We start from the raw sequence: 68,059 nt of genomic DNA on the forward strand, positions 1-68,059 counted from the left end.
CTGCAAGTCCAGGGAGAGAGGTGGACCCCTGGGTAGCTTGCTGGGGTCAGAGGCCCCTAGGTGGAGGACATGGATTCACACTGGGGCCTTTAATGCAAGTCCAGGGAGAGAGGTGGACCCCTGGGTAGCTTGCTTGTGTCAGAGGCCCCTAGGTGGAGGGCCATGGGGCACCCTGGGGCCTAAAGTGCAAGTCCAGGGAGAGAGGTGGACCCCTGGGTAGCTTGCTGGGGTCAGAGGCCCCTAGGTGGAGGGCCATGGGGCACCCTGGGGCCTAAAGTGCAAGTCTAGGGAGAGAGGTGGACCCCTGGGTAGCTTACTGGGGTCAGAGGCCACTAGATTGAGGGCCAGGGGGCACCCTGGGGAATATAGTGCAAGTCCAGGGAGAGAAGTGGACCCCTGGGTAGCTTGCTGGGGTCAGAGGCCCCTAGGTGGAGGGCAAGGGGGCACCCTGGGGCCTATACTGCAAGTCCAGGGAGAGAGGTGGACCTCTTTGTAGTTTGCTGGGGACAGAGACCCCTAGCTGGAAGAACAGAGGGCACTCTGGGGCCTATACTGCAAGTCCAGGGGGAGAGGTGGAACCCTGGGTAGCTTGCTAGTGTCAGAGGCCCCTAAGTGAAGGGACAGGGGGCACTCTGCGGCCTATACTGCAAGTCCAGGGAGAGAGGTGGACCCCTAGGTAGCTTGCTGGGGTCACAGGCCCCTAGGTGGAAAGCAAGGGGGCACCCTGGGGCCTATATTGCAAGTCCAGGTAGAGAGGTGGACCCCTAAGTAGCTGGCTGGGGTCAGAGATCCTAGGTGGAGGGCAAAGGGGCACCCTGGGGCCTATACTGCAAGTCAGGGGAGAGAGGTGGACCCCTGGGTAGCTTGCTGGGGACACAGGCCCCTAAGTGGAGGGTCAGGGGGCACCATGGGGCCTATACTGCAAGCCCTGATAGAAAGGCGGACCCCTGGGTAGCTTGCTGGGGTCAGAAGCCCCTAGGTGGAGGGCCAGGGGGGCACCCTGGGGCCTATACTGCAAGTCAGGGGAGAGAGGTGGACCCCTGGGTAGCTTGTTGGGGTCAGAGGCCCCTAGGTGGAGGGCATGGGGGCACCCTTGGGCCCATACTGCAAGTCCAGGGAGAGAGGTGGACCCCTGGGTTGCTTGCTGAGGTCCGAGGCCCCTAGGTGGAGGGCAAGGGGGCACCCTGGGGCTCATACAGCAAGTCTGGGGAGAGGGGTGGACCCCTGGGTGGCTTGCTGTGGTCAGAGGCCCCTAGGTGGAGAGCCAGGGGGCACCCTTGGGCCCATACTGTAAGTCCAGTGAGAGGGGTGGACCCCTGGGTTGCTTGTTGGGGTCCGAGGCCCCTAGGTGGAGGGCAAGGGGGCACCCTAGGGTCCATACTGCAAGTCCAGGGAGAGAGTTGGACCACTGGGTAGCTTGCTGGGGTCAGAGGCCCCTAGGTGGAGGGCAAGGGGGCACCCTGGGGCCTATACTGCAAGTCCAGGGAGAGAGGTGGACCTCTTTGTAGCTTGCTGGGGACAGAGACCCCTAGCTGGAAGAACAGAGGGCACTCTGGGGCCTATACTGCAAGTCCAGGGGGAGAGGTGGAACCCTGGGTAGCTTGCTAGTGTCAGAGGCCCCTAAGTGAAGGGACAGGGGGCACCCTGGGGCCTATACTGCAAGTCCAGGGAGAGAGGTGGACCCCTGGGTTGCTTGCTGGGGTCCGAGGCCCCTAGGTGGAGGGCAAGAGGGCACCCTGGGGCCTATACTGCAAGTCCAGGGAGAGAGGTGGACCCCTGGGTAGCTTGATTAGGTCAGAGACCCCTAGGTGGAGGGCCAGGGGTCACCCTGGGGCCTATACTGCAAGTCCACTGGGAGAGGTGGACCTGGGTAGCTTGCTGGGGTCAGAGGCCCCTAGGTGGAGAGTCAAGGGCCACCCTGGGGCCTATACTGCAAGTCCAAGTAGAGACATGGACCCCTGGGTAGCTTGCTAGGGTCAGAGGCCCCTAGGTGGAGGGGCCAGGGGGTACCCTGGGGCCCATACCGCAAGTCAGGGGAGAGAGGTGGACCCCTGGGTGGCTTGCTGAGGTCAGAGGCCCCTAAGTGGAGGGCCAGGGGGCACCCTAGGGCCTATACTGCAAATCCAGGGAGAGAGGTGGACCCCTGCGTTGCTTGCTGGGGTCAGAGGCCCCTAGGTGGAGGACAAGGGGGCACCCTGGGGCCCATACTAAAAGTCCACGGAGAGAGTTGGACCCCAGGGTGGCCTGCTTAGGTCAGAGGCCCCTAGGGGGAGGGCCAGGGGGCACCTTGTGGCCCATACTGCAAGTCTAGGGAGAGAGGTGGACCCCTGGGTAGCTTGCTGGGGTCAAACGCCCCTAAGTGGAGGGCATGGGAGCATCCTGGGGCCAATACTGAAAGTCCAGGGGAAGAGGAAGACCCCTGGGTAGCTTGCTGGGGTCAGAGGCCCCTAGGTGGAGGGCATGGGGGCATCCTGGGGCCTATACTGAAAGTCCAGGGGGAGAGGTGGACCCCTGGGTAGCTTGCTTGGGTCAGAGGCCCCTAGGTGGACTGCAAGGGGGCACCCTGGGGCCTATACTGCAAGTCCAGAGTGGGAGGTGGACCCCTGGGTAGCTTGCTGGGGTCAGAGGCCCATAGGTGGAGAGCCAAGGGCCACCCTGGGGCCTATACTGCATGTCCAGGTAGAGACATGGACCCCTGGTTAGCTAGCTAGGGTCAGAGGCCCTTAGGTGAAGGGGCCAGGGGGCACCCTGGGGCCCATAATGCAAGTCCAGGGAGAGAGGTGGACCCCTGGGTTGCTTGCTGGGGTCCGAGGCCCCTAGGTGGATAGCAAGGTGGCACCCTGGGGCTCATACTCCAAGTCCAGGGAGAGAGGTGGACCCCTGGGTAGCTTGCTGGGGTCAGAGGCCCCTAGGTGGATGGCAAGGGGGCACCCTGGAGCCTATAGTGCAAGTCCAGGGGGAGAGGTGGACCCCTGGGTAGCTTGCTGGGGTCAGAGACCCCAAGGTGGAGGGCCAGGGGGCACTCTGCGGCCTATACTGCAAGTCCAGGGAGAGAGGTGGACCCCTAGGTAGCTTGCTGGGGTCACAGGCCCCTAGGTGGAAAGCAAGGGGGCACCCTGGGGCCTATATTGCAAGTCCACAGAGAGAGGTGGACCCCTAGGTAGCTGGCTGGGGTCAGAGATCCTAGGTGGAGGGCAAAGGGGCACCCTGGGGCATATACTGCAAGTCCAGGGGGAGAGGTGGACCCCTGGGTGGCTTGCTGGGGTCAGAGGCCCCTAAGTGGAGGGTCAGGGGGCACCCTGGGGCCTATACTGCAAGTCCAGGGAGAGAGGTGGACCCCAGGGTTGCTTGCTGGGTTCCGAGGCACCTAGGTGGAGGACAAGGGGGCACCCTGGGGCCCATACTGCAAGTCCAGGGAGAGAGGTGGACCCCTGGGTAGCTTGTTGGGGTCAGAGGCCTCTAGCTTGAGGTCCAGGGGGCACCCTGGGGCCTATAGTGCAAGTCCTGGGAGAGAGGTGGACTATGGGTAGCTTGCTGGGGTCACAGGCCCCTAAGTGGAGGGTCAGGGGGCACCCTGGGGCCTATACTGCAAGTCAGGGGAGAGAGGTGGACCCTTGGGTAGCTTGCTGGGGTCAGAGGCCCCTAGGTGGAGGGCATGGGGGAATCCTGGGGCCAATACTGAAAGTCCAGGGGAAGAGGTAGACCCCTGGGTAGCTTGCTTGGGTGGGAGGCCCCTAGGTGGACTGCAAGGGGGCACCCTGGAGCGTATACTTTAAGTCCAGAGTGGGAGGTGGACCCCTGGGTAGCTTGCTGGGGTCAGAGGATCCTAGGTGAACTGCAAGGGGGCACCCTGGGGCCCATACTGCAAGTCCAAGGAGAGAGGTGGACCCCTGGGTAGCTTGCTGGGGTAAGAGGCCCCTAGGTGGAGGGCCAGGGGCACCCTGGGGCCTATACTGCAAGTCCAGGGGGAGAGGTGGACCCCTGGGTGGCTTGCTGTGGTCAGAGGCCCCTAAGTGGAGGGCCAGGGGGCACCCTGGGGCCTATACTGCAAGTCCAGGGAGAGAGGTGGACCCCTGGGTTTCTTGCTGGGGCCCGAGGCCCCTAGGTGGAGGACAAGGGGCACCCTAGGGATTATACTGCAAGTCCAGGGAGAGAAGCAGACCCCTGGGTAGCTTGCTGAGGTCAGAGGCCCCTAGCTTGAGGGCCAGGGGGCACCCTGGGGCCTATAGTGTAAGTCCAGGGAGAGAGGTGGACCCCTGGGTATTTTGCTGGGGTCACAGGCCCCTAGGTGGAGGGCATGGGGGCATCCTGGGGACTATACTGAAAGTCCAGGGGGAAAGGTGGAGCCCTGGGTAGCTTGCTTGGGTCAGAGGCCCCTATGTGGACTGCAAGGGGGCACCCTGGGGCCTATAGTGCAAGTCCAGGGAGAAAGGGTGGACCCCTGGGTAGCTTGCTGGGGTCAGAAGCCTCTACGTGGAGGACCAGGGGGCACCCTGGGGCCTATACTGCAAGTCAGGGGAGAGGGGTGGACCTCTGGGTAGCTTGCTGGGGTCAGAAACCCCTAGGTGGAGGGCCAGGGGTCACCCTGGGGCCTATACTGCAAGTCAAGGGAGAGAGGTGGACCCCTGGGTAGCTTGCTGGGGTCACAAGAACCTAGGTGGATGGCAAGGGAGCACCCTAGGGCCCATACTGCAAGTCCAGGGAGAGAGGTGGACCCCTGGGTTGCTTGCTGGGGTCAGAGGCCCCTAGGTGGAGGGCAAGGGGGCACCCTAGAGCCCATACTGCAAGTCCAGGGAGAGAGGTGGACCCCTGGGTAGCTTGCTGGGGTCCGAGGCCCCTAGATGGAGGGCAAGGGGGCACCCTGGACCTATACTGCAAGTCCAGGGAGAGAGGTGGACCCCTGGGTAGCTTGCTGGGGTCAGAGACCCCTAGGTGGAGGGCCTGGGGGCACTCTGCGGCCTATACTGCAAGTTCAGGGGTAGAGGTGGACCCCTGGGTGGCTTGCTGTGGTCAGAGGCCCCTAAGTGGAGGGCCAGGGGGCACCCTGGTGCCTATACTGCAAGTCCAGGGAGAGAGGTGGTCCCCTGGGTTGCTTGCTGGGGTCCGAGGCCCCTAGGTGGAGGGCAAGGGGGCACCCTGGGGCCTATACTGCAAGTCCAGGGAGAGAGGTGGACCCCTGGGTAGCTTGCTGGGGTCAGAGGCTCCTAGGTTGAGGGCCAGGGGACACCCTGGGGCATATAGTGCAAGTCCAGGGAGAAAGGTGGATCCCTGGGTAGCTTGCTGGGGTCAAAGGCCCCTAAGTGGAGGGTCAGGGGCACCATTGGGCTTTTACTGCAAGTCCTGGGAGAGAGGTGGACCCCAGGGTAGCTTGCTGGGGTCAGAAGCCCCTAGGCTGTTGGCCAGGGGGGCACCCTGGGGCCTATAATGCAAGTCCAGAGTGGGAGGTGGACCCCTGAGTAGCTTGCTGGGGTCAGAGATCCTAGGTGGAGGGTAAAAGGGCACCCTGGGGCCTATACTGCAAGTCCAGGGGGAGAGGTGGACCCCTGAGTGGCTTGCTGGGGTCAGAGGCCCCTAAGTGGAGGGCCAGGGGGCACCCTGGGGCCTATACTGCAAGTCCAGGGAGAGAGGTGGACCCCTGGATAGCTTGCTGGGGTCAGAGACCCCTAGGTTGAGGGCCAGGGGGCACCCTGGGGCCTATAGTGCAAGTCCAGGGAGAGAAGTGGACCCCTGGGTTGCTTTCTGGGGTCAGAGGCCCCTAGGGGGAGGGCAAGGCGGCACCCTAGGGCCCATACTGCAAGTCCAGGGAGAGAAGTGGACCCCTGGGTAGCTTGCTGAGGTCCGAGGCCCGTAGCTGGAGGGCAAGGGGGCACCCTGGGGCCTATACTGCAAGTCCAGAGAGAGAGGTGGACCCCTGGGTAGCTTGCTGGGGTCAGAGACCCCATGGTGGAGGGCCAGGGGGCACTCTGCGGCCCATACTGCAAGTCCAGGGGAAGAGGTGGACCCCTGGGTAGCTTGCTGGGGTCAGAGGCCCCTAAGTGGAGGGCCAGGGGGAACCTTGGGGCCTATACTGCAAGTCCAGGGAGAGAGGTGGATCCCTGGGTAGCTTGCTGGGGTCACAGGCCCCTAAGTGGAGGGTCAGGGGGCACCATGGGGCCTACACTGCAAGTCCTGGGAGAGAGGTGGACACCTGGGTAGCTTGCTGGGGTCAGAAGCCACTAAGTGGAGGGCCAGGGGGCACCCTAGGGCATATACTGCAAATCCAGAGAGAGAAGTGGACCCCTGGGTAGCTTGCTGAGGTCAGAGGCCCCTAGGTGGAGGGTCATGGGTCACCCTGGGGCCTATACTGCTAGTCCAGAGAGAGAGAGGTGGATCCCTGGGTAGCTTGCTGGGTTCAGAAGCCACTAAGTGGAGGGCCAGGGGGCACCCTAGGGCATATACTGCAATCCAGAGAGAGAAGCGGACCCCTGGGTAGCTTGCTGAGGTCAGAGGCCCCTAGGTGGAGGGCCATGGGTCACCCTGGTGCCTTTACTGCAAGTCCACAGTGGGAGGTGGACCCCTGGGTTGCTTGCTGGGGTCAGAGGCCCCTAGGTGGATGGCCAGGGGGGCACCCTGGGGCCTATACTGCAAGACAGGAAAGCGAAGTGGACCCTTGGGTAGCTTGCTGGGGTCAGAGGCCCCTAGTTGGAGGGCATGGGGGCATCCTGGGCCCTATACTGAAAGTCCAGGGGGAGAGGTAGACCCCTGGGTAGCTTGCTGGGGTCACAGGCCCCTAGGTGGAGAGCAAGGGGGCACCCTGGGGCATATATTGCAAGTACACAGAGAGAGATGGACCCCTGGGTAGCTTGCTGGGGTCAGAGATCCTAGGTGGAGGGTAAAGGGGCACCCTGGGGCCTATACTGAAAGTCCAGGGGGAGATGTGGACCCCTAGGTGGCTTGCTGGGGTCAGAGGCCCCTAAGTGGAGGGCCAGGGGGCACCCTGGGGCCTATACTGCAAGTCCAGGGAGAGAGGTGGACCCCTGGGTAGCTTGCTGGGGTCCGAGGCCCCTAGGTGGATAGCATGGGGGCACCCTGGGGCTCATACTGGAAGTCCAGGGAGAGAGGTGGACCCCTGGGTAACTTGCTGGGGTCAGAGGCCCCTAGGTGGATGGCAAAGGGGCACCCTGGAGCCTATAGTGCAAGTCCAGGGAGAGAGGTGGACCCCTGGGTAGCTTGCTGGGGTCAGAGGCCCCTAGGTAGAGGGCAAGGGGGCACCCTGGAGACTATAGTGCAAGTCCAGGGAGAGAGGTGGACCCCTGGGTAGCTTGCTGGGGTCAGAGGCCTTTAAGTGGAGGGCCAGGGGGCACCCTGGGGCCTATACTGCAAGTCAGGGGAGAGAGGTGGACCCCTGGGTAGCTTGCTGGGGTCAGAGGCCCCTAGGTTGAGGGCCAGGGGGCACCCTGGGGCCTATAGTGCAAGTCCTGGGAGAGAGGTGGACCCCTGGGTAGCTTGCTGGGGTTAGAGGCCCCTAGAAGGAGGGCATGGGAGCACCATGGGGCCTATACTGCAAGTCCAGAGTGGGAGGTGGACCCCTGGGTTGCTTGCTGGGGTCAGAGGCCCCTAGGTGGAGGGCAGGCCCCTAGGTGGAGGGCCAGGGGGCATCCTGGGGCCTATACCTCAAGTCCAGGGAGAGAAGTGGAACCCTGGCTAGCTTGCTGGGGTCAGAGGCCCCTAGGTGGAGGGCATGGGGGAATCCTGGGGCCTATACTGCAAGTCCAGAGTGGGAGGTGGACCCCTGGGTAGCTTGCTGGGGTCAGAGGCCCCTAGGTGGATGGCCAGGGGGCACCCTGGGGACAATAGTGCAAGTCCAGGGAGAGAGGTGGAACCCAGGGTAGCTTGCTGGGGTCAGGGGCCTCTAAGTAGAGGGCCAGGGGGCATCCTGGGGCCTATACTGAAAGTCCAGGGGGAGAGGTGGACCACTGGGTAGCTTGCTTGGGTCAGAGGCCCATAGGTGGACTGCAAGGGGGAAACCTGGGGCCTACACTGCAAGTCCAGAGTGGGAGGTGGACCCCTGGGTAGCTTGCTGGGGTCAGAGGCCCCTAGGTGGATGGCCGGGGGGGCACCCTGGGGCCTATACTGCAAGACAGGGGAGAGAGATGGACCCTTGGGTAGCTGGCTGGGGTCAGAGGCCCCTAGGTGGAGGGCATGGGGGCATCCTGGGGCCTATACTGAAAGTCCTGGGGGAGAGGTGGACCCCTGGGTTGCTTGCTGGGGTCAAAGGCCCCTAGGTGGAGGGCAAGGGGGCATCATGGGGCCTACACTGCAAGTCCAGTGAGAGAAGTGGACCCCTGGGTAGCTTGCTGGGGTCAGAGACCCCTAGGTGGAGGGCCAGGGGTCACCCTGGGGCCTATACTGCAAGTCCAGGGGGAGAGGTGGACCCCTGGGTAGCTTGCTGGTGTCAGAGGCCCCTAGGTGGAGGGCATGGGGGCACCCTTGGGCCCATACTGCAAGTCCAGGGAGAGAGGTGGACCCCTGGGTTGCTTGCTGAGGTCCGAGGCCCCTAGGTGGAGGGCAAGGGGGCACCCTGGGGCTCATACTGCAAGTCCAGGGAGAGAGGTGGACCCCTGGGTTGCTTGCTGAGGTCTGAGGCCCCTAGATGGAGGGCAAGGGGGCACCCTGGGGCTCATACTGCAAGTCCAGGGAGAGAGGTGGACGCCTGGGTAGCTTGCTGGGGTCACAGGCCCCTAGGTGGAGGGCATGGGGGCACCCTTGGGCCCATACTGCAAGTCCAGGGAGAGAGGTGGACCCCTGGGTTGCTTGCTGAGGTCCGAGGCCCCTAGGTGGAGGGCAAGGTGGCACCCTGGGGCTCATACTGCAAGTCCAGGGAGAGAGGTGGACCCCTGGGTAGCTTGCTGGGGTCACAGGCCCCTAGGTGGAGAGCGAGGGGGCACCCTGGGGCCTATATTGCAAGTCCACAGAGAGAGGTGGACCCCTGGGTAGCTTGATGGGGTCAGAGATCCTAGGTGGAGGGTAAAGGGGCACCCTGGGGCCTATACTGCAAGTCCAGGGGGAGAAGTGGACCCCTGGGTGGCTTGCTGGGGTCAGAGGCCCCTAAGTGGAGGGCCAGGGGGCACCCTGGGGCCTATACTGCAAGTCCAGGGAGAGAGGTGGACCCCTGGGTAGCTTGCTGGGGTCAGAGGCCCCTAGGTTGAGGGCCAGGGGGCACCCTGGGGCCTATAGTGCAAGTCCAGGGAGAGAAGTGGACCCCTGGGAAGCTTGCTGGGGTCACAGGCCCCTAGGTGAAGGGCCAGGGGGCACCCTGGGTCCTATACTGCAAGTCCAGGGAGAGAGGTGGACCCCTGGGTAGCTTGCTGGGGTCACAGGCCCCTAGGTGGATGGCAAGGGGGCACCCTAGGGCCCATACTGCAAGTCCAGAGAGAGAGGTGGACCCCTGGGTTGCTTGCTGGGATCAGAGGCCCCTAGGTGGAGGGCAAAGGGGCACCCTAGGGCCCATACTGCAAGTCCAGGGAGAGAGGTGGACCCTTGGGTAGCTTGCTGAGGTCCGAGGCCCCTAGCTGGAGGGCAAGGGGGCACCCTGGGGCCTATACTGCAAGTCCAGGGAGAGAGGTGGACCCCTGGGTAGCTTGCTGGGGTCAGAGACCCCAAGGTGGAGGGCCAGGGGGCACTCTGTGGCCTATATTGCAAGTCCAGGGGTAGAGGTGGACCCCTGGGTAGCTTGCTGGGGTCAGAGGCCCCTAAGTGGAGGGCCAGGGGGCACCCTGGGGCCTATAATGCAAGTCCAGGGAGAGAGGTGGACCCCAGGGTTGCTTGCTGGGGTCCGAGGCCCCTAGGTGGAGGGCAAGGGGGCACCCTGGGGCCTATACTGCAAGTCCAGGGAGAGAGGTGGATCCCTGGGTAGCTTGCTGGGGTCACAGGCACCTAAGTGGAGGGTCAGGGGTCACCCTGGGGCCTATACTGCAAGACCAGGGAGAGAGGTGGACCCCTGGGTAGCTTGCTGGGGTCAGAGGATTCTAAGTGGAGGGCAAGGGGGCACCCTGGGGCCTATACTGCAAGTCAGGTGAGAGAGGTGGACCCCTGGGTAGCTTGCTGGGGTCAGAAGCCACTAAGTGGAGGGCCAAGGGGCACCCTAGGGCATATACTGCAAATCCAGAGAGAGCAAGCTACCCAGGGGTCCGCTTCTGAGGTCAGAGGCCCCTAGGTGGAGGGCCATGGGTCACCCTGGGGCCTATACTGCTAGTCCAGGGGGAGAGGTGGATAACTGGGTAGCTTGCTGGGGTCAGAAGCAACTAAGTGGAGGGCCAGGGGGCACCCTAGGGCATATACTGCAAATCCAGAGAGAGAAGCGGACCCCTGGGTAGCTTGCTGAGGTCAGAGGCCCCTAGGTGGAGGGCCATGGGGCACCCTGGTGCCTTTACTGCAAGTCCAGAGTGGGAGGTGGACCCCTGGGTTGCTTGCTGGTGTCAGAGGCCCCTAGGTGGATGGCCAGGGATTCACCCTGGGGCCTATACTGCAAGACAGGAGAGAGAGGTGGACCCTTGGGTAGCTTGCTGGGGTCAGAGGCCCCTAGGTGGAGGGCATGGGGGCATCCTGGGGCCTATACTGAAAGTCCAGGGGGAGAGGTGGACCGCTGGGTAGCTTGCTGGGGTCAGAGGCCTCTAAGTGGAGGGCCAGGGGGCACCCTGGGGCCTATACTGCAAGTCAGGGGAGAGAGGTGGACCCCTGGGTGGCTTGCTGGGGTCGGAGGCCCCTAGGTGGAGGGCAAGGGGGCACCCTGGGGCCCATACTGCAAGTCCAGGGGGAGAGGTGGACCCCTGGGTGGCTTGCTGGGGTCAGAGGCCCCTAAGTGGAGGGCCAGGGGGCACCCTGGGGCCTATACTGCAAGTCCAGGGAGAGAGGTGGACCCCTGGGTTGCTTGCTGGGGTCCGAGGCCCCAAGTTGGAGGACAAGGGGGCACCCTGGGGCCCATACTGCAAGTCCAGGGAGAGAGGTGGACCCCTGGGTGGCTTACTGGGGTCAGAGGCCCCTAAGTGGAGGGACAGGGGGCACCCTGGGGCCTATACTGCAAGTCCAGGGAGAGAGGTGGACCCCTGGATAGCTTGCTGGGGTCAGAGACCCCTAGGTTGAGGGCCAGGGGGCACCCTGGGGCCTATAGTGCAAGTCCAGGGAGAGAAGTGGACCCCTGGGTAGCTTGCTGGGGTCCGAGGCCCCTAGGTGGATAGCAAGGGGGCACCATGGGGCTCATACTGCAAGTCCAGGGAGAGAGGTGGACCCCTGGGTAGCTTGCTGGGGTCAGAGGCCCCTAGGTGGATGGCAAGGGGGCACCCTGGAGCCTATAGTGCAAGTCCAGGGAGAGAGGTGGACCCCTGGGTAGCTTGCTGGGGTCAGAGGCCCCTAGGTAGAGGGCAAGGGGGCACCCTGGAGCCTATAGTGCAAGTCCAGGGAGAGAGGTGGACCCCTGGGTAGCTTGCTGGGGTCAGAGGCCTTTAAGTGGAGGGCCAGGGGGCACCCTGGGGCCTATACTGCAAGTCAGGGGAGAGAGGTGGACCCCTGGGTAGCTTGCTGGGGTCAGAGGCCCCTAGGTTGAGGGCCAGGGGGCACCCTGGGGCCTATAGTGCAAGTCCTGGGAGAGAGGTGGACCCCTGGGTAGCTTGCTGGGGTCAGAGGCCCCTAGAAGGAGGGCATGGGAGCACCATGGGGCCTATACTGCAAGTCCAGAGTGGGAGGTGGACCCCAGGGTTGCTTGCTGGGGTCAGAGGCCCCTAGGTGGAGGGCAGGCCCCTAGGTGGAGGGCCAGGGGGCATCCTGGGGCCTATACTGCAAGTCCAGGGAGAGAAGTGGACCCCTGGCTAGCTTGCTGGGGTCAGAGGCCCCTAGGTGGAGGGCATGGGGGCATCCTGGGGCCTATACTGCAAGTCCAGAGTGGGAGGTGGACCCCTGGGTAGCTTGCTGGGGTCAGAGGCCCCTAGGTGGAGGGCATGGGGGCATCCTGGGGCCTATACTGCAAGTCCAGAGTGGGAGGTGGAACCCTGGGTAGCTTGCTGGGGTCAGGGGCCTCTAAGTAGAGGGCCAGGGGGCACCCTGGGGCCTATACTGTAAGTCAGGGGAGAGAGGTGGACCCCTGGGTAGCTTGCTGGGGTAAGAGGCCCCTAGGTGGAGGGCATGGGGGCATCCTGGGGCCTATACTGAAAGTCCAGGGGGAGAGGTGGACCCCTGGGTAGCTTGCTTGGGTCAGAGGCCCATAGGTGGACTGCAAAGGGGAAACCTGGGGCCTATACTGCAAGTCCAGAGTGGAAGGTGGACCCCTGGGTAGCTTGCTGGGGTCAGAGGCCCCTAGGTGGATGGCCGGGGGGGCACCCTGGGGCCTATACTGCAAGACAGGGGAGAGAGATGGACCCTTGGGTAGCTGGCTGGGGTCAGAGGCCCCTAGGTGGAGGGCATGGGGGCATCCTGGGGCCTATACTGAAAGTCCTGGGGGAGAGGTGGACCCCTGGGTTGCTTGCTGGGGTCAAAGGCCCCTAGGTGGAGGGCAAGGGGGCATCCTGGGGCCTACACTGCAAGTCCAGTGAGAGAAGTGGACCCCTGGGTAGCTTGCTGGGGTCGGAGACCCCTAGGTGGAGGGCCAGGGGTCACCCTGGGGGCTATACTGCAAGTCCAGGGGGAGAGGTGGACCCCTGGGTAGCTTGCTGGGGTCAGAGGCCCCTAGGTGGAGGGCATGGGGGCACCCTTGGGCCCATACTGCAAGTCCAGGGAGAGAGGTGGACCCCTGGGTTGCTTGCTGAGGTCCGAGGCCCCTAGGTGGAGGGCAAGGGGGCACCCTGGGGCTCATACTGCAAGTCCAGGGAGAGAGGTGGACCCCTGGGTTGCTTGCTGAGGTCTGAGGCCCCTAGATGGAGGGCAAGGGGGCACCCTGGGGCTCATACTGCAAGTCCAGGGAGAGAGATGGACCCCTGGGTAGCTTGCTGGGGTCACAGGCCCCTAGGTGGAGGGCATGGGGGCACCCTTGGGCCCATACTGCAAGTCCAGGGAGAGAGGTGGACCCCTGGGTTGCTTGCTGAGGTCCGAGGCCCCTAGGTGGAGGGCAAGGGGGCACCCTGGGGCTCATACTGCAAGTCCAGGGAGAGAGGTGGACCCCTGGGTTGCTTGCTGAGGTCTGAGGCCCCTAGATGGAGGGCAAGGGGGCACCCTGGCGCTCATACTGCAAGTCCAGGGAGAGAGGTGGACCCCTGGGTAGCTTGCTGGGGTCACAGGCCCCTAGGTGGAGAGCAAGGGGGCACCCTGGGGCCTATATTGCAAGTCCACAGAGAGAGGTGGACCCCTGGGTTGCTTGATGGGGTCAGAGATCCTAGGTGGAGGGTAAAGGTTCACCCTGGGGCCTATACTGCAAGTCCAGGGGGAGAAGTGGACCCCTGGGTGGCTTGCTGGGGTCAGAGGCCCCTAAGTGGAGGGCCAGGGGGCACCCTGGGGCCTATACTGCAAGTCCAGGGAGAGAGGTGGACCCCTGGGTAGCTTGCTGGGGTCAGAGGCCCCTAGGTTGAGGGCCAGGGGGCACCCTGGGGCCTATAGTGCAAGTCCAGGGAGAGAAGTGGACCCCTGGGTAGCTTGCTGGGGTCACAGGCCCCTAGGTGAAGGGCCAGGGGGCACCCTGGGTCCTATACTGCAAGTCCAGGGAGAGAGGTGGACCCCTGGGTAGCTTGCTGGGGTCACAGGCCCCTAGGTGGATGGCAAGGGGGCACCCTAGGGCCCATACTGCAAGTCCAGAGAGAGAGGTGGACCCCTGGGTTGCTTGCTGGGGTCAGAGGCCCCTAGGTGGAGGGCAAGGGGGCACCCTAGGGCCCATACTGCAAGTCCAGGGAGAGAGGTGGACCCCTGGGTAGCTTGCTGAGGTCCGAGGCCCCTAGCTGGAGGGCAAGGGGGCACCCTGGGGCCTATACTGCAAGTCCAGGGAGAGAGGTGGACCCCTGGGTAGCTTGCTGGGGTCAGAGACCCCAAGGTGGAGGGCCAGGGGGCACTCTGCGGCCTATATTGCAAGTCCAGGGGTAGAGGTGGACCCCTGGGTAGCTTGCTGGGGTCAGAGGCGCCTAGGTGGAGGGCAAGGGGGCACCCTGGGGCCTATACTGCAAGTCCAGGGAGAGAGGTGGATCCCTGGGTAGCTTGCTGGGGTCACAGGCACCTAAGTGGAGGGTCAGGGGTCACCCTGGGGCCTATACTGCAAGACCAGGGAGAGAGGTGGACCCCTGGGTAGCTTGCTGGGGTCAGAGGCCTCTAAGTGGAGGGCCAGGGGGCACCCTGGGGCCTATACTGCAAGTCAGGTGAGAAAGGTGGACCCCTGGGTAGCTTGCTGGGGTCAGAGGCCCCTAGGTGGAGGGCCAGGGGGCACCCTGGGGCCCATATTGCAAGTCAGGGGAGAGAAGTGGACCCTTGGGTGGCTTGCCGGGGTCAGAGGCCCCTAGGTGGAGGGCCAGGGGGCACCCTGATGCCTTTACTGCAAGTCCACAGTGGGAGGTGGACCCCTGGGTTGCTTGCTGGGGTCACAGGCCCCTAGGTGGATGGCCAGGGGGCACCCTGGGGCCTATACTGCAAGACAGGAGAGAGAGTTGGAAACTTGGGTAGCTTGCTGGGGTCAGAGGCCCCTAGGTGGAGGGCATGGGGGCATCCTGGGGCCTATACTGAAGGTCCGGGGGGAGAGGTGGACCCCTGGGTAGCTTGCTGGGGTCACAGGCCCCTAGGTGGAGAGCAAGGGGGCACCCTGGGGCCTATATTGCAAGTCCAAAGAGAGAGGTGGACCCCTGGGTAGCTTGCTGGGGTCAGAGATCCTAGGTGGAGGGTAAAGGGGCACCCTGGGCTCTATACTGCAAGTCCAGGGGGAGAGGTGGACCCCTGGGTGGCTTGCTGGGGTCAGAGGCCCCTAAGTGGAGGGCCAGGGGGCACCCTGGGGCCTATAGTGCAAGTCCAGGGGGAGAAGTGGACCCCTGGGTAGCTTGCTGGGGTCAGAGGCCCCTAGGTGAAGGGCCAGGGGGCCCCCTGGGGCCTATACTGCAAGTCCAGGGAGAGAGGTGGACCCCTGGGTAGCTTGCTGGGGTCACAGGCCACTAGGTGGATGGCAAGGGGGCACCCTAGGGCCCATACTGCAAGTCCAGGGAGAGAGGTGGACCCCTGGGTTGCTTGCTGGGGTGAGAGGCCCCTAGGTGGAGGGCAAGGCGGCACCCTAGGGCCCATACTGCAAGTCCAGCGAGAGAGGTGGACCCCTGGGTAGCTTGCTGAGGTCCGAGGCCCCTATCTGGAGGGCAAGGGGGCACCCTGGGGCCTATACTGCAAGTCCAGGGAGAGAGGTGGACCCCTGGGTAGCTTGCTGGGGTCAGAGACCCCAAGGTGAAGGGCCAGGAGGCACTCTGCGGCCTATACTGCAAGTCCAGGGGTAGAGGTGGACCCCTGGGTAGCTTGCTGGGGTCAGAGGCCCCTAAGTGGAGGGCCAGGGGGCACCCTGGGGCCTATAATGCAAGTCCAGGGAGAGAGGTGGACACCAGGGTTGCTTGCTGGGGTCCGAGGCCACTAGGTGGAGGGCAAGGGGGCACCCTGGGGCCTATACTGCAAGTCTAGGGAGAGAGGTGGACCCCTGGGTAGCTTGCTGGGGTCAGAGACCCCAAGGTGGAGGGCCAGGGGGCACTCTGCGGCCTATACTGCAAGTCCTGGGAGAGAGGTGGACCCCTGGGTAGCTTGCTGGGGTCGGAAGCCACTAAGTGGAGGGCAAGGGGGCACCCTAGGGCATATACTGCAAATCCAGAGAGAGAAGCGGACCCCTGGGTAGCTTGCTGAGGTCAGAGGCCCCTAGGTGGAGGGCCATTGGTCACCCTGGGGCCTATACTGCTATACCAGGGGGAGAGGTGGATCCCTGGGTAGCTTGCTGGGGTCAGAAGCCACTAAGTGGAGGGCCAGGGGGCACCCTAGGGCATATACTGCAAATCCAGAGAGAGAAGCGGACCCCTGGGAAGCTTGCTGAGGTCAGAGGCCCCTAGGTGGAGGGCCATGGGGCACCCTGGTGCCTTTACTGCAAGTCCAGAGTGGGAGGTGGACCCCTGGGTAGCTTGCTGGGGTCAGAGGCCCCTAGGTGGAGGGCATGGGGGCATCCTGGGGCCTATACTGAAAGTCCAGGGGGAGAGGTGGACCGCTGGGTAGCTTGCTGGGGTCAGAGGCCTCTAAGTGGAGGGCCAGGGGGCACCCTGGGGCCTATACTGCAAGTCAGGGGAGAGAGGTGGACCCCTGGGTGGCTTGCTGGGGTCAGAGGCCTCTAAGTGGAGGGCCAGGGGGCACCCTGGGGCCTATACTGCAAGACAGGAGAGAGAGTTGGAAACTTGGGTAGCTTGCTGGGGTCACAGGCCCCTAGGTGGAGAGCAAGGGGGCACCCTGGGGCCTATATTGCAAGTCCAAAGAGAGAGGTGGACCCCTGGGTAGCTTGCTGGGGTCAGAGATCCTAGGTGGAGGGTAAAGGGGCACCCTGGGCTCTATACTGCAAGTCCAGGGGGAGAGGTGGACCCCTGGGTGGCTTGCTGGGGTCAGAGGCCCCTAAGTGGAGGGCCAGGGGGCACCCTGGGGCCTATAGTGCAAGTCCAGGGGGAGAAGTGGACCCCTGGGTAGCTTGCTGGGGTCAGAGGCCCCTAGGTGAAGGGCCAGGGGGCCCCCTGGGGCCTATACTGCAAGTCCAGGGAGAGAGGTGGACCCCTGGGTAGCTTGCTGGGGTCACAGGCCCCTAGGTGGAGGGCAAGGGGGCACCCTGGGGCCTATACTGCAAGTCTAGGGAGAGAGGTGGACCCCTGGGTAGCTTGCTGGGGTCAGAGACCCCAAGGTGGAGGGCCAGGGGGCACTCTGCGGCCTATACTGCAAGTCCTGGGAGAGAGGTGGACCCCTGGGTAGCTTGCTGGGGTCAGAAGCCACTAAGTGGAGGGCCAGGGGGCACCCTAGGGCATATACTGCAAATCCAGAGAGAGAAGCAGACCCTTGGGTAGCTTGCTGGGGTCAGAGGCCCCTAGGTGGAGGGCATGGGGGCATCCTGGGGCCTATACTGAAAGTCCAGGGGGAGAGGTGGACCCCTCGGTAGCTTGCTGGGGTCAGAGGCCTCTAAGTCGAGGGCCAGGGGGCACCCTGGGGCCTATACTGCAAGTCAGGTGAGAGAGGTGGACCCCTGGGTAGCTTGCTGGGGTCAGAGGCCCCTAGGTGGAGGGCCAGGGGGCACCATGGGGCCCATATTGCAAGTCAGGGGAGAGAGGTGGACCCTTGGGTGGCTTGCTGGGGTCAGAGGCCCCTAGGTGGAGGGCCAGGGGGCACCCTGATGCCTTTACTGCAAGTCCACAGTGGGAGGTGGACCCCTGGGTTACTTGCTGGGGTCAGAGGCCCCTAGGTGGATGGCCAGGGGGCACCCTGGGGCCTATACTGCAAGACAGGAGAGAGAGTTGGACCCTTGGGTAGCTTGCTGGGGTCAGAGGCCCCTAGGTGGAGGGCATGGGGGCATCCTGGGGCCTATACTGAAAGTCCAGGGGGAGAGGTGGACCCCTGGGTAGCTTGCTGGGGTCACAGGCCCCTAGGTGGAGAGCAAGGGGGCACCCTGGGGCCTATATTGCAAGTCCACAGAGAGAGGTGGACCCCTGGGTAGCTTGCTGGGGTCAGAGATCCTAGGTGGAGGGTAAAGGGGCACCCTGGGGCCTATACTGCAAGTCCAGGGGGAGAGGTGGACCCCTGGGTGGCTTGCTGGGGTCAGAGGCCCCTAAGTGGAGGGCCAGGGGGCACCCTGGGGCCTATAGTGCAAGTCCAGGGAGAGAGGTGGACCCCTGGGTAGCTTGCTGGGGTCACAGGCCACTAGGTGGATGGCAAGGGGGCACCCTAGGGCCCATACTGCAAGTCCAGGGAGAGAGGTGGACCCCAGGGTTGCTTGCTGGGGTGAGAGGCCCCTAGGTGGAGGGCAAGGCGGCACCCTAGGGCCCATACTGCAAGTCCAGCGAGAGAGGTGGACCCCTGGGTAGCTTGCTGAGGTCCGAGGCCCCTAGCTGGAGGGCAAGGGGGCACCCTGGGGCCTATACTGCAAGTCCAGGGAGAGAGGTGGACCCCTGGGTAGCTTGCTGGGGTAAGAGACCCCAAGGTGGAGGGCCAGGAGGCACTCTGCGGCCTATACTGCAAGTCCAGGGGTAGAGGTGGACCCCTGGGTAGCTTGCTGGGGTCAGAGGCCCCTAAGTGGAGGGCCAGGGGGCACCCTGGGGCCTATACTGCAAGTCCAGGGGTAGAGGTGGACCCCTGGGTAGCTTGCTGGGGTCAGAGGCCCCTAAGTGGAGGGCCAGGGGGCACCCTGGGTCCTATAATGCAAGTCCAGGGAGAGAGGTGGACACCAGGGTTGCTTGCTGGGGTCCGAGGCTCCTAGGTTGAGGGCCAGGGGACACCCTGGGGCCTATAGTGCAAGTCCAGGAAGAGAGGTGGACCCCTGGGTAGCTTGCTGGGGTCACAGGCCCCTAGGTGGATGGCAAAGGGGCACCCTAGGGCCCATACTGCAAGTCCAGGAAGAGAAGTGGACCCCTGGGTTGCTTGCTGGGGTCAGAGGCCCCTAGGTGGAGGGCAAGGGGGCACCCTAGGGCCCATACTGCAAGTCCAGGGAGAGACTTGGACCCCTGGGTAGCTTGCTGGGGTCACAGGCCCCTAGGTGGATAGCAAGGGGGCACCCTAGGGCCTATACTGCAAGTCCAGGGAGAGAGGTGGACCCCTGGGTAGCTTGCTGGGGTCAGAGACCCCAAGGTGGAGGGCCAGGGGGCACTCTGCGGCCTATATTGCAAGTCCAGGGGTAGAGGTGGACCCCTGGGTAGCTTGCTGGGGTCAGAGGCCCCTAAGTTGAGGGCCAAGGGGCACCCTGGGGCCTATAATGCAAGTCCAGGGAGAGAGGTGGACCCCAGGGTTGCTTGCTGGGGTCCGAGGCCCCTATGTGGAGGGCAAGGGGGCACCCTGGGGCCTATACTGCAAGTCCAGGGAGAGAGGTGGATCCCTGGGTAGCTTGCTGGGGTCACAGGCACCTAAGTGGAGGGTCAGGGGTCACACTGGGGCCTATAATGCAAGACCAGGGAGAGAGGTGGACCCCTGGGTTGCTTGCTGGTGTCAAAGGCCCCTAGGTGGAGGGAAAGGGGTCATCCTGGGGCCTATACTGCAAGTCCAGTGAGAGAAATGGACCCCTGGGTAGCTTGCTGGGGTCAGAGACCCCTAGGTGGAGGGCCAGGGGTCACCCTGGGGCCTATACTGCAAGTCCAGGGGGAGAGGTGGATCCCTGGGTAGCTTGCTGGGGTCAGAGGCCCCTAGGTGGATGGCCAGGGGGGCACCCTGGGGCCTATACTGCAAGAAGAGAGAGAGGTGGACCCTTGGGTAGCTTGCTGGGGTCAGAGGCCCCTAGGTGGAGGGCATGGGGGCATCCTGGGGCCTATACTGAAAGTCCAGGGGGAGAGGTGGACCCCTGGGTAGCTTGCTCGGGTCAGAGGCCTCTAAGTGGAGGGCCAGGGGGCACCCTGGGGCCTATACTGCAAGTCAGGTGAGAGAGGTGGACCCCTGGGTAGCTTGCTGGGGTCAGAGGCCCCTAGGTGGAGGGCCAGGGGGCACCCTGGGACCCATATTGCAAGTCAGGGGAGAGAGGTGGACCCTTGGGTGGCTTGCTGGGGTCAGAGGCCCCTAGGTGGAGGGCCAGGGGGCACCCTGATGCCTTTACTGCAAGTCCACAGTGGGAGGTGGACCCCTGGGTTACTTGCTGGGGTCAGAGGCCCCTAGGTGGATGGCCAGGGGGCACCCTGGGGCCTATACTGCAAGACAGGAGAAAGAGGTGGACCCCTGGGTAGCTTGCTGGGGTCACAGGCCCCTAGGTGGAGAGCAATGGGGCACCCTGGGGCCTATATTGCAAGTCCACAGAGAGAGGTGGACCCCTGGGTAGCTTGCTGGGGTCAGAGATCCTAGGTGGAGGGTAAATGGGCACCCTGGGGCCTATACTGCAAGTCCAGGGGGAGGGGTGGACCCCTGGGTGGCTTGCTGGGGTCAGAGGCCCCTAAGTGGAGGGCCAGGGGGCACCCTGGGGCCTATAGTGCAAGTCCAGGGAGAGAGGTGGACCCCTGGGTAGCTTGCTGGGGTCAGAGGCCCCTAGGTTAAGGGATAGGGGGAACCCTGGGGCCTATAATGCAGGTCCAGGGAGAGAGGTGGACCCCAGGGTTGCTTGCTGGGGTCCGAGGCCCCTAGGTGGAGGGCAAGGGGGCACCCTGGGGCCTATACTGCAAGTCCAGGGGTAGAGGTGGACCGCTGGGTAGCTTGCTGGGGTCAGAGGCCTCTAAGTGGAGGGCCAGGGGGCACCCTGGGTCCTATAATGCAAGTCCAGGGAGAGAGGTGGACACCAGGGTTGCTTGCTGGGGTCCGAGGCTCCTAGGTTGAGGGCCAGGGGACACCCTGGGGCCTATAGTGCAAGTACAGGGAGAATGGTGGATCCCTGGGTAGCTTGCTGGGGTCAAAGGCCCCTAAGTGGAGGGTCAGGGGGCACCATTGGGCTTATACTGCAAGTCCTGGGAGAGAGGTGGACCCCTGGGTAGCTTGCTGGGGTCAGAGGCCCCTAGGTGGAGGGCCAGGGGCACCCTTGGGCCCATACTGCAAGTCCAGAGTGGGAGGTGGACCCCTGGGTAGCTTGCTGGGGTCAGAGGCCCCTAGGTTGTTGGCCAGGGGGGCACCCTGGGGCCTATACTGCAAGTCCAGGGGGAGAGGAGGACCCCTGGGTAGCTTGCTGGGGTCAGAGGCCCCTAGGTGGAGGGCATGGGGGCATCCTGGGGCCTATACTGAAAGTCCAGGGGGAGAGGTGGACCCCTAGGTAGCTTGCTTGGTTCAAAGGCCCCTAGGTGGACTGCAATGGGCACTCTGGGGCCTATACTGCAAGTCCAGAGTGGGAGGTGGACCCCTGGGTAGCTTGCTGGGGTCCGAGGCCCCTAGGTGGAGGGCCAGGGGTTACCCTGGGGCCTATACTGCAAGTCCAGGGGGAGAGGAGGACCCCTGGGTAGCTTGCTGGGGTCAGAGGCCCCTAGGTGGAGGACATGGAGGAACACTGGGGCCTTTAATGCAAGTCCAGGGAGAGAGGTGGACCCCTGGGTAGCTTGCTTGTGTCAGAGACCCCAAGGTGGAGAGCCAGGGGGCACTCTGCGGCCTATACTGCAAGTCCAGGGAGAGAGGTGGACCCCTAGGTAGCTTGCTGGGGTCACAGGCCCCTAGGTGGAAAGCAAGGGGGCACCCTGGGGCCTATATTGCAAGTCCACAGAGAGAGGTGGACCCCTAGGTAGCTGGCTGGGGTCAGAGATCCTAGGTGGAGGGCAAAGGGGCACCCTGGGGCCTATACTGCAAGTCAGGGGAGAGAGGTGGACCCCTGGGTAGCTTGCTGGGGACACAGGCCCCTTAAGTGGAGGGTCAGGGGTCACCATGGGGCCTATACTGCAAGCCCTGATAGAAAGGTGGACCCCTGGGTAGCTTGCTGGGGTCAGAAGCCCCTAGGTGGAGGGCCAGGGGGGCACCCTGGGGCCTATACTGCAAGTCAGGGGAGAGAGGTGGACCCCTGGGTAGCTTGTTGGGGTCAGAGGCACCTAGGTGGAGGGCATGGGGGCACCCTTGGGCCCATACTGCAAGTCCAGGGAGAGAGGTGGACCCCTGGGTTGCTTGCTGAGGTCCGAGGCCCCTAGGTGGAGGGCAAGGGGGCACCCTGGGGCTCATACTGTAAGTCCAGTGAGAGGGGTGGACCCTTGGGTTGCTTGTTGGGGTCCGAGGCCCCTAGGTGGAGGGCAAGGGGGCACCCTAGGGTCCATACTGCAAGTCCAGGGAGAGAGGTGGACCACTGGGTAGCTTAATGGGGTCAAAGGCCCCTAGGTGGAGGGCAAATGGGCACCCTGGGGCCTATACTGCAAGTCCAGGGAGAGAGGTGGACCGCTGGGTAGCTTGCTGGGGTCAAAGACCAATAGGTGGAGGGCCAGGGGGCACTCTGGGGCCTATACTGTAAGTCCAGGGGGAGATGTGGACCCCTGGGTAGCTTGCGGGGGTCAGAGGCCCCTAAGTGGAGGGCCAGGGGGCACCCTGGGGCCTATACTGCAAGTCCAGGGAGAGAGGTGGACCCCTGGGTTGCTTGCTGGGCTCCGAGGCCCCTAGGTGGATGGCCTGGGGGCACCCTGGGGCCTATACTGCAAGTCCAGGGAGAGAGGTGGACCCCTGGGTAGCTTGCTGGGGTCAGAGGCCCCTAGGTGGAGGACATGGATTCACAATGGGGCCTTTAATGCAAGTCCAGGGAGAGAGGTGGACCCCTGGGTAGCATGCTTGTGTCAGAGGCCCCTAGGTGGAGGGCCATGGGGCACCCTGGGGCCTAAAGTGCAAGTCCAGGGAGAGAGGTGGACCCCTGGGTAGCTTGCTGGGGTCAGAAGCCCCTGGGTGGAGGGCCATGGGGCACCCTGGGGCCTAAAGTGCAAGTCTAGGGAGAGAGGTGGACCCCTGGGTAGCTTACTGGGGTCAGAGGCCACTAGATTGAGGGCCAGGGGGCACCCTGGGGAATATAGTGCAAGTCCAGGGAGAGAAGTGGACCCCTGGGTAGCTTGCTGGGGTCAGAGGCCCCTAGGTGGAGGGCAAGGGGGCACCCTGGGGCCTATACTGCAAATCCAGGGAGAGAGGTGGACCTCTTTGTAGCTTGCTGGGGACAGAGACCCCTAGCTGGAAGAACAGAGGGCACTCTGGGGCCTATACTGCAAGTCCAGGGGGAGAGGTGGAACCCTGGGTAGCTTGCTAGTGTCAGAGGCCCCTAAGTGAAGGGACAGGGGGCACCCTGGGGCCTATACTGCAAGTCCAGGGAGAGAGGTGGACCCCTGGGTTGCTTGCTGGGGTCCGAGGCCCCTAGGTGGAGGGCAAGAGGGCACCCTGGGGCCTATACTGCAAGTCCAGGGAGAGAGGTGGACCCCTGGGTAGCTTGATGGGGTCAGAGACCCCTAGGTGGAGGGCCAGGGGTCACCCTGGGGCCTATACTGCAAGTCCACTGGGGGAGGTGGACCTGGGTAGCTTGCTGGGGTCAGAGGCCCCTAGGTGGAGAGCCAAGGGCCACCCTGGGGCCTAAACTGCAAGTCCAGGTAGAGACATGGACCCCTGGGTAGCTTGCTAGGGTCAGAGGCCCCTAGGTGGAGGGGCCAGGGGGCACCCTGGGGCCCATACCGCAAGTCAGGGGAGAGAGGTGGACCCCTGGGTGGCTTGCTGTGGTCAGAGGCCCCTAAGTGGAGGGCCAGGGGGCACCCTGGGGCCTATACTGCAAATCCAGGGAGAGAGGTGGACCCCTGGGTAGCTTGATGGGGTCAGAGACCCCTAGGTGGAGGGCCAGGGGTCACCCTGGGGCCTATACTGCAAGTCCACTGGGAGAGTTGGACCTGGGTAGCTTGCTGGGGTCAGAGGCCCTCAGGTGGAGAGCCAAGGGCCACCCTGGGGCCTATACTGCAAGTCCAGGTAGAGACATGGACCCCTGGGTAGCTTGCTAGGGTCAGAGGCCCCTAGGTGGAGGGGCCAGGGGGCACCCTGGGGCCCATACCGCAAGTCAGGGGAGAGAGGTGGACCCCTGGGTGGCTTGCTGTGGTCAGAGGCCCCTAAGTGGAGGGCCAGGGGGCACCCTGGGGCCTATACTGCAAATCCAGGGAGAGAGTTGGACCCCTGTGTTGCTTGCTGGGGTCCGAGGCCCCTAGGTGGAGGACAAGGGGGCACCCTGGGGCCCATACTGCAAGTCCACGGAGAGAGTTGGACCCCAGGGTGGCCTGCTTAGGTCAGAGGCCCCTAGGGGGAGGGCCAGGGGGCACCCTGTGGCCCATACTGCAAGTCTAGGGAGAGAGGTGGACCCCTGGGTAGCTTGCTGGGGTCAGACGCCCCTAAGTGGAGGGCCAGGGGGCACCCTGGGGCCTATACTGCAAGTCCAGGGAGAGAGGTGCACCCCTGTGTAGCTTGCTGGGGTCAGAAGCCCCTAAGTGGAGGGCCAGGGGGCACCCTGGGGCCCATACCTCAAGTCAGGGGAGAGATGTGGACCCATGGGTTGCTTGCTGGGGTCATAGGCCCCTAGGTGGAGGGCCAGGGGGCACCCTTGGGCCCATTCTGCAAGTCCAGGGAGAGAGGTGGACCCCTGGGTAGCTTGCTTGTGTCAGAGGCCCCTAGGTGGACTGAAAGGGGGCACCCTGGTGCCTATACTGCACGTCCAGGGAGAGAGGTGGACCCCTGGATTGCTTGCTGGGGTCAGAGGCCCCTAGGTGGAGGGCAAGGGGGCACCCTAGGGCCCATACTGCAGGTCCAGGGAGAGAGGTGGACCCCTGGGTAGCTTGCTGGGGTCCAAGGCCCCTAGGTGGAGGGCAAGGGGGCCCCCTGGGGCCTATACTGCAAGTCCAGGGAGAGAGGTGGACCCCTGGGTAGCTTGCTGGGGTCAGAGGCCTCTAAGTGGAGGTCCAGGGGGCACCCTGGGGCCTATACTGCAAGTGAGGGGAGAGAGGTGGACCCCTGGGTAGCTTGCTGGGGTCAGAGGCCCCTAGGTGGAGGGCATGCGGGCATCCTGGGGCCTATACTGAAAGTCCAGGGGGAGAGGTGGACCCCTGGGTAGCTTGCTTGGGTCAGAGGCCCCTAGATGGACTGCAAGGGGGCACCCTGGGGTCTATACTGCAAGTCCAGAGTGGGAGGTGGACCCCTGGGTAGCTTGCTGGGGTCAGAGGCCCATAGGTGGAGAGCCAAGGGCCACCCTGGGGCCTATACTGCATGTCCAGGTAGAGACATGGACCCCTGGTTAGCTAGCTAGGGTCAGAGGCCCTTAGGTGAAGGGGCCAGGGGGCACCCTGGGGCCCATAATGCAAGTCCAGGGAGAGAGGTGGACCCCTGGGTTGCTTGCTGGGGTCCGAGGCCCCTAGGTGGATAGCAAGGGGGCACCCTGGGGCTCATACTCCAAGTCCAGGGAGAGAGGTGGACCCCTGGGTAGCTTGCTGGGGTCCGAGGCCCCTAGGTGGAGGGCCATGGGGCACCCTGGTGCCTTTACTGCAAGTCCAGAGTGGGAGGTGGACCCCTGGGTTGCTTGCTGGGGTCAGAGGCCCCTAGGTGGATGGCCAGGGGGGCACCCTGGGGCCTATACTGCAAGACAGGGGAGAGAGGTGGACCCTTGGGTAGCTTGCTGGGTTCAGAGGCCCCTAGGTGGAGGGCATGGGGGCATCCTCGGGCCTATACTGAAAGTCCAGGGGGAGAGGTGGACCCCTGGGTAGCTTGCTGGGGTCAGAGGCCTCTAAGTCGAGGGCCAGGGGGCACCCTGGGGCCTATACTGCAAGTCAGGTGAGAGAGGTGGACCCCTGGGTAGCTTGCTGGGGTCAGAGGCCCCTAGGTGGAGGGCCAGGGGGCACCCTGGGGCCCATATTGCAAGTCAGGGGAGAGAGGTGGACCCTTGGGTGGCTTGCTGGGGTAAGAGGCCCCTAGGTGGAGGGCCAGGGGGCACCCTGATGCCTTTACTGCAAGTCCACAGTGGGAGGTGGACCCCTGGGTTACTTGCTGGGGTCAGAGGCCCCTAGGTGGATGGCCAGGGGGCACCCTGGGGCCTATACTGCAAGACAGGAGAGAGAGTTGGACCCCAGGGTTGCTTGCTGGGGTCAGAGGCCCCTAGGTGGAGGGCAAGGGGGCACCCCGGGGCTCATACTGCAAGTCCAGGAAGAGATGTGGACCCCTGGGTAGCTTGCTGGGGTCACAGGCCCCTGGGTGGAGAGCAAGGGGGCACCCTGGGGCCTATATTGCAAGTCCACAGAGAGAGGTGGACCCCTGGGTAGCTTGCTGGGGTCAGAGATCCTAGGTGGAGGGCAAAGGGGCACCCTGGGGCCTATACTGCAAGTCCAGGGGGAGAGGTGGACCCCTGGGTGGCTTGCTGGGGTCAGAGGCCCCTAAGTGGAGGGCCAGGGGGCACCCTGGGGCCGATACTGCAAGTCCAGGGAGAGAGGTAGACCCCTGGGTTGCTTGCTGGGGTCCGAGGCCCCAAGTTGGAGGACAAGGGGTACCCTGGGGCCCATACTGCAAGTCCAGGGAGAGAGGTGGACCCCTGGGTAGCTTGCTGGGGTCAGAGGCCCCTAGGTTGAGGGCCAGGGGGCACCCTGGGGCCTATAGTGCAAGTCCGGGGAGAGAAGTAGACCCCTGGGTAGCTTGCTGGGGTCACAGGCCCCTAGGTGGAGGGCCAGGGGGCACCCTGGGGCCTATACTGCAAGTCCAGGAAGAGAGGTGGACCCCTGGGTAGCTTGCTGGGGTCACAGGCCCCTAGGTGGATGGCAAAGGGGCACCCTAGGGCCCATACTGCAAGTCCAGGGAGAGAAGTGGACCCCTGGGTTGCTTGCTGGGGTCAGAGGCTCCTAGGTGGAGGGCAAGGGGGCACCCTAGGGCCCATACTGCAAGTCCAGGGAGAGAGGTGGACCCCTGGGTAGCTTGCTGGGGTCACAGGCCCCTAGGTTGAGGGCCAGGGGGCACCCTGGGGGCTATAGTGCAAGTCCAGGGAGAGAAGTAGAACCCTGGGTAGCTTGCTGGGGTCACAGGCCCCTAGGTGGAGGGCCAGGGGGCACCCTGGGGCCTATACTGCAAGTCCAGGAAGAGAGGTGGACCCCTGGGTAGCTTGCTGGGGTCCAAGGCCCCTAGGTGGAGGGCAAGGGGGCCCCCTGGGGCCTATACTGCAAGTCCAGGGAGAGAGGTGGACCCCTGGGTAGCTTGCTGGGGTCAGAGGCCTCTAAGTGGAGGTCCAGGGGGCACCCTGGGGCCTATACTGCAAGTGAGGGGAGAGAGGTGGACCCCTGGGTAGCTTGCTGGGGTCAGAGGCCCCTAGGTGGAGGGCATGCGGGCATCCTGGGGCCTATACTGAAAGTCCAGGGGGAGAGGTGGACCCCTGGGTAGCTTGCTTGGGTCAGAGGCCCCTAGATGGACTGCAAGGGGGCACCCTGGGGTCTATACTGCAAGTCCAGAGTGGGAGGTGGACCCCTGGGTAGCTTGCTGGGGTCAGAGGCCCATAGGTGGAGAGCCAAGGGCCACCCTGGGGCCTATACTGCATGTCCAGGTAGAGACATGGACCCCTGGTTAGCTAGCTAGGGTCAGAGGCCCTTAGGTGAAGGGGCCAGGGGGCACCCTGGGGCCCATAATGCAAGTCCAGGGAGAGAGGTGGACCCCTGGGTTGCTTGCTGGGGTCCGAGGCCCCTAGGTGGATAGCAAGGGGGCACCCTGGGGCTCATACTCCAAGTCCAGGGAGAGAGGTGGACCCCTGGGTAGCTTGCTGGGGTCCGAGGCCCCTAGGTGGAGGGCCATGGGGCACCCTGGTGCCTTTACTGCAAGTCCAGAGTGGGAGGTGGACCCCTGGGTTGCTTGCTGGGGTCAGAGGCCCCTAGGTGGATGGCCAGGGGGGCACCCTGGGGCCTATACTGCAAGACAGGGGAGAGAGGTGGACCCTTGGGTAGCTTGCTGGGTTCAGAGGCCCCTAGGTGGAGGGCATGGGGGCATCCTCGGGCCTATACTGAAAGTCCAGGGGGAGAGGTGGACCCCTGGGTAGCTTGCTGGGGTCAGAGGCCTCTAAGTCGAGGGCCAGGGGGCACCCTGGGGCCTATACTGCAAGTCAGGTGAGAGAGGTGGACCCCTGGGTAGCTTGCTGGGGTCAGAGGCCCCTAGGTGGAGGGCCAGGGGGCACCCTGGGGCCCATATTGCAAGTCAGGGGAGAGAGGTGGACCCTTGGGTGGCTTGCTGGGGTAAGAGGCCCCTAGGTGGAGGGCCAGGGGGCACCCTGATGCCTTTACTGCAAGTCCACAGTGGGAGGTGGACCCCTGGGTTACTTGCTGGGGTCAGAGGCCCCTAGGTGGATGGCCAGGGGGCACCCTGGGGCCTATACTGCAAGACAGGAGAGAGAGTTGGACCCCAGGGTTGCTTGCTGGGGTCAGAGGCCCCTAGGTGGAGGGCAAGGGGGCACCCTGGGGCTCATACTGCAAGTCCAGGAAGAGATGTGGACCCCTGGGTAGCTTGCTGGGGTCACAGGCCCCTGGGTGGAGAGCAAGGGGGCACCCTGGGGCCTATATTGCAAGTCCACAGAGAGAGGTGGACCCCTGGGTAGCTTGCTGGGGTCAGAGATCCTAGGTGGAGGGCAAAGGGGCACCCTGCGGCCTATACTGCAAGTCCAGGGGGAGAGGTGGACCCCTGGGTGGCTTGCTGGGGTCAGAGGCCCCTAAGTGGAGGGCCAGGGGGCACCCTGGGGCCGATACTGCAAGTCCAGGGAGAGAGGTAGACCCCTGGGTTGCTTGCTGGGGTCCGAGGCCCCAAGTTGGAGGACAAGGGGTACCCTGGGGCCCATACTGCAAGTCCAGGGAGAGAGGTGGACCCCTGGGTAGCTTGCTGGGGTCAGAGGCCCCTAGGTTGAGGGCCAGGGGGCACCCTGGGGCCTATAGTGCAAGTCCGGGGAGAGAAGTAGACCCCTGGGTAGCTTGCTGGGGTCACAGGCCCCTAGGTGGAGGGCCAGGGGGCACCCTGGGGCCTATACTGCAAGTCCAGGAAGAGAGGTGGACCCCTGGGTAGCTTGCTGGGGTCACAGGCCCCTAGGTGGATGGCAAAGGGGCACCCTAGGGCCCATACTGCAAGTCCAGGGAGAGAAGTGGACCCCTGGGTTGCTTGCTGGGGTCAGAGGCTCCTAGGTGGAGGGCAAGGGGGCACCCTAGGGCCCATACTGCAAGTCCAGGGAGAGAGGTGGACCCCTGGGTAGCTTGCTGGGGTCACAGGCCCCTAGGTTGAGGGCCAGGGGGCACCCTGGGGGCTATAGTGCAAGTCCAGGGAGAGAAGTAGAACCCTGGGTAGCTTGCTGGGGTCACAGGCCCCTAGGTGGAGGGCCAGGGGGCACCCTGGGGCCTATACTGCAAGTCCAGGAAGAGAGGTGGACCCCTGGGTAGCTTGCTGGGGTCCAAGGCCCCTAGGTGGAGGGCAAGGGGGCCCCCTGGGGCCTATACTGCAAGTCCAGGGAGAGAGGTGGACCCCTGGGTAGCTTGCTGGGGTCAGAGGCCTCTAAGTGGAGGTCCAGGGGGCACCCTGGGGCCTATACTGCAAGTGAGGGGAGAGAGGTGGACCCCTGGGTAGCTTGCTGGGGTCAGAGGCCCCTAGGTGGAGGGCATGCGGGCATCCTGGGGCCTATACTGAAAGTCCAGGGGGAGAGGTGGACCCCTGGGTAGCTTGCTTGGGTCAGAGGCCCCTAGATGGACTGCAAGGGGGCACCCTGGGGTCTATACTGCAAGTCCAGAGTGGGAGGTGGACCCCTGGGTAGCTTGCTGGGGTCAGAGGCCCATAGGTGGAGAGCCAAGGGCCACCCTGGGGCCTATACTGCATGTCCAGGTAGAGACATGGACCCCTGGTTAGCTAGCTAGGGTCAGAGGCCCTTAGGTGAAGGGGCCAGGGGGCACCCTGGGGCCCATAATGCAAGTCCAGGGAGAGAGGTGGACCCCTGGGTTGCTTGCTGGGGTCCGAGGCCCCTAGGTGGATAGCAAGGGGGCACCCTGGGGCTCATACTCCAAGTCCAGGGAGAGAGGTGGACCCCTGGGTAGCTTGCTGGGGTCCGAGGCCCCTAGGTGGAGGGCCATGGGGCACCCTGGTGCCTTTACTGCAAGTCCAGAGTGGGAGGTGGACCCCTGGGTTGCTTGCTGGGGTCAGAGGCCCCTAGGTGGATGGCCAGGGGGGCACCCTGGGGCCTATACTGCAAGACAGGGGAGAGAGGTGGACCCTTGGGTAGCTTGCTGGGTTCAGAGGCCCCTAGGTGGAGGGCATGGGGGCATCCTCGGGCCTATACTGAAAGTCCAGGGGGAGAGGTGGACCCCTGGGTAGCTTGCTGGGGTCAGAGGCCTCTAAGTCGAGGGCCAGGGGGCACCCTGGGGCCTATACTGCAAGTCAGGTGAGAGAGGTGGACCCCTGGGTAGCTTGCTGGGGTCAGAGGCCCCTAGGTGGAGGGCCAGGGGGCACCCTGGGGCCCATATTGCAAGTCAGGGGAGAGAGGTGGACCCTTGGGTGGCTTGCTGGGGTAAGAGGCCCCTAGGTGGAGGGCCAGGGGGCACCCTGATGCCTTTACTGCAAGTCCACAGTGGGAGGTGGACCCCTGGGTTACTTGCTGGGGTCAGAGGCCCCTAGGTGGATGGCCAGGGGGCACCCTGGGGCCTATACTGCAAGACAGGAGAGAGAGTTGGACCCCAGGGTTGCTTGCTGGGGTCAGAGGCCCCTAGGTGGAGGGCAAGGGGGCACCCTGGGGCTCATACTGCAAGTCCAGGAAGAGATGTGGACCCCTGGGTAGCTTGCTGGGGTCACAGGCCCCTGGGTGGAGAGCAAGGGGGCACCCTGGGGCCTATATTGCAAGTCCACAGAGAGAGGTGGACCCCTGGGTAGCTTGCTGGGGTCAGAGATCCTAGGTGGAGGGCAAAGGGGCACCCTGGGGCCTATACTGCAAGTCCAGGGGGAGAGGTGGACCCCTGGGTGGCTTGCTGGGGTCAGAGGCCCCTAAGTGGAGGGCCAGGGGGCACCCTGGGGCCGATACTGCAAGTCCAGGGAGAGAGGTAGACCCCTGGGTTGCTTGCTGGGGTCCGAGGCCCCAAGTTGGAGGACAAGGGGTACCCTGGGGCCCATACTGCAAGTCCAGGGAGAGAGGTGGACCCCTGGGTAGCTTGCTGGGGTCAGAGGCCCCTAGGTTGAGGGCCAGGGGGCACCCTGGGGCCTATAGTGCAAGTCCAGGGAGAGAAGTAGACCCCTGGGTAGCTTGCTGGGGTCACAGGCCCCTAGGTGGAGGGCCAGGGGGCACCCTGGGGCCTATACTGCAAGTCCAGGAAGAGAGGTGGACCCCTGGGTAGCTTGCTGGGGTCACAGGCCCCTAGGTGGATGGCAAAGGGGCACCCTAGGGCCCATACTGCAAGTCCAGGGAGAGAAGTGGACCCCTGGGTTGCTTGCTGGGGTCAGAGGCTCCTAGGTGGAGGGCAAGGGGGCACCCTAGGGCCCATACTGCAAGTCCAGGGAGAGAGGTGGACCCCTGGGTAGCTTGCTGGGGTCACAGGCCCCTAGGTTGAGGGCCAGGGGGCACCCTGGGGGCTATAGTGCAAGTCCAGGGAGAGAAGTAGAACCCTGGGTAGCTTGCTGGGGTCACAGGCCCCTAGGTGGAGGGCCAGGGGGCACTCTGCGGCCTATATTGCAAGTCCAGGGGTAGAGGTGGACCCCTGGGTAGCTTGCTGGGGTCAGAGGCCCCTAAGTTGAGGGCCAGGGGGCACCCTGGGGCCTATAATGCAAGTCCAGGGAGAGAGGTGAACCCCAGGGTTGCTTGCTGGGGTCCGAGGCCCCAAGGTGGAGGGCCAGGGGCAACCTTGGGCCCATACTGCAAGTCCAGAGTGAGAGGTGGACCCCTGGGTAGCTTGCTGGGGTCAGAGGCCCCCAGGTGGATGGCCAGGGGGGCACCCTGGGGCCTATACTTCAAGTCAGGGGAGAGAGGTGGACCCTTGGGTAGCTTGCTGGGGTCAGAGGCCCCTAGGTGGAGGGCATGGGGGCAACCTGGGGCCTATACTGAAAGTCCAGGGGGAGAGGTGGACCCCTAGGTAGCTTGCTTGGTTCAAAGGCCCCTAGGTGGACTGCAAGGGGCACTCTGGGGCCTATACTGCAAGTCCAGAGTGGGAGGTGGACCCCTGGGTACCTTGCTGGGGTCCGAGGCCCCTAGGTGGAGGACCAGGGGGCACCCTGGGGCCTATACTGCAAGTCAGGGGAGAGAGGTGGACCCCTGGGTAGCTTGCTGGGGACACAGGCCCCTAAGTGGAGGGTCAGGGGGCACCATGGGGCCTATACTGCAAGCCCTGATAGAGAGGTGGACTCCTGAGTAGCTTGCTGGGGTCAGAAGCCCCTAGGTGGAGGGCCAGGGGGGTACCCTGGGGCCTATACTGCAAGTCAGGGGAGAGAGGTGGACCCCTGAGTAGCTTGTTGGGGTCAGAGGCCCCTAGGTGGAGGGCATGGGGCACCTTTGGGCCCATACTGCAAGTCCAGGGAGAGATGTGGACCCCTGGGTTGCTTGCTGAGGTCCGAGGCCCCTAGGTGGAGGGCAAGGGGGCACCCTGGGGCTCATACTGCAAGTCCAGGGAGAGGGGTGGGCTCCTGGGTAGCTTGCTGGGGTCACAGGCCCCTAGGTGGAGGGCAAGGGGGCACCCTGGGGCTCATACTGCAAGTCAGGGGAGAGGGGTGGACCCCTGGGTGGCTTGCTGTGGTCAGAGGCCCCTAGGTGGAGAGCCAGGGGGCACCCTTGGGCCCATACTGTAAGTCCAGTGAGAGAGGTGGACCCCTGGGTTGCTTGTTGGGGTCCGAGGCCCCTAGGTGGAGGGCAAGGGGGCACCCTAGGATCCATACTGCAAGTCCAGGGAGAGAGGTGGACCACTGGGTAGCTTGCTGGGGTCAGAGGCCCCTAGGTGGAGGGCAAGGGGGCACCCTGGGGCCTATACTGCAAGTCCAGGGAGAGAGGTGGACGACTGGGTAGCTTGCTGGGGTCAAAGACCAATAGGTGGAGGGCCAGGGGGCACTCTGGGGCCTATACTGTAAGTCCAAGGGGAGAGGTGGACCCCTGGGTAGCTTGCTGGGGTCAGAGGCCCCTAAGTGGAGGGCCAGGGGGCACCCTGGGGCCTATACTGCAAGTCCAGGGAGAGAGGTGGACCCCTGGGTGGCTTGCTGGGCTCCGAGGCCCCTAGGTGGATGGCCAGGGGGCACCCTGGGGCCTATACTGCAAGTCCAGGGAGAGAGGTGGACCCCTGGGTAGCTTGCTGGGGTCAGAGGCCCCTAGCTGGAGGACATGGAGGCACACTGGGGCCTTTAATGCAAGTCCAGGGAGAGAGGTGGACCCCTGGGTAGCTTGCTTGTGTCAGATGCCCCTAGGTGGAGGGCCATGGGGCACCCTGGGGCCTAAAGTGCAAGTCTAGGGAGAGAGGTGGACCCCTGGGTAGCTTGCTGGGGTCAGAGGCCACTAGATTGAGGGCCAGGGGGCACCCTGGGGAATAAAGTGCAAGTCCAGGGAGAGAGGTGGACCCCTGGGTAGCTTGCTGGGGTCAGAGGCCCCTAGGTGGAGGGCAAGGGGGCACCCTGGGGCCTATACTGCAAGTCTAGGAAGAGAGGTGGACCCCTGGGTAGCTTGATGGGGTCAGAGACCCCTAGGTGGAGGGCCAGGGGTCACCCTGGGGCCTATACTGCAAGTCCAGGGGGTAAGGTGGACCTGGGTAGCTTGCTGGGGTCAGAGGCCCCTAGTTGGAGAGCCAAGGGCCACCCTGGGGCCTATACTGCAAGTCCAGGTAGAGACATGGACTCCTGGGTAGCTTGCTAGGGTCAGAGGCCCTTAGGTGGAGGGGCCAGGGGGCACCCTTGGGCCCATACTGCAAGTCCAGGGAGAGAGGTGGACCCCTGGGTTGCTTGCTGGGCTCCGAGGCCCCTAGGTGGATGGCCTGGGGGCAACCTGGGGCCTATACTGCAAGTCCAGGGAGAAAGTTGGACCCCTGGGTAGCTTGCTGGGGTCAGAGGCCCCTAGGTGGAGGACATGGATTCACACTGGGGCCTTTAATGCAAGTCTAGGGAGAGAGGTGGACCCCTGGGTAGCTTGCTTGTGTCAGAGGCCCCTAGGTGGAGGGCCATGGGGCACCCTGGGGCCTAAAGTGCAAGTCCAGGGAGAGAGGTGGACCCCTGGGTAGCTTGCTGGGGTCAGAAGCCCCTGGGTGGAGGGCCATGGGGCACCCTGGGGCCTAAAGTGCAAGTCTAGGGAGAGAGGTGGACCCCTGGGTAGCTTACTGGGGTCAGAGGCCACTAGATTGAGGGCCAGGGGGCATCCTGGGGAATATAGTGCAAGTCCAGGGAGAGAAGTGGACCCCTGGGTAGCTTGTTGGGGTCAGAGGCCCCTAGGTGGAGGGCAAGGGGGCACCCTGGTGCCTATACTGCAAGTCCAGTGAGAGAGGTGGACCTCTTTGTAGCTTGCTGGGGACAGAGACCCCTAGCTGGAAGAACAGAGGGCACTCTGGGGCCTATACTGCAAGTCCAGGGGGAGAGGTGGAACCCTGGGTAGCTTGCTAGTGTCAGAGGCCCCTAAGTGAAGGGACAGGGGGCACCCTGGGGCCTATACTGCAAGTCCAGGGAGAGAGGTGGACCCCTGGGTTGCTTGCTGGGGTCCGAGGCCCCTAGGTGGAGGGCAAGAGGGCACCCTGGGGCCTATACTGCAAGTCCAGGGAGAGAGGTGGACCCCTGGGTAGCTTGATGGGGTCAGAGACCCCTAGGTGGAGGGCCAGGGGTCACCCTGGGGCCTATACTGCAAGTCCACTGGGAGAGGTGGACCTGGGTAGCTTGCTGGGGTCAGAGGCCCCTAGGTGGAGAGCCAAGGGCCACCCTGGGGCCTATACTGCAAGTCCAGGTAGAGACATGGACCCCTGGGTAGCTTGCTAGGGTCAGAGGCCCCTAGGTGGAGGACATGGGGGCATCCTGGGGCCTATACTGCATGTCCAGGGGCATAGGTGGACCCCTGGGTAGCTTGCTGAGGTCAGAGGCCCCTAGGTAGAGGGCAAGGGGGCACCCTGGGGCCTATACTGCAATTCCAGGGAGAGAGGTGGACCCCTGGGTAGCTTGCTGGGGTCAGAGACCTCTAGGTGGAAGGCCAGAGGGCACTCTGGGGCCTATACTGCAAGTCCAGGGGGATAGGTGGACCCCTGGGTAGCTTGCTGGGGTCAGAGGCCCCTAAGTGAAGGGCTAGGGGGCACCCTGGGGCCTATACTGCAAGTCCAAGGAGAGAGGTGGACCCCTGGGTTGCTTGCTGGGTTCCGAGGCCCCTAGGTGGAGGGCAAAAGGGCACCCTGGGGCCTATACTGCAAGTCCAGGGAGAGGGGTGGACCCCTGGGTAGCTTGATGGGGTCAGAGACCCCTAGGTGGAGGGCCAGGGGTCACCCTGGGGCCTATACTGCAAGTCCAGGGGGAGAGGTGGACCTGGGTAGCTTGCTGGGGTCAGAGGCCCCTTGGTTGAGGGCAAGGGGGCACCCTGGGGCCTATAGTACAAGTCCAGGGAGAGAGGTGGACCCCTGGGTAGCATGCTTGGGTCAGAGGCCCCTAGGTGGAGGGCAAAGGGGCACCCTGGGGCCTATACTGCAAGTCCAGGGAGAGAGGTGGACCCCTGGGTAGCTTGCTGGGGTCAAAGACCAATAGGTGGAGGGCCAGGGGGCACTCTGGGGTCTATACTGCAAATCCAGGGAGAGAGGTGGACCCCTGAGTAGCTTGCTGGGGTCACAGGCCCCTAGGTGGAGAGCAAGGGGGCACCCTTGGGCCTATATTGCAAGTCCACAGAGAGAAGTGGACCCCTGGGTAGCTTGCTGGGGTCAGAGATCCTAGGTGGAGGGTAAGGGGGCACCCTAGGATCCATACTGCAAGTCCAGGGAGAGAGGTGGACCACTGGGTAGCTTGCTGGGGTCAGAGGCCCCTAGGTGGAGGGCAAGGGGGCACCCTGGGGCCTATACTGCAAGTCCAGGGAGAGAGGTGGACGACTGGGTAGCTTGCTGGGGTCAAAGACCAATAGGTGGAGGGCCAGGGGGCACTCTGGGGCCTATACTGTAAGTCCAAGAGGAGAGGTGGACCCCTGGGTAGCTTGCTGGGGTCAGAGGCCCCTAAGTGGAGGGCCAGGGGGCACCCTGGGGCCTATACTGCAAGTCCAGGGAGAGAGGTGGACCCCTGGGTGGCTTGCTGGGCTCCGAGGCCCCTAGGTGGATGGCCAGGGGGCACTCTGGGGCCTATACTGCAAGTCCAGGGAGAGAGGTGGACCCCTGGGTAGCTTGCTGGGGTCAGAGGCCCCTAGCTGGAGGACATGGAGGCACACTGGGGCCTTTAATGCAAGTCCAGGGAGAGAGGTGGACCCCTAGGTAGCTTGCTTGGTTCAGAGGCCCCTAGGTGGAGGGCATGGGGGCATCCTGGGGCCTATACTGAAAGTCCAGGGGGAGAGGTGGACCCCTAGGTAGCTTGCTTGGTTCAAAGGCCCCTAGGTGGACTGCAAGGGGCACTCTGGGGCCTATACTGCAAGTCCAGAGTGGGAGGTGGACCCCTGGGTACCTTGCTGGGGTCCGAGGCCCCTAGGTGGAGGACCAGGGGGCACCCTGGGGCCTATACTGCAAGTCAGGGGAGAGAGGTGGACCCCTGGGTAGCTTGCTGGGGACACAGGCCCCTAAGTGGAGGGTCAGGGGGCACCATGGGGCCTATACTGCAAGCCCTGATAGAGAGGTGGACTCCTGAGTAGCTTGCTGGGGTCAGAAGCCCCTAGGTGGAGGGCCAGGGGGGTACCCTGGGGCCTATACTGCAAGTCAGGGGAGAGAGGTGGACCCCTGAGTAGCTTGTTGGGGTCAGAGGCCCCTAGGTGGAGGGCATGGGGCACCTTTGGGCCCATACTGCAAGTCCAGGGAGAGATGTGGACCCCTGGGTTGCTTGCTGAGGTCCGAGGCCCCTAGGTGGAGGGCAAGGGGGCACCCTGGGGCTCATACTGCAAGTCCAGGGAGAGGGGTGGGCTCCTGGGTAGCTTGCTGGGGTCACAGGCCCCTAGGTGGAGGGCAAGGGGGCACCCTGGGGCTCATACTGCAAGTCAGGGGAGAGGGGTGGACCCCTGGGTGGCTTGCTGTGGTCAGAGGCCCCTAGGTGGAGAGCCAGGGGGCACCCTTGGGCCCATACTGTAAGTCCAGTGAGAGAGGTGGACCCCTGGGTTGCTTGTTGGGGTCCGAGGCCCCTAGGTGGAGGGCAAGGGGGCACCCTAGGATCCATACTGCAAGTCCAGGGAGAGAGGTGGACCACTGGGTAGCTTGCTGGGGTCAGAGGCCCCTAGGTGGAGGGCAAGGGGGCACCCTGGGGCCTATACTGCAAGTCCAGGGAGAGAGGTGGACGACTGGGTAGCTTGCTGGGGTCAAAGACCAATAGGTGGAGGGCCAGGGGGCACTCTGGGGCCTATACTGTAAGTCCAAGGGGAGAGGTGGACCCCTGGGTAGCTTGCTGGGGTCAGAGGCCCCTAAGTGGAGGGCCAGGGGGCACCCTGGGGCCTATACTGCAAGTCCAGGGAGAGAGGTGGACCCCTGGGTGGCTTGCTGGGCTCCGAGGCCCCTAGGTGGATGGCCAGGGGGCACCCTGGGGCCTATACTGCAAGTCCAGGGAGAGAGGTGGACCCCTGGGTAGCTTGCTGGGGTCAGAGGCCCCTAGCTGGAGGACATGGAGGCACACTGGGGCCTTTAATGCAAGTCCAGGGAGAGAGGTGGACCCCTGGGTAGCTTGCTTGTGTCAGATGCCCCTAGGTGGAGGGCCATGGGGCACCCTGGGGCCTAAAGTGCAAGTCTAGGGAGAGAGGTGGACCCCTGGGTAGCTTGCTGGGGTCAGAGGCCACTAGATTGAGGGCCAGGGGGCACCCTGGGGAATAAAGTGCAAGTCCAGGGAGAGAGGTGGACCCCTGGGTAGCTTGCTGGGGTCAGAGGCCCCTAGGTGGAGGGCAAGGGGGCACCCTGGGGCCTATACTGCAAGTCTAGGAAGAGAGGTGGACCCCTGGGTAGCTTGATGGGGTCAGAGACCCCTAGGTGGAGGGCCAGGGGTCACCCTGGGGCCTATACTGCAAGTCCAGGGGGTAAGGTGGACCTGGGTAGCTTGCTGGGGTCAGAGGCCCCTAGTTGGAGAGCCAAGGGCCACCCTGGGGCCTATACTGCAAGTCCAGGTAGAGACATGGACTCCTGGGTAGCTTGCTAGGGTCAGAGGCCCTTAGGTGGAGGGGCCAGGGGGCACCCTGGGGCCCATACTGCAAGTCCAGGGAGAGAGGTGGACCCCTGGGTTGCTTGCTGGGCTCCGAGGCCCCTAGGTGGATGGCCTGGGGGCAACCTGGGGCCTATACTGCAAGTCCAGGGAGAAAGTTGGACCCCTGGGTAGCTTGCTGGGGTCAGAGGCCCCTAGGTGGAGGACATGGATTCACACTGGGGCCTTTAATGCAAGTCTAGGGAGAGAGGTGGACCCCTGGGTAGCTTGCTTGTGTCAGAGGCCCCTAGGTGGAGGGCCATGGGGCACCCTGGGGCCTAAAGTGCAAGTCCAGGGAGAGAGGTGGACCCCTGGGTAGCTTGCTGGGGTCAGAAGCCCCTGGGTGGAGGGCCATGGGGCACCCTGGGGCCTAAAGTGCAAGTCTAGGGAGAGAGGTGGACCCCTGGGTAGCTTACTGGGGTCAGAGGCCACTAGATTGAGGGCCAGGGGGCATCCTGGGGAATATAGTGCAAGTCCAGGGAGAGAAGTGGACCCCTGGGTAGCTTGTTGGGGTCAGAGGCCCCTAGGTGGAGGGCAAGGGGGCACCCTGGTGCCTATACTGCAAGTCCAGTGAGAGAGGTGGACCTCTTTGTAGCTTGCTGGGGACAGAGACCCCTAGCTGGAAGAACAGAGGGCACTCTGGGGCCTATACTGCAAGTCCAGGGGGAGAGGTGGAACCCTGGGTAGCTTGCTAGTGTCAGAGGCCCCTAAGTGAAGGGACAGGGGGCACCCTGGGGCCTATACTGCAAGTCCAGGGAGAGAGGTGGACCCCTGGGTTGCTTGCTGGGGTCCGAGGCCCCTAGGTGGAGGGCAAGAGGGCACCCTGGGGCCTATACTGCAAGTCCAGGGAGAGAGGTGGACCCCTGGGTAGCTTGATGGGGTCAGAGACCCCTAGGTGGAGGGCCAGGGGTCACCCTGGGGCCTATACTGCAAGTCCACTGGGAGAGGTGGACCTGGGTAGCTTGCTGGGGTCAGAGGCCCCTAGGTGGAGAGCCAAGGGCCACCCTGGGGCCTATACTGCAAGTCCAGGTAGAGACATGGACCCCTGGGTAGCTTGCTAGGGTCAGAGGCCCCTAGGTGGAGGACATGGGGGCATCCTGGGGCCTATACTGCATGTCCAGGGGCATAGGTGGACCCCTGGGTAGCTTGCTGAGGTCAGAGGCCCCTAGGTAGAGGGCAAGGGGGCACCCTGGGGCCTATACTGCAATTCCAGGGAGAGAGGTGGACCCCTGGGTAGCTTGCTGGGGTCAGAGACCTCTAGGTGGAAGGCCAGAGGGCACTCTGGGGCCTATACTGCAAGTCCAGGGGGATAGGTGGACCCCTGGGTAGCTTGCTGGGGTCAGAGGCCCCTAAGTGAAGGGCTAGGGGGCACCCTGGGGCCTATACTGCAAGTCCAAGGAGAGAGGTGGACCCCTGGGTTGCTTGCTGGGTTCCGAGGCCCCTAGGTGGAGGGCAAAAGGGCACCCTGGGGCCTATACTGCAAGTCCAGGGAGAGGGGTGGACCCCTGGGTAGCTTGATGGGGTCAGAGACCCCTAGGTGGAGGGCCAGGGGTCACCCTGGGGCCTATACTGCAAGTCCAGGTAGAGACATGGACTCCTGGGTAGCTTGCTAGGGTCAGAGGCCCTTAGGTGGAGGGGCCAGGGGGCACCCTTGGGCCCATACTGCAAGTCCAGGGAGAGAGGTGGACCCCTGGGTTGCTTGCTGGGCTCCGAGGCCCCTAGGTGGATGGCCTGGGGGCAACCTGGGGCCTATACTGCAAGTCCAGGGAGAAAGTTGGACCCCTGGGTAGCTTGCTGGGGTCAGAGGCCCCTAGGTGGAGGACATGGATTCACACTGGGGCCTTTAATGCAAGTCTAGGGAGAGAGGTGGACCCCTGGGTAGCTTGCTTGTGTCAGAGGCCCCTAGGTGGAGGGCCATGGGGCACCCTGGGGCCTAAAGTGCAAGTCCAGGGAGAGAGGTGGACCCCTGGGTAGCTTGCTGGGGTCAGAAGCCCCTGGGTGGAGGGCCATGGGGCACCCTGGGGCCTAAAGTGCAAGTCTAGGGAGAGAGGTGGACCCCTGGGTAGCTTACTGGGGTCAGAGGCCACTAGATTGAGGGCCAGGGGGCATCCTGGGGAATATAGTGCAAGTCCAGGGAGAGAAGTGGACCCCTGGGTAGCTTGTTGGGGTCAGAGGCCCCTAGGTGGAGGGCAAGGGGGCACCCTGGTGCCTATACTGCAAGTCCAGTGAGAGAGGTGGACCTCTTTGTAGCTTGCTGGGGACAGAGACCCCTAGCTGGAAGAACAGAGGGCACTCTGGGGCCTATACTGCAAGTCCAGGGGGAGAGGTGGAACCCTGGGTAGCTTGCTAGTGTCAGAGGCCCCTAAGTGAAGGGACAGGGGGCACCCTGGGGCCTATACTGCAAGTCCAGGGAGAGAGGTGGACCCCTGGGTTGCTTGCTGGGGTCCGAGGCCCCTAGGTGGAGGGCAAGAGGGCACCCTGGGGCCTATACTGCAAGTCCAGGGAGAGAGGTGGACCCCTGGGTAGCTTGATGGGGTCAGAGACCCCTAGGTGGAGGGCCAGGGGTCACCCTGGGGCCTATACTGCAAGTCCACTGGGAGAGGTGGACCTGGGTAGCTTGCTGGGGTCAGAGGCCCCTAGGTGGAGAGCCAAGGGCCACCCTGGGGCCTATACTGCAAGTCCAGGTAGAGACATGGACCCCTGGGTAGCTTGCTAGGGTCAGAGGCCCCTAGGTGGAGGACATGGGGGCATCCTGGGGCCTATACTGCATGTCCAGGGGCATAGGTGGACCCCTGGGTAGCTTGCTGAGGTCAGAGGCCCCTAGGTAGAGGGCAAGGGGGCACCCTGGGGCCTATACTGCAATTCCAGGGAGAGAGGTGGACCCCTGGGTAGCTTGCTGGGGTCAGAGACCTCTAGGTGGAAGGCCAGAGGGCACTCTGGGGCCTATACTGCAAGTCCAGGGGGATAGGTGGACCCCTGGGTAGCTTGCTGGGGTCAGAGGCCCCTAAGTGAAGGGCTAGGGGGCACCCTGGGGCCTATACTGCAAGTCCAAGGAGAGAGGTGGACCCCTGGGTTGCTTGCTGGGTTCCGAGGCCCCTAGGTGGAGGGCAAAAGGGCACCCTGGGGCCTATACTGCAAGTCCAGGGAGAGGGGTGGACCCCTGGGTAGCTTGATGGGGTCAGAGACCCCTAGGTGGAGGGCCAGGGGTCACCCTGGGGCCTATACTGCAAGTCCAGGGGGAGAGGTGGACCTGGGTAGCTTGCTGGGGTCAGAGGCCCCTTGGTTGAGGGCAAGGGGGCACCCTGGGGCCTATAGTACAAGTCCAGGGAGAGAGGTGGACCCCTGGGTAGCATGCTTGGGTCAGAGGCCCCTAGGTGGAGGGCAAAGGGGCACCCTGGGGCCTATACTGCAAGTCCAGGGAGAGAGGTGGACCCCTGGGTAGCTTGCTGGGGTCAAAGACCAATAGGTGGAGGGCCAGGGGGCACTCTGGGGTCTATACTGCAAATCCAGGGAGAGAGGTGGACCCCTGAGTAGCTTGCTGGGGTCACAGGCCCCTAGGTGGAGAGCAAGGGGGCACCCTTGGGCCTATATTGCAAGTCCACAGAGAGAAGTGGACCCCTGGGTAGCTTGCTGGGGTCAGAGATCCTAGGTGGAGGGTAAGGGGGCACCCTAGGATCCATACTGCAAGTCCAGGGAGAGAGGTGGACCACTGGGTAGCTTGCTGGGGTCAGAGGCCCCTAGGTGGAGGGCAAGGGGGCACCCTGGGGCCTATACTGCAAGTCCAGGGAGAGAGGTGGACGACTGGGTAGCTTGCTGGGGTCAAAGACCAATAGGTGGAGGGCCAGGGGGCACTCTGGGGCCTATACTGTAAGTCCAAGAGGAGAGGTGGACCCCTGGGTAGCTTGCTGGGGTCAGAGGCCCCTAAGTGGAGGGCCAGGGGGCACCCTGGGGCCTATACTGCAAGTCCAGGGAGAGAGGTGGACCCCTGGGTGGCTTGCTGGGCTCCGAGGCCCCTAGGTGGATGGCCAGGGGGCACTCTGGGGCCTATACTGCAAGTCCAGGGAGAGAGGTGGACCCCTGGGTAGCTTGCTGGGGTCAGAGGCCCCTAGCTGGAGGACATGGAGGCACACTGGGGCCTTTAATGCAAGTCCAGGGAGAGAGGTGGACCCCTAGGTAGCTTGCTTGGTTCAGAGGCCCCTAGGTGGAGGGCATGGGGGCATCCTGGGGCCTATACTGAAAGTCCAGGGGGAGAGGTGGACCCCTAGGTAGCTTGCTTGGTTCAAAGGCCCCTAGGTGGACTGCAAGGGGCACTCTGGGGCCTATACTGCAAGTCCAGAGTGGGAGGTGGACCCCTGGGTACCTTGCTGGGGTCCGAGGCCCCTAGGTGGAGGACCAGGGGGCACCCTGGGGCCTATACTGCAAGTCAGGGGAGAGAGGTGGACCCCTGGGTAGCTTGCTGGGGACACAGGCCCCTAAGTGGAGGGTCAGGGGGCACCATGGGGCCTATACTGCAAGCCCTGATAGAGAGGTGGACTCCTGAGTAGCTTGCTGGGGTCAGAAGCCCCTAGGTGGAGGGCCAGGGGGGTACCCTGGGGCCTATACTGCAAGTCAGGGGAGAGAGGTGGACCCCTGAGTAGCTTGTTGGGGTCAGAGGCCCCTAGGTGGAGGGCATGGGGCACCTTTGGGCCCATACTGCAAGTCCAGGGAGAGATGTGGACCCCTGGGTTGCTTGCTGAGGTCCGAGGCCCCTAGGTGGAGGGCAAGGGGGCACCCTGGGGCTCATACTGCAAGTCCAGGGAGAGGGGTGGGCTCCTGGGTAGCTTGCTGGGGTCACAGGCCCCTAGGTGGAGGGCAAGGGGGCACCCTGGGGCTCATACTGCAAGTCAGGGGAGAGGGGTGGACCCCTGGGTGGCTTGCTGTGGTCAGAGGCCCCTAGGTGGAGAGCCAGGGGGCACCCTTGGGCCCATACTGTAAGTCCAGTGAGAGAGGTGGACCCCTGGGTTGCTTGTTGGGGTCCGAGGCCCCTAGGTGGAGGGCAAGGGGGCACCCTAGGATCCATACTGCAAGTCCAGGGAGAGAGGTGGACCACTGGGTAGCTTGCTGGGGTCAGAGGCCCCTAGGTGGAGGGCAAGGGGGCACCCTGGGGCCTATACTGCAAGTCCAGGGAGAGAGGTGGACGACTGGGTAGCTTGCTGGGGTCAAAGACCAATAGGTGGAGGGCCAGGGGGCACTCTGGGGCCTATACTGTAAGTCCAAGGGGAGAGGTGGACCCCTGGGTAGCTTGCTGGGGTCAGAGGCCCCTAAGTGGAGGGCCAGGGGGCACCCTGGGGCCTATACTGCAAGTCCAGGGAGAGAGGTGGACCCCTGGGTGGCTTGCTGGGCTCCGAGGCCCCTAGGTGGATGGCCAGGGGGCACCCTGGGGCCTATACTGCAAGTCCAGGGAGAGAGGTGGACCCCTGGGTAGCTTGCTGGGGTCAGAGGCCCCTAGCTGGAGGACATGGAGGCACACTGGGGCCTTTAATGCAAGTCCAGGGAGAGAGGTGGACCCCTGGGTAGCTTGCTTGTGTCAGATGCCCCTAGGTGGAGGGCCATGGGGCACCCTGGGGCCTAAAGTGCAAGTCTAGGGAGAGAGGTGGACCCCTGGGTAGCTTGCTGGGGTCAGAGGCCACTAGATTGAGGGCCAGGGGGCACCCTGGGGAATAAAGTGCAAGTCCAGGGAGAGAGGTGGACCCCTGGGTAGCTTGCTGGGGTCAGAGGCCCCTAGGTGGAGGGCAAGGGGGCACCCTGGGGCCTATACTGCAAGTCTAGGAAGAGAGGTGGACCCCTGGGTAGCTTGATGGGGTCAGAGACCCCTAGGTGGAGGGCCAGGGGTCACCCTGGGGCCTATACTGCAAGTCCAGGGGGTAAGGTGGACCTGGGTAGCTTGCTGGGGTCAGAGGCCCCTAGTTGGAGAGCCAAGGGCCACCCTGGGGCCTATACTGCAAGTCCAGGTAGAGACATGGACTCCTGGGTAGCTTGCTAGGGTCAGAGGCCCTTAGGTGGAGGGGCCAGGGGGCACCCTGGGGCCCATACTGCAAGTCCAGGGAGAGAGGTGGACCCCTGGGTTGCTTGCTGGGCTCCGAGGCCCCTAGGTGGATGGCCTGGGGGCAACCTGGGGCCTATACTGCAAGTCCAGGGAGAAAGTTGGACCCCTGGGTAGCTTGCTGGGGTCAGAGGCCCCTAGGTGGAGGACATGGATTCACACTGGGGCCTTTAATGCAAGTCTAGGGAGAGAGGTGGACCCCTGGGTAGCTTGCTTGTGTCAGAGGCCCCTAGGTGGAGGGCCATGGGGCACCCTGGGGCCTAAAGTGCAAGTCCAGGGAGAGAGGTGGACCCCTGGGTAGCTTGCTGGGGTCAGAAGCCCCTGGGTGGAGGGCCATGGGGCACCCTGGGGCCTAAAGTGCAAGTCTAGGGAGAGAGGTGGACCCCTGGGTAGCTTACTGGGGTCAGAGGCCACTAGATTGAGGGCCAGGGGGCATCCTGGGGAATATAGTGCAAGTCCAGGGAGAGAAGTGGACCCCTGGGTAGCTTGTTGGGGTCAGAGGCCCCTAGGTGGAGGGCAAGGGGGCACCCTGGTGCCTATACTGCAAGTCCAGTGAGAGAGGTGGACCTCTTTGTAGCTTGCTGGGGACAGAGACCCCTAGCTGGAAGAACAGAGGGCACTCTGGGGCCTATACTGCAAGTCCAGGGGGAGAGGTGGAACCCTGGGTAGCTTGCTAGTGTCAGAGGCCCCTAAGTGAAGGGACAGGGGGCACCCTGGGGCCTATACTGCAAGTCCAGGGAGAGAGGTGGACCCCTGGGTTGCTTGCTGGGGTCCGAGGCCCCTAGGTGGAGGGCAAGAGGGCACCCTGGGGCCTATACTGCAAGTCCAGGGAGAGAGGTGGACCCCTGGGTAGCTTGATGGGGTCAGAGACCCCTAGGTGGAGGGCCAGGGGTCACCCTGGGGCCTATACTGCAAGTCCACTGGGAGAGGTGGACCTGGGTAGCTTGCTGGGGTCAGAGGCCCCTAGGTGGAGAGCCAAGGGCCACCCTGGGGCCTATACTGCAAGTCCAGGTAGAGACATGGACCCCTGGGTAGCTTGCTAGGGTCAGAGGCCCCTAGGTGGAGGACATGGGGGCATCCTGGGGCCTATACTGCATGTCCAGGGGCATAGGTGGACCCCTGGGTAGCTTGCTGAGGTCAGAGGCCCCTAGGTAGAGGGCAAGGGGGCACCCTGGGGCCTATACTGCAATTCCAGGGAGAGAGGTGGACCCCTGGGTAGCTTGCTGGGGTCAGAGACCTCTAGGTGGAAGGCCAGAGGGCACTCTGGGGCCTATACTGCAAGTCCAGGGGGATAGGTGGACCCCTGGGTAGCTTGCTGGGGTCAGAGGCCCCTAAGTGAAGGGCTAGGGGGCACCCTGGGGCCTATACTGCAAGTCCAAGGAGAGAGGTGGACCCCTGGGTTGCTTGCTGGGTTCCGAGGCCCCTAGGTGGAGGGCAAAAGGGCACCCTGGGGCCTATACTGCAAGTCCAGGGAGAGGGGTGGACCCCTGGGTAGCTTGATGGGGTCAGAGACCCCTAGGTGGAGGGCCAGGGGTCACCCTGGGGCCTATACTGCAAGTCCAGGGGGAGAGGTGGACCTGGGTAGCTTGCTGGGGTCAGAGGCCCCTTGGTTGAGGGCAAGGGGGCACCCTGGGGCCTATAGTACAAGTCCAGGGAGAGAGGTGGACCCCTGAGTAGCTTGCTGGGGTCACAGGCCCCTAGGTGGAGAGCAAGGGGGCACCCTTGGGCCTATATTGCAAGTCCACAGAGAGAAGTGGACCCCTGGGTAGCTTGCTGGGGTCAGAGATCCTAGGTGGAGGGTAAGGGGGCACCCTAGGATCCATACTGCAAGTCCAGGGAGAGAGGTGGACCACTGGGTAGCTTGCTGGGGTCAGAGGCCCCTAGGTGGAGGGCAAGGGGGCACCCTGGGGCCTATACTGCAAGTCCAGGGAGAGAGGTGGAGGACTGGGTAGCTTGCTGGGGTCAAAGACCAATAGGTGGAGGGCCAGGGGGCACTCTGGGGCCTATACTGTAAGTCCAAGAGGAGAGGTGGACCCCTGGGTAGCTTGCTGGGGTCAGAGGCCCCTAAGTGGAGGGCCAGGGGGCACCCTGGGGCCTATACTGCAAGTCCAGGGAGAGAGGTGGACCCCTGGGTGGCTTGCTGGGCTCCGAGGCCCCTAGGTGGATGGCCAGGGGGCACCCTGGGGCCTATACTGCAAGTCCAGGGAGAGAGGTGGACCCCTGGGTAGCTTGCTGGGGTCAGAGGCCCCTAGCTGGAGGACATGGAGGCACACTGGGGCCTTTAATGCAAGTCCAGGGAGAGAGGTGGACCCCTGGGTAGCTTGCTTGTGTCAGATGCCCCTAGGTGGAGGGCCATGGGGCACCCTGGGGCCTAAAGTGCAAGTCTAGGGAGAGAGGTGGACCCCTGGGTAGCTTGCTGGGGTCAGAGGCCACTAGATTGAGGGCCAGGGGACACCCTGGGGAATATAGTGCAAGTCCAGGGAGAGAGGTGGACCCCTGGGTAGCTTGCTGGGGTCAGAGGCCCCTAGGTGGAGGGCAAGGGGGCACCCTGGGGCCTATACTGTAAGTCCAGGGAGAGAGGTGGACCTCTTTGTAGCTTGCTTGGGACAGAGACCCCTAGCTGGAAGAACAGATAGCACTCTGGGGCCTATACTGCAAGTCCAGGGGGAGAGGTGAAACCCTGGGTAGCTTGCTAGTGTCAGAGGCCCCTAAGTGAAGGGACAGGGGGCACCCTGGGGCCTATACTGCAAGTCTAGGAAGAGAGGTGGACCCCTGGGTAGCTTGATGGGGTCAGAGACCCCTAGGTGGAGGGCCAGGGGTCACCCTGGGGCCTATACTGCAAGTCCAGGGGGTAAGGTGGACCTGGGTAGCTTGCTGGGGTCAGAGGCCCCTAGTTGGAGAGCCAAGGGCCACCCTGGGGCCTATACTGCAAGTCCAGGTAGAGACATGGACTCCTGGGTAGCTTGCTAGGGTCAGAGGCCCTTAGGTGGAGGGGCCAGGGGGCACCCTTGGGCCCATACTGCAAGTCCAGGGAGAGAGGTGGACCCCTGGGTTGCTTGCTGGGCTCCGAGGCCCCTAGGTGGATGGCCTGGGGGCAACCTGGGGCCTATAGTGCAAGTCCAGGGAGAGAAGTGGACCCCTGGGTTGCTTTCTGGGGTCAGGGGCCCCTAGGTGGAGGGCAAGGCGGCACCCTAGGGCCCATACTGCAAGTCCAGAGTGGGAGGTAGACCCCTGGGTTGCTTGCTGGGGTCAGAGGCCCCTAGGTTGAGGGCCAGGGGGCACCCTGGGACCTAAAGTGCAAGTCCTGGGAGAGAGGTGGACCCCTGGGTAGCTTGCTGGGGTCAGAGACCCCAAGGTGGAGGGCCAGGAGGCACTCTGCGGCCTATACTGCAAGTCCAGGGGTAGAGGTGGACCCCTGGGTAGCTTGCTGGGGTCAGAGGCCCCTAAGTGGAGGGCCAGGGGGCACCCTGGGGCCTATAATGCAAGTCCAGGGAGAGAGGTGGACACCAGGGTTGCTTGCTGGGGTCCGAGGCCCCTAGGTGGAGGGCAAGGGGGCACCCTGGGGCCTATACTGCAAGTCAAGGGAGAGAGGTGGACCCCTGGGTAGCTTGCTGGGGTTAGAGACCCCAAGGTGGAGGGCCAGGGGGCACTCTGCGGCCTATACTGCAAGTCCTGGGAGAGAGGTGGACCCCTGGGTAGCTTGCTGGGGTCAGAAGCCACTAAGTGGAGGGCCAGGGGGCACCCTAGGGCATATACTGCAAATCCAGAGAGAGAAGCGGACCCCTGGGTAGCTTGCTGAGGTCAGAGGCCCCTAGGTGGAGGGCCATGGGTCACCCTGGGGCCTATACTGCTAGTCAAGGGGGAGAGGTGGATCCCTGGGTAGCTTGCTGGGGTCAGAAGCCACTAAGTGGAGGGCCAGGGGGCACCCTAGGGCATATACTGCAAATCCAGAGAGAGAAGCGGACCCCTGGGTAGCTTGCTGAGGTCAGAGGCCCCTAGGTGGAGGGCCATGGGGCACCCTGGTGCCTTTACTGCAAGTCCAGAGTGGGAGGTGGACCCCTGGGTTGCTTGCTGGGGTCAGAGGCCCCTAGGTGGATGGCCAGGGGGGCATCCTGGGGCCTATACTGAAAGTCCAGGGGGAGAGGTGGACCGCTGGGTAGCTTGCTGGGGTCAGAGGCCTCTAAGTGGAGGGCCAGGGGGCACCCTGGGGCCTATACTGCAAGTCAGGGGAGAGAGTTTGACCCCTGGGTAGCTTGCTGGGGTCGGAGACCCCTAGGAGGAGGGCAAGGGGGCACCCTGGGGCCTACACTGCAAGTCCAGGGGGAGAGGTGGACCCCTGGGTGGCTTGCTGGGGTCAGAGGCCCCTAAGTGGAGGGCCAGGGGGCACCCTGGGGCCTTTACTGCAAGTCCAGGGAGAGAGGTGGACCCCTGGGTTGCTTGCTGGGGTCCGAGGCCCCAAGGTGGAGGACAAGGGGGCACCCTGGGGCCCATACTTCAAGTCCAGGGAGAGAGGTGGACCCCTGTGTAGCTTGCTGGGGTCACATGCCCCTAGGTGGAGGGCCAGGGGGCACCCTGGGGCCTATAATGCAAGGCCAGGGAGAGAGGTGGACCCCAGGGTTGCTTGCTGGGGTCAGAGTTCCCTAGGTGGAGGGCAAGGGGGCACCCTGGGGCCTATACTGCAAGTCCAGGGAGAGAGGTGGATCCCTGGGTAGCTTGCTGGGGTCACAAGCACCTAAGTGGAGGGTCAGGGGTCACCCTGGGGCCTATACTGCAAGACCAGGGAAAGAGGTGGACCCCTGGGTTGCTTAATGGTGTCAAAGGCCCCTAGGTGGAGGGAAAGGGGTCATCCTGGGGCCTATACTGCAAGTCCAGTGAGAGAAATGGACCCCTGGGTAGCTTGCTGGGGTCAGAGACCCCTAAGTGGAGGGCCAGGGGGCACTCTGCGGCCTATATTGCAAGTCCAGGGGTAGAGGTGGACCCCTGGGTAGCTTGCTGGGGTCAGAGGCCCCTAAGTGGAGGGCCAGGGGGCACCCTGGGGCCTATAATGCAAGTCCAGGGAGAGAGGTGGACCCCAGGGTTGCTTGCTGGGGTCCGAGGCCCCTAGGTGGAGGGCAAGGGGGCACCCTGGGGCCTATACTGCAAGTCCAGGGAGAGAGGTGGATCCCTGGGTAGCTTGCTGGGGTCACAGGCACCTAAGTGGAGGGTCAGGGGTCACCCTGGGGCCTATACTGCAAGACCAGGGAGAGAGGTGGACCCCTGGGTAGCTTGCTGGGGTCAGAGGCCTCTAAGTGGAGGGCCAGGGGGCACCCTGGGGCCTATACTGCAAGTCAGATGAGAGAGGTGGACCCCTGGGTAGCTTGCTGGGGTTCTGAGGCCCCTATGTGGAGGGCCAGGGGGCACCCTGATGCCTTTACTGCAAGTCCACAGTGGGAGGTGGACCCCTGGGTTGCTTGCTGGGGTCAGAGGCCCCTAGGTGGATGGCCAGGGGGCACCCTGGGGCCTATACTGCAAGACACGAGAGAGAGTTGGACCCTTGGGTAGCTTGCTGGGGTCAGAGGCCTCTAAGTGGAGGGCCAGGGGGCACCCTGGGGCCTATACTGCAAGTCAGGGGAGAGAGGTGGACCCTTGGGTGGCTTGCTGGGGTCAGAGGCCCCTAGGTGGAGGGCCAGGGGGCACCCTGATGCCTTTACTGCAAGTCCACAGTGGGAGGTGGACCCCTGGGTTGCTTGCTGGGGTCAGAGGCCCCTAGGTGGATGGCCAGGGGGCACCCTGGGGCCTATACTGCAAGACACGAGAGAGAGTTGGACCCTTGGGTAGCTTGCTGGGGTCAGAGGCCCCTAGGTGGAGGGCATGGGGGCATCCTGGGGCCTATACTGAAAGTCCAGGGGGAGAGGTGGACCCCTGGGTAGCTTGCTGATGTCCGAGGCCCCTAGCTGGAGGGCAAGGGGGCACCCTGGGGCCTATACTGCAAGTTCAGGGAGAGAGGTGGACCCCTGGGTAGCTTGCTGGGGTCAGAGACCCCAAGGTGGAGGGCCAGGGGGCACTCTGCGGCCTATATTGCAAGTCCAGGGGTAGAGGTGGACCCCTGGGTAGCTTGCTGGGGTCAGAGGCCCCTAAGTGGAGGGCCAGGGGGCACCCTGGGGCCTATAATGCAAGTCCAGGGAGAGAGGTGGACCCCTGGGTTGCTTGCTGGGGTCCGAGTTCCCTAGGTGGAGGGCAAGGGGGCACCCTGGGGCCTATACTGCAAGTCCAGGGAGAGAGGTGGATCCCTGGGTAGCTTGCTGGGGTCACAGGCACCTAAGTGGAGGGTCAGGGGTCACCCTGGGGCCTATACTGCAAGACCAGGGAGAGAGGTGGACCCCTGGGTAGCTTGCTGGGGTCAGAGGCCTCTAAGTGGAGGGCCAGGGGGCACCCTGGGGCCTATACTGCAAGTCAGGTGAGAGAGGTGGACCCCGGGGTAGCTTGCTGGGGTTCTGAGGCCCCTAGGTGGAGGGCCAGGGGGCACCCTGGGGCCCATATTGCAAGTCAGGGGAGAGAGGTGGACCCTTGGGTGGCTTGCTGGGGTCAGAGGCCCCTAGGTGGAGGGCCAGGGGGCACCCTGATGCCTTTACTGCAAGTCCACAGTGGGAGGTGGACCCCTGGGTTGCTTGCTGGGGTCAGAGGCCCCTAGGTGAATGGCCAGGGGGCACCCTGGGGCCTATACTGCAAGACAGGAGAGAGAGTTGGACCCTTGGGTAGCTTGCTGGGGTCAGAGGCCCCAAGGTGGAGGGCATGGGGGCATCCTGGGGCCTATACTGAAAGTCCAGGGGGAGAGGTGGACCCCTGGGTAGCTTGCTGGGGTCACAGGCCCCTAGGTGGAGAGCAAGGGGGCACCCTGGGGCCTATATTGCAAGTCCACAGAGAGAGGTGGACCCCTGGGTAGCTTGCTGGGGTCAGAGGCCCCTAGGTGGACTGCAAGGGGGCACCCTGGGGCCCATACTGCAAGTCCAAGGAAAGAGGTGGACCCCTGGGTAGCTTGCTGGGGTAAGAGGCCCCAAGGTGGAGGGCCAGGGGCACCCTAGGGCCTATACTGCAAGTCCAGGGGGAGAGGTGGACCCCTGGGTGACTTGCTGTGGTCAGAGGCCCCTAAGTGGAGGGCCAGGGGGCACCCTGGGGCCTATACTGCAAGTCCAGGGAGAGAGGTGGACCCCTGGGTTGCTTGCTGGGGCCCGAGGCCCCTAGGGGGAGGACAAGGGGGCACCCTGGGGCCCATACTGCAAGTCCACGGAGAGAGGTGGACCCCAGGGTGGCCTGCTTAGGTCAGAGGCCCCTAGGGGGAGGGCCAGGGGGCACCCTGTGGCCCATACTGCAAGTCTAGGGAGAGAGGTGGACCACTGAGTAGCTTGCTGGGGTCAGAGGCCCCTAAGTGGAGGGCCAGGGGGCACCCTGGGGCCTATACTGCAAGTCCAGGAAAAGAGTTGCACCCCTGGGTAGCTTGCTGGGGTCAGAAGCCCCTAAGTGGAAGGCCAGGGGGCACCCTAGGGCCTATACTGAAAGTCCAGGGAGAGAAGCGGACCCCTGGGTAGCTTGCTGAGGTCAGAGGCCCCTAGCTTGAGGGCCAGGGGGCACCCTGGGGCCTATAGTGTAAGTCCAGGGAGAGAGGTGGACCCCTGGGTACCTTGCTGAGGTCACAGGACCCTAGGTGGAGGGCCAGGGGGCACCCTGGTGCCTTTACTGCAAGTCTTGGGAGAGAGGTGGACCCCTGGATAGCTTGCTGGGGTCAAAAGCCCCTAGGGGGAGGGCCAGGGGGGCACCCTGGGGCCTATAGTGCAAGTCAGGGGAGAGAGGTGGACCCCTGGGTAGCTTGCTAGGGTCAGAGACCCCTAGGTGGAGGGCATGGGGGCATCCTGGGGACTATACTGAAAGTCCAGGGGGAAAGGTGGAGCCCTGGGTAGCTTGCTTGGGTCAGAGGCCCCTATGTGGACTGCAAGGGGGCACCCTGGGGCCTATAGTGCAAGTCAGGGGAAAGGGGTGGACCTCTGGGTAGCTTGCTGGGGTCAGAAACCCCTAGGTGGAGGGCCAGGGGTCACCCTGGGGCCTATACTGCAAGTCCAGGGAGAGAGGTGGACCCCTGGGTAGCTTGCTGGGGTCACAAGCCCCTAGGTGGATGGCAAGGGAGCACCCTAGGGCCCATACTGCAAGTCCAGGGAGAGAGGTGGACCCCTGGGTTGCTTGCTGGGGTCAGAGGCCCCTAGGTGGAGGGCAAGGGGGCACCCTAGAGCCCATACTGCAAGTCCAGGGAGAGAGGTGGACCCCTGGGTAGCTTGCTGGGGTCCGAGGCATCTAGATGGAGGGCAAGGGGGCACCCTGGACCTATACTGCAAGTCCAGGGAGAGAGGTGGACCCCTGGGTAGCTTGCTGGGGTCAGAGACCCCTAGGTGGAGGGCCAGGGGGCACTCTGCGGCCTATACTGCAAGTCCAGGGGTAGAGGTGGACCCCTGGGTAGCTTGCTGGGGTCAGAGGCCCCTAAGTGGAGGGCCAGGGGGCACCCTGGGGCCTATAATGCATGTCCAGGGAGAGAGGTGGACCCCTGGGTTGCTTACTGGGGTCCAAGGCCCCTAGGTGGAGGGCAAGGGGGCACCCTGGGGCCTATACTGCAAGTCCAGGAAGAGAGGTGGACCCCTGGGTAGCTTGCTGGGGTCAGAGACCTCTAGGTGGAAGGCCAGAGGGCACTCTGGGGCCTATACTGCAAGTCCAGAGGGATAGGTGGACCCCTGGGTAGCTTGCTGGGGTCAGAGGCCCCTAAGTGAAGGGCTAGGGGGCACCCTGGGGCCTATACTGCAAGTCCAGGGAGAGAGGTGGACCCCTGGGTAGCTTGCTGGGGTCAAAGACCAATAGGTGGAGGGCCAGGGGGCACTCTGGGGTCTATACTGCAAGTCCAGGGGGAGAGGTGGACCCCAGGATGGCCTGCTTAGGTCAGAGGCCCCTAGGGGAAGGGCCAGGGGGCACCCTGTGGCCCATACTGCAAGTCCAGGGAGAGAGGTGGACCCCTGGGTAGCTTGCTGGGGTCAAAGGCCCCTAGGTAGAGGGCATGGGGGCATCCTGGGGCCTATACTGAAAGTCCAGGGGGAGAGGTGGACCCCTGGGTAGCTTGCTTGGTTCAGAGGCCCCTAGGTGGACTGCAAGGGGGCACCCTGAGGCCTATACTGCAAGTCCAGAGTGGGAGGTGGACCCCTGGGTAGCTTGCTGGGGTCAGAGGCCCATAGGTCGAGAGCCAAGGGCCACCCTGGGGCCTATACTGCAAGTTCAGGTAGAGACATGGACCCCTGGTTAGCTTGCTAGTGTCAGAGGCCTCTAAGTGGAGGGCCAGGGGGCACCCTGGGGCCTATACTGCAAGTGAGGGGAGAGAGGTGGATCCCTGGGTAGCTTGCTGGGGTCAGAGTCCCCTAGGTAGAGGGCAAGGGGGCACCCTGGAGCCTATAGTGCAAGTCCAGGGAGAGAGGTGGACCCCTGGGTAGCTTGCTGGGGTCAGAGGCCTTTAAGTGGAGGGCCAGGGGGCACCCTGGGGCCTATACTGCAAGTCAGGGGAGAGAGGTGGACCCCTGGGTAGCTTGCTGTGGTCAGAGGCCCCTAGGTTGAGGGCCAGGGGGCACCCTGGGGCCTAAAGTGCAAGTCCTGGGAGAGAGGTGGACACCTGGGTAGCTTGCTGGGCTCAGAGGCCCCTAGGTGGGGGGCCAGGGGGCACCCTTGGGCCCATACTGCAAGTCCAGGGAGAGAGGTGGACCCCTGGGTTGCTTGCTGGGGTCAGAGGCCCCTAGGTGGAGGGCAAGGGGTCACCCTGGGGCCTATACTGCAAGTCCAGTGAGAGGGGTGGACCCCTGGGTTGCTTGTTGGGGTCCGAGGCCCCTAGGTGGAGGGCAAGGGGGCACCCTAGTGTCCATACTGCAAGTCCAGGGAGAGAGGTGGACCACTGGGTAGCTTGCTGGGGTCAGAGCCCCCTAGGTGGAGGGCAAGGGGGCACCCTGGGGCCTATACTGCAAGTCCAGGGAGAGAGGTGGACCGCTGGGTAGCTTGCTGGTGTCAAAGACCAATAGGTGGAGGGCCAGGGGGCACTCTGGGGCCTATACTGTAAGTCCAGGGGGAGAGGTGGACCCCTGGGTAGCTTGCGGGGGTCAGAGGCCCCTAAGTGGAGGGCCAGGGGGCACCCTGGGGCCCATACTGCAAGTCCAGGGAGAGAGGTGGACCCCTGGGTTGCTTGCTGGGCTCCGAGGCCCCTAGGTGGATGGCCTGGGGGCACCCTGGGGCCTATACTGCAAGTCCAGGGAGAAAGTTGGACCCCTGGGTAGCTTGCTGGGGTCAGAGGCCCCTAGGTGGAGGACATGGATTCACACTGGGGCCTTTAATGCAAGTCTAGGGAGAGAGGTGGACCCCTGGGTAGCTTGCTTGTGTCAGAGGCCCCTAGGTGGAGGGCCATGGGGCACCCTGGGGCCTAAAGTGCAAGTCCAGGGAGAGAGGTGGACCCCTGGGTAGCTTGCTGGGGTCAGAAGCCCCTGGGTGGAGGGCCATGGGGCACCCTGGGGCCTAAAGTGCAAGTCTAGGGAGAGAGGTGGACCCCTGGGTAGCTTACTGGGGTCAGAGGCCACTAGATTGAGGGCCAGGGGGCATCCTGGGGAATATAGTGCAAGTCCAGGGAGAGAAGTGGACCCCTGGGTAGCTTGCTGGGGTCAGAGGCCCCTAGGTGGAGGGCAAGGGGGCACCCTGGGGCCTATACTGCAAGTCCAGGGAGAGAGGTGGACCTCTTTGTAGCTTGCTGGGGACAGAGACCCCTAGCTGGAAGAACAGAGGGCACTCTGGGGCCTATACTGCAAGTCCAGGGGGAGAGGTGGAACCCTGGGTAGCTTGCTAGTGTCAGAGGCCCCTAAGTGAAGGGACAGGGGGCACCCTGGGGCCTATACTGCAAGTCCAGGGAGAGAGGTGGACCCCTGGGTTGCTTGCTGGGGTCCGAGGCCCCTAGGTGGAGGGCAAGAGGGCACCCTGGGGCCTATACTGCAAGTCCAGAGAGAGAGGTGGACCCCTGGGTAGCTTGATGGGGTCAGAGACCCCTAGGTGGAGGGCCAGGGGTCACCCTGGGGCCTATACTGCAAGTCCACTGGGAGAGGTGGACCTGGGTAGCTTGCTGGGGTCAGAGGCCCCTAGGTGGAGAGCCAAGGGCCACCCTGGGGCCTATACTGCAAGTCCAGGTAGAGACATGGACCCCTGGGTAGCTTGCTAGGGTCAGAGGCCCCTAGGTGGAGGGGCCAGGGGGCACCCTGGGGCCCATACCGCAAGTCAGGGGAGAGAGGTGGACCCCTGGGTGGCTTGCTGTGGTCAGAGGCCCTTAAGTGGAGGGCCAGGGGGCACCCTGGGGCCTATACTGCAAATCCAGGGAGAGAGGTGGACCCCTGTGTTGCTTGCTGGGGTCCGAGGCCCCTAGGTGGAGGACAAGGGGGCACCCTGGGGCCCATACTGCAAGTCCACGGAGAGAGTTGGCCCCCAGGGTGGCCTGCTTAGGTCAGAGGCCCCTAGGGGGAGGGCCAGGGGGCACCCTGTGGCCCATACTGCAAGTCTAGGGAGAGAGATGGACCCCTGGGTAGCTTGCTGGGGTCAGACGCCCCTAAGTGGAGGGCCAGGGGGCACCCTGGGGCCTATACTGCAAGTCCAGGGAGAGAGGTGCACCCCTGTGTAGCTTGCTGGGGTCAGAAGCCCCTAAGTGGAGGGCCAGGGGGCACCCTGGGGCCCATACCTCAAGTCAGGGGAGAGAGGTGGACCCATGGGTTGCTTGCTGGGGTCATAGGCCCCTAGGTGGAGGGCCAGGGGGCACCCTGTGGCCCATACTGCAAGTCCAGGGAGAGAGGTGGACCCCTGGGTAGCTTGCTTGTGTCAGAGGCCCCTAGGTGGACTGAAAGGGGGCACCCTGGGGCCTATACTGAAAGTCCAGGGGGAGAGGTGGACCCCTGGGTAGCTTGCTTGGGTCAGAGGCCCCTAGATGGACTGCAAGGGGGCACCCTGGGGCCTATACTGCAAGTCCAGAGTGGGAGGTGGACCCCTGGGTAGCTTGCCGGGGTCAGAGGCCCATAGGTGGAGAGCCAAGGGCCACCCTGGGGCCTATACTGCATGTCCAGGTAGAGACATGGACCCCTGGTTAGGTAGCTAGTGTCAGAGGCCCCTAGGTGAAGGGGCCAGGGGGCACCCTGGGGCCCATAATGCAAGTCCAGGGAGAGAGGTGGACCCCTGGGTTGCTTGCTGGGGTCCGAGGCCCCTAGGTGGATAGCAAGGGGGCACCCTGGGGCTCATACTCCAAGTCCAGGGAGAGAGGTGGACCCCTGGGTAGCTTGCTGGGGTCAGAGGCCCCTAAGTGGAGGGCCAGGGGGCACCCTGGGGCCCATAATGCAAGTCCAGGGAGAGAGGTGGACCCCTGGGTTGCTTGCTGGGGTCCGAGGCCCCTAGGTGGAGGGCCAGGGGGCACTCTGGGGCCTATAGTGCAAGTCCAGGGGGAGAGGTGGACCCCTGGGTAACTTGCTGGGGTCTGAGGTCCCTAAGTGGAGGGCCAGGGGGCACCCTGGGGCCTATACTGCAAGTCCAGGGAGAGAGGTGGACCCCTGGGTTGCTTGCTGGGGTCTGAGGCCCCTAGGTGGAGGGCAAGGGGGCGCCCTGGGGCCTTTACTGCAAGTCCAGGGAGACAGGTGGACCCCTGGGTAGCTTGCTGGGGTCAGAGACCCCTAGGTGGAGGGCCAGGGGTCACCCTGGGGCCTATACTGCAAGTCCAGGGAGAGAAGCGGACCCCTTGGTAGCTTGCTGGGGTCAGAAGCCCCTAGGTTGAGGGCCAGGGGGCACCCTGGGGCCTATACTGCAAGTCCAGGGAGAGAGGTGGACCCCTGGGTAGCTTGCTGGGGTCAGAGACCCCTAGGGGAAAGGCCAGGGGGGCACCCTGGGGCCTAAACTGCAAATCCAGGGGGAGAAGTGGACCCCTGGGTAGCTTGCTGGTGCTAGAGGCCCCTAAGTGGAGCACCAGGGGGCACCCTGGGGCCTGTACTGCAAGTCCAGGGGGAGAGATGGACCCCTGGGTAGCTTGCTGGGGTCAGAGGCCCCTAAGTGGAGGGCCAGGGGGCACCCTAGGGCCTATACTGCAAGTCCAGGGAGAGAAGCGAACCCCTGGGTAGCTTGCTGGGGTCAGAGGCCCCTAGGTGGAGGACATGGGGGCATCCTGGGGCCTGTACTGCATGTCCAGGGGCATAGGTGGACCCCTGGGTAGCTTGCTGAGGTCAGAGGCCCCTAGGTAGAGGGCAAGGGGGCACCCTGGGGCCTATACTGCAAGTCCAGGGAGAGAGGTGGACCCCTGGGTAGCTTGCTGGGGTCAGAGACCTCTAGGTGGAAGGCCAGAGGGCACTCTGGGGCCTATACTGCAAGTCCAGGGGGATAGGTGGACCCCTGGGTAGCTTGCTGGGGTCAGAGGCCCCTAAGTGAAGGGCTAGGGGGCACCCTGGGGCCTATACTGCAAGTCCAAGGAGAGAGGTGGACCCCTGGGTTGCTTGCTGGGTTCCGAGGCCCCTAGGTGGAGGGCAAAAGGGCACCCTGGGGCCTATACTGCAAGTCCAGGGAGAGGGGTGGACCCCTGGGTAGCTTGATGGGGTCAGAGACCCCTAGGTGGAGGGCCAGGGGTCACCCTGGGGCCTATACTGCAAGTCCAGGGGGAGAGGTGGACCTGGGTAGCTTGCTGGGGTCAGAGGCCCCTTGGTTGAGGGCAAGGGGGCACCCTGGGGCCTATAGTACAAGTCCAGGGAGAGAGGTGGACCCCTGGGTAGCATGCTTGGGTCAGAGGCCCCTAGGTGGAGGGCAAAGGGGCACCCTGGGGCCTATACTGCAAGTCCAGGGAGAGAGGTGGACCCCTGGGTAGCTTGCTGGGGTCAAAGACCAATAGGTGGAGGGCCAGGGGGCACTCTGGGGTCTATACTGCAAGTCCAGGGGGAGAGGTGGACCCCAGGATGGCCTGCTTAGGTCTGAGGCCCCTAGGGGGAGGGCCAGGGGGCACCCTGTGGCCCATACTGCAGGTCCAGGGAGAGAGGTGGACCCCTGGGTAGCTTGCTGGGGTCAGAGGCCCCTAGGTGGAGGGCATGGGGGCATCCTGGGGCCTATACTGAAAGTCCAGGGGGAGAGGTGGACCCCTGGGTAGCTTGCTTGGTTCAGAGGCCCCTAGGTGGACTGCAAGGGGGCACCCTGAGGCCTATACTGCAAGTCCAGAGTGGGAGGTGGACCCCTGGGTAGCTTGCTGGGGTCAGAGGCCCATAGGTCGAGAGCCAAGGGCCACCCTGGGGCCTATACTGCAAGTTCAGGTAGAGACATGGACCCCTGGTTAGCTTGCTAGTGTCAGAGGCCTCTAAGTGGAGGGAAAGGGGGCACCCTGGGGCCTATACTGCAAGTGAGGGGAGAGAGGTGGACCCCTGGGTAGCTTGCTGGGGTCAGAGTCCCCTAGGTAGAGGGCAAGGGGGCACCCTGGAGCCTATAGTGCAAGTCCAGGGAGAGAGGTGGACCCCTGGGTAGCTTGCTGGGGTCAGAGGCCTTTAAGTGGAGGGCCAGGGGGCACCCTGGGGCCTATACTGCAAGTCAGGGGAGAGAGGTGGACCCCTGGGTAGCTTGCTGTGGTCAGAGGCCCCTAGGTTGAGGGCCAGGGGGCATCCTGGGGCCTAAAGTGCAAGTCCTGGGGGAGAGGTGGACCCCTGGGTAGCTTGCTGGGCTCAGAGGCCCCTAGGTGGGGGGCCAGGGGGCACCCTTGGGCCCATACTGCAAGTCCAGGGAGAGAGGTGGACCCCTGGGTTGCTTGCTGGGGTCAGAGGCCCCTAGGTGGAGGGCAAGGGGTCACCCTGGGGCCTATACTGCAAGTCCAGGGGGAGAGGTGGACCCCTGGGTGGCTTGCTGGGGTCAGAGGCCTATAAGTCTAGGGCCAGGGGGCACCCTGGGGCCTATACTGCAAGTGCAGGGAGAGAGGTGGACCCCTGGGTTGCTTGCTGGGGTCCGAGGCCCCTAGGTGGAGGACAAGGGGGCACCCAGGGGCTCATACTGCAAGTGCAGGGAGAGAGGTGGACCCCTGGGTAGCTTGCTGGGGTCAGAGGCCCCTAGGTTGAGGGCAAGGGAGCACCCTGGGGCCTATACTGCAAGTCCAGGGGGAGAGGTGGACCCCTGGGTGGCTTGCTGTGGTCAGAGGCCCCTAAGTGGAGGGCCAGGGGGCACCCTGGGGCCTATACTGCAAGTCCAGGGAGAGATGTGGACCCCTGGGTTGCTTGCTGGGGTCCGAGGCTCCTAGGTGGAGGACAAGGGGGCACCCTGGGGCCCATACTGCAAGTCCACGGAGAGTGGTGGACCCCAGGGTGGCCTGCTTAGGTCAGAGGCCCCTAGGGGGGGGGGGGGGGGGGGGGGGCAGGGGGCACCCTGTGGCCCATACTGCAAGTCCAGGGAGAGAGGTGGACCCCTGGGTAGCTTGCTGGGGTCAGAGGCCTCTAAGTGGAGGGCCAGGGGGCACCCTGGGGCCTATACTGCAAGTGAGGGGAGAGAGGTGGACCCCTGGGTAGCTTGCTGGAGTCAGAGGCCCCTAGGTGGAGGGCATCGGGGCATCCTGGGGCCTATACTGAAAGTCCAGGGGAAGAGGTGGACCCCTGGGTAGCTTGCTTGGTTCAGAGGCCCCTAGGTGGACTGCAAGGGGGCACCCTGGGGCCTATACTGCAAGTCCAGAGTGGGAGGTGGACCCCTGGGTAGCTTGCTGGGGTCAGAGGCCCATAGGTGGAGAGCCAAGGGCCACCCTGGGGCCTATACTGCAAGTTCAGGTAGAGACATGGACCCCTGGGTAGCTTGCTAGGGTCAGAGGCCTCTAAGTGGAGGGCCAGGGGGCACCCTGGGGCCTATACTGCAAGTGAGGGGAGAGAAGTGGACCCCTGGGTAGCTTGCTGGGGTCAGAGTCCCCTAGGTAGAGGGCAAGGGGGCACCCTGGAGCCTATAGTGCAAGTCCAGGGAGAGAGTTGGACCCCTGGGTAGCTTGCTGGGGTCAGAGGCCTTTAAGTGGAGGGCCAGGGGGCACCCTGGGGCCTATACTGCAAGTCAGGGGAGAGAGGTGGACCCCTGGGTAGCTTGCTGGGGTCAGAGGCCCCTAGGTTGAGGGCCAGGGGGCACCCTGGGGCCTAAAGTGCAAGTCCTGGGAGAGAGGTGGACCCCTGGGTAGCTTGCTGGGGTCAGAGGCCCCTAGGTGGAAGGCATGGGGGCATCCTGGGGCCTATACTGAAAGTCCAGGGGGAGATGTGGACCCCTGGGTAGCTTGCTTGGGTCAAAGGCCCATAGGTGGACTGCAAGGGGGAAACCTGGGGCCTACACTGCAAGTCCAGAATGGGAGATGGACCCCTGGGTAGCTTGCTGGGGTCAGAGGCCCCTAGGTGGATGTCCAGGGGTCACCCTGGGGCCTATACTGCAAGTCCAGGGGGAGAGGTGGACCCCTGGGTAGCTTGCTGAGTTCAGAATTCCCTAAGTGGAGGGCCAGGGGGCACCCTAGGGCTTATACTGCAAATCCAGAGACAGAAGCGGACCCCTGGGTAGCTTGCTGAGGTCAGAGGCCCCGAGGTTGAGGGCCAGGGGGCACCCTGGGGCCTATAGTGCAAGTCCAGGGAGAGAGGTTGACCCCTGGGTAGCTTGCTGGGGTCGCAGGCCCCTAGGTGGAGGGCCAGGGGGCACCCTGATGCCTTTACTGCAAGTCCTGGGAGAGAGGTGGACCCCTGGGTCGCTTGCTGGGGTCAGAAGCCCCTAGGTGGAGGGCCAGGGGGGCACCCTGGGGCCTATACTGCAAGTCAGGGGAGAGAGGTGGACCCCTGGGTAGCTTGTTGGGGTCAGAGGCCCCTAGGTGGAGGGCATGGGGGCACCCTTGGGCCCACACTGCAAGTCCAGGGAGAAAGGTGGACCCCTGGGTTGCTTTCTGAGGTCAGAGGCCCCTAGGTGGAGGGCAAGGGGGCACCCTGGGGCTCATACTGCAAATCCAGGGAGAGAGGTGGACCCCTGAGTAGCTTGCTGGGGTCACAGGCCCCTAGGTGGAGAGCAAGGGGGCACCCTTGGGCCTATATTGCAAGTCCACAGAGAGAAGTGGACCCCTGGGTAGCTTGCTGGGGTCAGAGATCCTAGGTGGAGGGTAAAAGGGCACCCTGGGGCCTATACTGCAAGTCCAGGGGGAGAGGTGGACCCCTGGGTGGCTTGCTGGGGTCAGAGGCCCCTAAGTGGAGGGCCAGGGGGCACCCTGGGGCCTATACTGCGAGTCCAGGGAGAGAGGTGGACCCCTGGATAGCTTGCTGGGGTCAGAGACCCCTAGGTTGAGGGCCAGGGGGCACCCTGGGGCCTATAGTGCAAGTCCAGGGAGAGAAGTGGACCCCTGGGTTGCTTTCTGGGGTCAGGGGCCCCTAGGTGGAGGGCAAGGCGGCACCCTAGGGCCCATACTGCAAGTCCAGAGTGGGAGGTAGACCCCTGGGTTGCTTGCTGGGGTCAGAGGCCCCTAGGTTGAGGGCCAGGGGGCACCCTGGGGCCTAAAGTGCAAGTCCTGGGAGAGAGGTGGACCCCTGGGTAGATTGCTGGGGTCAGAGGCCCCTAGGTGGAGGGCATGGGAGCACCATGGGGCCTATACTGCAAGTCCAGAGTGGGAGGTAGACCCCTGGGTTGCTTGCTGGGGTCAGAGGCCCCTAGGTTGAGGGCCAGGGGGCACCCTGGGGCCTAAAGTGCAAGTCCTGGGAGAGAGGTGGACCCCTGGGTAGCTTGCTGGGGTCAGAGGCCCCTAGGTGGAGGGCATGGGAGCACCATGGGGCCTATACTGCAAGTCCAGAGTGGGAGGTAGACCCCTGGGTTGCTTGCTGGGGTCAGAGGCCCCTAGGTTGAGGGCCAGGGGGCACCCTGGGGCCTAAAGTGCAAGTCCTGGGAGAGAGGTGGACCCCTGGGTAGCTTGCTGGGGTCAGAGGCCCCTAGGTGGAGGGCATGGGAGCACCATCGGGCCTATACTGCAAGTCCAGGGAGAGAAGTGGACCCCTGGCTAGCTTGCTGGGGTCAGAGGCCCCTAGGTGGAAGGCATGGGGGCATCCTGGGGCCTATACTGAAAGTCCAGGGGGAGATGTGGACCCCTGGGTAGCTTGCTTGGGTCAAAGGCCCATAGGTGGACTGCAAGGGGGAAACCTGGGGCCTACACTGCAAGTCCAGAATGGGAGATGGACCCCTGGGTAGCTTGCTGGGGTCAGAGGCCCCTAGGTGGATGTCCAGGGGTCACCCTGGGGCCTATACTGCAAGTCCAGGGGGAGAGGTGGACCCCTGGGTAGCTTGCTGAGTTCAGAATTCCCTAAGTGGAGGGCCAGGGGGCACCCTAGGGCTTATACTGCAAATCCAGAGACAGAAGCGGACCCCTGGGTAGCTTGCTGAGGTCAGAGGCCCCGAGGTTGAGGGCCAGGGGGCACCCTGGGGCCTATAGTGCAAGTCCAGGGAGAGAGGTTGGCCCCTGGGTAGCTTGCTGGGGTCGCAGGCCCCTAGGTGGAGGGCCAGGGGGCACCCTGATGCCTTTACTGCAAGTCCTGGGAGAGAGGTGGACCCCTGGGTCGCTTGCTGGGGTCAGAAGCCCCTAGGTGGAGGGCCAGGGGGGCACCCTGGGGCCTATACTGCAAGTCAGGGGAGAGAGGTGGACCCCTGGGTAGCTTGTTGGGGTCAGAGGCCCCTAGGTGGAGAGCAAGGGGGCACCCTTGGGCCTATATTGCAAGTCCACAGAGAGAAGTGGACCCCTGGGTAGGTTGCTGGGGTCAGAGATCCTAGGTGGAGGGTAAAAGGGCACCCTGGGGCCTATTCTGCAAGTCCAGGGGGAGAGGTGGACCCCTGGGTGGCTTGCTGGGGTCAGAGGCCCCTAAGTGGAGGGCCAGGGGGCACCCTGGGGCCTATACTGCGAGTCCAGGGAGAGAGGTGGACCCCTGGATAGCTTGCTGGGGTCAGAGACCCCTAGGTTGAGGGCCAGGGGGCACCCTGGGTCCTATAGTGCAAGTCCAGGGAGAGAAGTGGACCCCTGGGTTGCTTTCTGGGGTCAGGGGCCCCTAGGTGGAGGGCAAGGCGGCACCCTAGGGCCCATACTGCAAGTCCAGGGAGAGAAGTGGACCCCTGGGTAGCTTGCTGAGGTTCGAGGCCCCTAGCTGGAGGGCAATGGGGCACCCTGGGGCCTATACTGCAAGTCCAGAGAGAGAGGTGGACCCCTGGGTAGCTTGCTGGGGTCAGAGACCCCATGGTGGAGGGCCAGGGGGCACTCTGCGGCCTATACTGCAAGTCCAGGGGTAGAGGTGGACCCCTGGGTAGCTTGCTGGGGTCAGAGGCCCCTAAGTGGAGGGCCAGGGCTCACCCTGGGGCCTATAATGCAAGTCCAGGGAGAGAGGTGGACCCCAGGGTTGCTTGCTGGGGTCCGAGGCCCCTAGGTGGAGGGCAAGGGGGCACCCTGGGGCCTATACTGCAAGTCCAGGGAGAGAGGTGGATCCCTGGGTAGCTTGCTGGGGTCACAGGCCCCTAAGTGGAGGGTCAGGGGGCACCATGGGGCCAACACTGCAAGTCCTGGGAGAGAGGTGGACCCCTGGGTAGCTTGCTGGGGTCAGAAGCCACTAAGTGGAGGGCCAGGGGGCACCCTAGGGCAAATACTGCAAATCCAGAGAGAGAAGAGGACCCCTGGGTAGCTTGCTGAGGTCAGAGGCCCCTAGGTGGAGGGCCATGGGTCACCCTGGGCCTATACTGCTAGTCCAGGGGGAGAGGTGGATCCCTGGGTAGCTTGCTGGGGTCAGAAGCCACTAAGTGGAGGGCCAGGGGGCACCCTAGGGCACATACTGCAAATCCAGAGAGAGAAGCGGACCCCTGGGTAGCTTGCTGAGGTCAGAGGCCCCTAGCTGGAGGGCCATGGGGCACCCTGGTGCCTTTACTGCAAGTCCACAGTGGGAGGTGGACCCCTGGGTTGCTTGCTGGGGTCAGAGGCCCCTAGGTGGATGGCCAGGGGGGCACCCTGGGGCCTATACTGCAAGACAGGAGAGCGAGGTGGACCCTTGGGTAGCTTGCTGGGGTCAGAGGCCCCTAGGTGGAGGGCATGGGGGCATCCTGGGGCCTATGCTGAAAGTCCAGGGGGAGAGGTGGACCCCTGGGTAGCTTGCTGGGGTCACAGGCCCCTAGGTGGAGAGCAAGGGGGCACCCTGGGGCACATATTGCAAGTCCACAGAGAGAGGTGGACCCCTGGGTAGCTTGCTGGGGTCAGAGATCCTAGGTGGAGGGTAAAGGGGCACCCTGGGGCCTATACTGCAAGTCCAGGGGAAGAGGTGGACCCCTGGGTGGCTTGCTGGGGTCAGAGGCCCCTAAGTGGAGGGCCAGGGGGCACCCTGGGGCCTATACTGCAAGTCCAGGGAGAGAGGTGGACCCCTGGATAGCTTGCTGGGGTCAGAGACCCCTAGGTTGAGGGCCAGGGGGCACCCTGGGGCCTATAGTGCAAGTCCAGGGAGAGAAGTGGACCCCTGGGTAGCTTGCTGGGGTCCGAGGCCCCTAGGTGGATAGCAAGGGGGCACCCTGGGGCTCATACTGCAAGTCCAGGGAGAAAGGTGGACCCCTGGGTAGCTTGCTGGGGTCAGAGGCCCCTAGGTGGATGGTAAGGGGGCACCCTGGAGCCTATAGTGCAAGTCCAGGGAGAGAGGTGGACCCCTGGGTAGCTTGCTGGGGTCAGAGGCCCCTAGGTAGAGGGCAAGGGGGCACCCTGGAGCCTATAGTGCAAGTCCAGGGAGAGAGGTGGACCCCTGGGTAGCTTGCTGGGGTCAGAGGCCTTTAAGTGGAGGGCCAGGGGGCACCCTGGGGCCTATACTGCAAGTCAGGGGAGAGAGGTGGACCCCTGGGTAGCTTGCTGGGGTCAGAGGCCCCTAGGTTGAGGGCCAGGGGGCACCCTGGGGCCTATAGTGCAAGTCCTGGGAGAGAGGTGGACCCCTGGGTAGCTTGCTGGGGTCAGAGGCCCCTAGAAGGAGGGCATGGGAGCACCATGGGGCCTATACTGCAAGTCCAGAGTGGGAGGTGGACCCCTGGGTTGCTTGCTGGGGTCAGAGGCCCCTAGGTGGAGGGCAGGCCCCTAGGTGGAGGGCCAGGGGGCATCCTGGGGCCTATACTGCAAGTCCAGGGAGAGAAGTGGACCCCTGGCTAGCTTGCTGGGGTCAGAGGCCCCTTGGTGGAGGGCATGGGGGCATCCTGGGGCCTATACTGCAAGTCCAGAGTGGGAGGTGGACCCCTGGGTAGCTTGCTGGGGTCAGAGGCCCCTAGGTGGATGGCCAGGGGGCACCCTGGGGACAATAGTGCAAGTCCAGGGAGAGAGGTGGAACCCTGGGTAGCTTGCTGGGGTCAGGGGCCTCTAAGTAGAGGGCCAGGGGGCACCCTGGGGCCTATACTGTAAGTCAGGGGAGAGAGGTGGACCCCTGGGTAGCTTGCTGGGGTAAGAGGCCCCTAGGTGGAGGGCATGGGGGCATCCTGGGGCCTATACTGAAAGTCCAGGGGGAGAGGTGAACCCCTGGGTAGCTTGCTTGGGTCAGAGGCCCATAGGTGGTCAGCAAGGGGGAAACCAGGGGCCTACACTGCAAGTCCAGAGTGGGAGGTGGACCCCTGGGTAGCTTGCTGGGGTCAGAGACCCCTAGGTGGAGGGCCAGGGGTCACCCTGGGGCCTATACTGCAAGTCCAGGGGGAGAGGTGGACCCCTGGGTAGCTTGCTGGGGTCAGAGGCCCCTAGGTGGATGGCCGGGGGGGCACCCTGGGGCCTATACTGCAAGACAGGGGAGAGAGATGGACCCTTGGGTAGCTGGCTGGGGTCAGAGGCCCCTAGGTGGAGGGCATGGGGGCATCCTGGGGCCTATACTGAAAGTCCTGGGGGAGAGGTGGACCCCTGGGTTGCTTGCTGGGGTCAAAGGCCCCTAGGTGGAGGGCAAGGGGGCATCCTGGGGCCTACACTGCAAGTCCAGTGAGAGAAGTGGACCCCTGGGTAGCTTGCTGGGGTCAGAGACCCCTAGGTGGAGGGCCAGGGGTCACCCTGGGGCCTATACTGCAAGTCCAGGGGGAGAGGTGGACCCCTGGGTAGCTTGCTGGGGTCAGAGGCCCCTAGGTGGAGGGCATGGGGGCACCCTTGGGCCCATACTGCAAGTCCAGGGAGAGAGGTGGACCCCTGGGTTGCTTGCTGAGGTCCGAGGCCCCTAGGTGGAGGGCAAGGGGGCACCCTGGGGCTCATACTGCAAGTCCAGGGAGAGAGGTGGACCCATGGGTTGCTTGCTGAGGTCTGAGGCCCCTAGATGGAGGGCAAGGGGGCACCCTGGGGCTCATACTGCAAGTCCAGGGAGAGAGGTGGACCCCTGGGTAGCTTGCTGGGGTCACAGGCCCCTAGGTGGAGAGCAAGGGGGCACCCTGGGGCCTATATTGCAAGTCCACAGAGAGAGGTGGACCCCTGGGTAGCTTGATGGGGTCAGAGATCCTAGGTGGAGGGTAAAGGGGCACCCTGGGGCCTATACTGCAAGTCCAGGGGGAGAAGTGGACCCCTGGGTGGCTTGCTGGGGTCAGAGGCCCCTAAGTGGAGGGCCAGGGGGCACCCTGGGGCCTATACTGCAAGTCCAGGGAGAGAGGTGGACCCCTGGGTAGCTTGCTGGGGTCAGAGGCCCCTAGGTTGAGGGCCAGGGGGCACCCTGGGGCCTATACTGCAAGTCCAGGGAGAGAGGTGGACCCCTGGGTAGCTTGCTGGGGTCAGAGGCCCCTAGGTTGAGGGCCAGGGGGCACCCTGGGTCCTATACTGCAAGTCCAGGGAGAGAGGTGGACCCCTGGGTAGCTTGCTGGGGTCACAGGCCCCTAGGTGGATGGCAAGGGGGCACCCTAGGGCCCATACTGCAAGTCCAGAGAGAGAGGTGGACCCCTGGGTTGCTTGCTGGGGTCAGAGGCCCCTAGGTAGAGGGCAAGGGGGCACCCTAGGGCCCATACTGCAAGTCCAGGGAGAGAGGTGGACCCCTGGGTAGCTTACTGAGGTCCGAGGCCCCTAGCTGGAGGGCAAGGGGGCACCCTGGGGCCTATACTGCAAGTCCAGGGAGAGAGGTGGACCCCTGGGTAGCTTGCTGGGGTCAGAGACCCCAAGGTGGAGGGCCAGGGGGCACACTGCGGCCTATATTGCAAGTCCAGGGGTAGAGGTGGACCCCTGGGTAGCTTGCTGGGGTCAGAGGCCCCTAAGTGGAGGGCCAGGGGGCACCCTGGGGCCTATAATGCAAGTCCAGGGAGAGAGGTGGACCCCAGGGTTGCTTGCTGGGGACCGAGGCCCCTAGGTGGAGGGCAAGGGGGCACCCTGGGGCCTATACTGCAAGTCCAGGGAGAGAGGTGGATCCCTGGGTAGCTTGCTGGGGTCACAGGCACCTAATTGGAGGGTCAGGGGTCACCCTGGGGCCTATACTGCAAGACCAGGAAGAGAGGTGGACCCCTGGGTAGCTTGCTGGGGTCAGAGGCCTCTAAGTGGAGGGCCAGGGGGCACCCTGGGGCCTATACTGCAAGTCAGGTGAGAGAGGTGGACCCCTGGGTAGCTTGCTGGGGTTCTGAGGCCCCTATGTGGAGGGCCAGGGGGCACCCTGGGGCCCATATTGCAAGACCAGGAAGAGAGGTGGACCCCTGGGTAGCTTGCTGGGGTCAGAGGCCTCTAAGTGGAGGGCCAGGGGGCACCCTGGGGCCTATACTGCAAGTCAGGTGAGAGAGGTGGATCCCTGGGTGGCTTGCTGGGGTCAGAGGCCCCTAGGTGGAGGGCCAGGGGGCACCCTGATGCCTTTACTGCAAGTCCACAGATGGAGGTGGACCCCTGGGTTGCTTGCTGGGGTCAGAGGCCCCTAGGTGGATGGCCAGGGGGCACCCTGGGGCCTATACTGCAAGACAGGAGAGAGAGTTGGACCCTTGGGTAGCTTGCTGGGGTCAGAGGCCCCTAGGTGGAGGGCATGGGGGCATCCTGGGGCCTATACTGAAAGTCCAGGGGGAGAGGTGGACCCCTGGGTAGCTTGCTGAGGTCCGAGGCCCCTAGCTGGAGGGCAAGGGGGCACCCTGGGGCCTATACTGCAAGTCCAGGGAGAGAGGTGGACCCCTGGG

The sequence above is a fragment of the Danio rerio genome, chromosome 15, assembly GCF_052040795.2.
Source record: "Danio rerio strain M-AB ecotype USA chromosome 15, GRCz13ab, whole genome shotgun sequence".
Taxonomy (NCBI): Eukaryota; Metazoa; Chordata; class Actinopteri; order Cypriniformes; family Danionidae; genus Danio; species Danio rerio.